Source organism: Aegilops tauschii, chromosome 1 (assembly GCF_002575655.3).
Source record: "Aegilops tauschii subsp. strangulata cultivar AL8/78 chromosome 1, Aet v6.0, whole genome shotgun sequence".
NCBI classification, from domain to species: domain Eukaryota; kingdom Viridiplantae; phylum Streptophyta; class Magnoliopsida; order Poales; family Poaceae; genus Aegilops; species Aegilops tauschii.
The window spans coordinates 377,681,310-377,753,398 of record NC_053035.3 but is presented as its reverse complement, the minus strand read 5'-3'; the positions used below and the strand labels follow the sequence as shown (position 1 = coordinate 377,753,398).

Below are 72,089 nucleotides of genomic sequence, written 5' to 3'. Positions count from 1 at the left end.
GCTCGACCAGTGTCCTTCACGCCACATCATACTCCCTGGAAACTTTAAAGGGTTGCTGCGATACCCCTGACCCAGAATCCCAGAATCCGTACGACAAAGAGCAGTCCAAATTCATCTATCTTCATGCCTAAAATCATCAACCCAGATTAAGTTGCTACTGGAGGTGAACAGGATCGACCACAACAAAGAGGACATTGATGAACAAGCCAAGATTCATCTGGACAAAGTGCATAACCATCTGCACAACTGCCTTGATGGCTTGCCGGTTCATGAGCCCTTCGTGTCAACATCTGAGATGCTGGAGAGCGGGGCAATTATAATGACAGGTGAAAATTCGTCTGAGTGTTCTGTACCGATTGAAAACCAAAATTCTGCTGGAGGATCTGCAGACTACAACTCTCTGACAAGCCCACTGGAAAAACTCTTGGAGGAAACAGCAAAACCTACCGCAACAGAAACATCAGCCTCGCACTCTGTGGTTGACAAACAATTACTGACTGATCCAATCTCAACAGATACACTTGGAGCACCTGTTTATCACATTGGGAAAACGTCACCAACTACTGCACGGTCTAGCGGTTCTGACAGCGCTCACAACAACTCTTCAACCAACACAAAGAGCCTCACTGTATCCCAACCTGCACAAAAATCAAACAATGTCACTGGACAACGTTCTTCTTCGCTGCCGGAAGATAAGGTCCATCTTGTTTCAACTTTGAGTGACGAGAAGAACATTGCTGAAACAGAACGCACAAGAGCTAATTCCTCCCTTGCTCCTACAATAGAAGTCCCCAGTGATTCTGCCAGCGGTTCTAGCTCAGTACTGGACACGGGAAAAGCAATTCCATCCACTAGTGATGCTTCACTAGTTGCTGCTGCATCTGTCGATGCAGAAGACAATAACATTGCAGAAGAACATGAACAATGTACGAAGCAACCACCTATTGATCCCACAGACAGCGTCCCTATTACCACAAGCGCACATCCGCCAGAACCGGAACCACAAATGGCAGCTCAAAAGAGGTCCTTACAGCAGTCAGAAGATCCAAGTAACAAGAGTACATCGCCTCCTATGAAAAGAGTTAGGATACTCGAGCCTACACATAATTCAACAGAAACTGCAAACAACCAGTCTCTACATGCTGACAACCGCAGAGGCCTCCTTGATTGTGGATTCATTGATGATGATCAAATATGGTCTGACCCATCTATCTATGAACAACTTGACAGAGTCATTGAACAAAAAAAGAAACAACCATTTCATAACCAAGTAGCATCACAACAATGCCAACCTGATACTGTCTCACACTTGGCCAAGAATTCAAGCTCGTCGGCTAGATCTTCCCTTTCAAACTATCCAGAGCCACCTATACCACTACAAAAAAAAAGACACATCCGTGACATTTTGGGCCGAACGAAAAAAAATTCTGTCAGACATATGACACTTCTATGACGATAATTGTGACAAAACCCGATATCATCATAGATGTGGTGGGCTCCTACTTCTATGACAAAAATCTTGACAGAAAATGGGCTTTTCGTCCTGGGCGGGCCGGAGACGCAGCTGCATGACATTCTTTGGGCCGTCCATGACGGAAAAAACCGTGGTAGAAGCGAGGGCGAGGAAAATTTCGGGGAGTTCCCGGTTATGGTGGGAGGTCGGGGGCCGAGCGATGCGCGTTTCTCTCGTACACGTACGCGCGTGTGTGCGAGGCGTTGGCTCTAACTGAACCTGAGCGAGGCGTTGGGCTCTAACTGAACCCGAGCGATTGCACTGCAGGCTACGCGTTACTGAACCCGAGCGATCGATCGATGGCTGTTAACTGAACCCGATCGAGCGATTCCTTCGCTACTGCTGCTAACTGAAGCCGATCGATGCTGCCTCTGGGATGAACAATGAGCGTTGCGGGGGGGGTTTGGATGAACAGTGAGCGGTGGCGTTGCCTCTGGATGAACAGGACCCCGTGGTGTGGTGGAGGGCTGGATGAACAGTAGACGGTGGAGGGGTGCCCGTGGAGGGGTGGTTGAACAGGACCCCGTGGTGTGGAGGGCTGGATGAACAGTAGACGGTGGATGGGTGCCCGTGGAGGGGTGGTTGAACAGGACCCCGTGGTGTGGAGGGCTGGATGAACAGTAGACGGTGGAGGGGTGGTTGAACAGTAGCCGGTGGAGTAGCGCGCGGTGGAGGCTGGATGAACAGGAGCCCGTGGAGGCTGGAGGAGGTCGACGGTAGCCCGTGGAGGCTGGAGGAGGTCAACGGTGGAGATGAACAGTATCCCTTGGAGTCCCGTTTTGCGGTACGCCACACCCCTCCCGATGAACAGGACCCCCGTTTCGACCGTAGGAGGTCCGTTTTGTCCGTTTTGCGGTACGCCACACCCCTCCCGATCAACAGGACCCCTGTTTCGACCGTAGGAGGTCCGTTTCCTCCGTTTTGCGGTATGCCACACCCCTCCCGATCAACAGGACCCCCGTTTCGACCGTAGGAGGTCTGTTTCCTCCGTTCTGCGGTACGCTAGGCCTCGTTTCCATCGCCTGTTCCGTCCAAGCCCTCCCGATGAACACGACCACGCATTCCGTTCTGACCCAGCCGGTTGGCTCCCACACGTTCTGTTGCCTCCCGATGAACACGACGCATTCCGTTGCCTCCCGATGAACACGACGCATTCCGTTGCCTCCCCATGAACATGACGCATTCCGTTGCCTCCCCATGAACACGACGCATTCCGTTGCCTCCCCATGAACACGACGACGTTGTTTCTTCGTTCCGACCCTACCATGTACACGAGCCCTGGCCGTACATATGCGCGAGTAGGCATTCGAGACCCCGCCCGTATGTACACATACGTGGCCGTATTTTCTTTCTTGCACCCTGGCCGCTGTACGTACGTGTACATGCTACGTGCGCGCCTCTACTACAACACGTACGCGCCTCTACTAAGACACGTGCGCACCTCTACATCCACCAGTATATATGTACGTACACGTTCACGACCAGAATGACAACGCTACGTACGCTTCGACCAGGTGGGTCCCGACTGTCAGGCACTTCCTTGCGTGCGAAGATGTAGCTGGTGGGTCCCAGCAGTCAGGGGGGCGAATCGTTTTTTTTTTTTGCCTGGACGCACTTCCTTGCGTGCGAAGGTGTAGCTGGTGGGTCCCAGCAGTCAGGGGGGAAACATTTTTTCGCGAAATACGGTGGCCCGTCCGGTGGGTCCCCGCTGTCAGGTGGAGGAATAATTATTTTGCACATAATAAGGAGGCACTTCCTTGCTGCGGCCGTGGACCCAGCTGTCAGCCTCTCCACGTACAGTCCACGTCCGATGGAAGCCGTTCCTTGACCATGTTGACCACGCCGCGCCGAGACTACCAGGGCGGTGGACGACGGCGAGGCCTAGGAAGGGGACGACGCGGAGCCGGGGAAGGCGCGGCAGTGGATACCCACGCGTAGAGGAGTACGAGGGTTCACTGGTTCGCTGCGGTGTGAGGCTGCCATCGCTGCCGAATAACAAGGGGTGTGGGTGAGTAGAGGGATGGCCTGGCCAGTGGTGGGAGTAGTAGGGGGCAGTGAGGCCTCCGCTGCATCGCAGCCGGCCACGGGAGGCAGGAGCACGATACACGACTGGCGCTGGTTTGGCTGGCTGGAGCAAGAAGACCAGAGGTTGAAGAAGCACTACGGCCGTTGGATGGACATCGTACGGTCACTGGAGCTAGAATCGTGCATATTGACTAAGTTGACAAAGCCCGCCGTCCCCATCAACTTAGTAGGCCCACAAGTCAGCCTACCACTATACTGGGTCCCAGCTAACAGGGGGAGTATTCATTTTTTGTGCGTAATAAGGAGGCACTTCCTTGCGTGCGAAGATATAGCTGGTGGGTCCGAGCTGTCAGCGGCGGTAACATTTTTTCGCAAAATACAGAGGCCCTTTCGGTGGGTCCCTGATGTCAGGTGGAGGAATCATTATTTTGCGCGTAATAAGGAGGCATTTCCTTGCGTGCGGCCGTGGACCCAGCTGTCGGCCTCTCCACGTACAGTCCACTTCAGATGCATGTCGGTCGTTGACCACGTTGACCAGGCCGCGCCGAGAGCACCAGGGCGGTGGACGACGGCGAGGCCTAGGAAGGGAACGACACGGAGGCAGGGAAGACTCGGCAGTTGTTTCCCATGCGGAGGGGAGTACGACTGTACAAGGGTTTACTGGTTCGTCTGCCGTCGCTGGAGAATAACAGCAGGTGTGGGTGAGTAGAGGGATGGCTAGGCCAGCGATGGGAGTACGGTGGGGCGGTGAGGCCTGCGCGGCAGCAGAGCCGGCCGCGGGGAGGAGGGAGCAGGCAGTCCCGCTGGCGCTTGTTTGAGCGGCTGGAGCAGGAAGAGCAGAGATTGAAGAAGCACGACGGCCGTTGGATGGCGATCCAACAGTCACTGCTTGTGCGTCAACCTTTTTTTTAGGAAAGCCTCAAATCTGTGGAAAACAGCATACAGCCCATCTGCCATATTTCTAATAATTTACAGCCCATTTGTTAATTATTAAGGTCTTTTTGGAGCCCATATTCTTTTTGTTAGCATTACAGCCCATATTGTGGCCACGGTTAAAAAATTATATGAAATTTTGCATATTTCGGTGCGGTCTGAACTGTTTTTAATCCCGAAATTTCGACTCACATTCAAACTGGTTTTAAAAATAAATGTATATCAATATAAAATCCAACAAATTCTCCACGCATAAAAGTTAATGTAATTTAAAATCCCGAAATGAAAAAAAAGATATTTGAAACTAATTGCCGGTTTGATGTGCTTTAAAATGTACAGCCCATTTCTCATTACTGATGGGCCATTTTCTCGGCCAGCCGAATGAAAGCTCTCCTCGTCTTGAAAGATTTGCAGCCCAACAGGCCTGACAAAGCGACTTACTTGGCAAATCACAAAAAAATTGGCTTGTGGCCGTGGACCCAGCTGTCAGCCTCTCCATGTACAATACTCTTCCGATGGAAGTCGTTCCTTGACCACGTTGACCACGCCGTGTGGAGAGCACCACGGCGGTGGACGATGGCGAGGCCTGGGAAGGGGACGACGCGGAGCCGGGGAAGACGCGGCAGTGGAAGCCCACGCGGAGAGGAGTACGAGGGTTCACTGGTTCGGCTGCGGTGTGAGGCTGCCGTCGCCGCAGGGCCTGGCCAGCGGTGGGAATAGTAGGGGCGGTGAGGCCTCCGCGGCAGCACAGCCGGCCACGGGAGGCAGGCGCATGCGGCACGACCGGCGCTGCTTTGGGCGGCTGGAGCAAGAAGACCAGAGGTTGAAGAAGCACTACGGTCGTTGGATGGACATCGTACGGTCACTAGAGCTAGAATCGTTCATATTGACTAAGTTGACAAAGCCCTCCATCCCCGTCAACTTAGTAGGCCCACAAGTCAGCCTCCCACCATGGTGGGTCCCAGCTAGCAGGGGGGTATTCATTTTTCTGTGCGTAATAAGGAGGCACTTCCAGTGGATCCGAGCTGACAGCGGGGGGAACGTTTTTCGCGAAATACGGTGGTCCGTCCGATGGGTCCCAGCAGTTAGGGGCAAACGTTTTTTCGCGAAATACGATGGCCCATCCGGTGGGTCCCAGCAGTCAGGGGGGAAACGTTTTTTCCGTGAAATACTGGTGGCCCGTCCGGTGGGTCCCTGCTGTCAGGTGGAGGAATAATTATTTTGCGCGTAATAAGGAGGCACTTCCTTGCGCCTGCCATGGACCCAGCTGTCAGCCTCTCCACGTACAGTACTCTTCCGATGAAAGTCGGTCATTGACCACGCCGCGCCGAGAGCACCACGGCCATGGACGACGGCGAGGCCTAGGAAGGGGACGACGCGGAGCCGGGGAAGACGCGGCAGTGGATGCCCACGCGGAGAGGAGTACGAGGGTTCACTGGTTCGACTGCGGTGTGAGGCTGCCATCTCCGCAGAATAACAGGGGGAGTGGGTGAGTGGAGGGATGGCCTGGCCAGCGGTGGGAGTAGTATGGGGACGGTGAGGCCTCCGCGGCAGCACAGCCGGCCATGGGAGGCAGGAGCATGCGGCACGACCGGCGCTGCTTTGGGCGGCTGGGGCAAGAAGACCAGAGGTTGAAGAAGCGCTACGGCCGTTGGATGGACATCGTTGACCATGCCGCGCCGAGAGCACCAGGGCGGTGGACGACGGCGAGGCCTACGAAGGGAACGACACGGAGCCGGGGAAGACACGGCAGTGGCTGCCCACGCGGTGGAGAGTACGAGGGTTGACTGGTTCGGCTGCCGTCGCCGGAAAATAACAGGAGGTGTGGGTGAGTAGAGGGATAGACAGGCCAGGGATGCGAGTATGATGGGGCCGTGAGGCCTGCTCGGCAGCACTGCCGGCCACGGGAGGCGGGAGCAGGCGGTTCCGACGGCGCTGGTTTGGGCGGCTGGGGCAGGAAGATCAGAGACTGAAGAAGCACGATTGTCGTTAGATTGACATCTAACGGTCTGACGCTGGTAGAGTCGATTGTTGACTAAGTTTCTTTTTTGAGAAACCTTGTGTACGCATGCACTTAGTAGGCCCACAAGTCAGCCTCCAAATCTGTGGCAGACAACATAAAGCCCATTTGCTATTTTTTATAATTTGCAACCCATTTGCTAATTCTTAAGTAATTTTTTACAGCCCATTTTCTGCCTAGGACCACGGTCAAAAAGTTCAACCTTATTTTGCATATTTTGGTGGAGTCCGAACTGTTGTAATCCCGAAATGATAAACATTTTTTAAGAACTTATTGATTTGCCAAAAAATCGTTTTGTTTTTGTAAGCAAATAAGACGTGGGACAATTGAGTTGGTTTAAGGGAAAACCAGTGGTAAAAAAATCAGCGCTGGGTGGGAAAAAACAACAAAAATAAGGATGTAAATATGAAAAGGGAATTTTATGTGTTTTCAATATAATGATACGTGTATATGAACTAGTAAAACTATAGGTAGAGATTAGAAAACGGATGTAGGACATGCGTTTCAAGAGGAAAATAGAACTGGGCTATGTGTTTGATTCAGTAAAAAAAACTGCCTGCGGATGTTGTAAGACAAAATATAACTAACACTGGCGGGCCAGAGGCCAGTAGATACCTGCTGGATCTTTGTGCCCCGTTGTCGTCATGGGCTGGGCCTGTTAAAAACAAAACCAACCCTGGGCAGTCTACAGCCCAGTTGAAACTTGCTCGACCTGAAAAAACAATATACGTGCTCAATAAACGAGAGAATTCTGCAAGTACAGACTGATAACTGGGATGCAGCACAGATATTGTTTTTTATCGTGATAATAAGTGCATGCACTTGTTTCGAAAAAATTGGAGAACTGAGAATTCGAACGGCGGGTGCTTATGCTACCCATCAAATAAAAATCAGGTGCCTGAAAATTCGTTTCGAAACAAATGATTCAGCTTTATATCCACGTCGACCCTCGGCATGATGGTTGGAAGCAAATGCAAGTTCATACCAAAAGATCGTTAACAACAATACCAACTTGCGGACACAAGGTAGTACAACTACCAATACCAAACTAACTTATAATCTTTTTACTCCTGGCCCTAGTGTTCGTCTGGTAGAAAATCTTGCAGAGGACCAGCTCCCGCTCCTTCTCTTGCTCCAGGTCCCCGAGGTGGTACTGGTGCATCACCCAGTTGGTCCTCTGTTGGTCGAAGTTCTTGTTGGTGTGCAGCACTAGAACCTTTTTTGCTGCCCGTCTTGCCGGCCGTTGACCATCACCGGCAAGGTATTGCCGGTCTTGTGCCACATCGCGTGCATGCTGCACTCCGACTGTATCTTGCGACGCGTCCACGTGCCCCTTTTGAACGCCCTGGAATTGCGCTGGAAGAAATGCTTCCTTAGGCCACTCAGTGTGATACCTGCAGTATTGTGGAATACAGGTTTTAGTGTACCTAGTTGGCATTTTCATAACATCTTTGGCATGTTGCAGTCACTTGTTTCACTTTTTATTAACTGTCAAATTGTAATTGCTTCACCAGGTCTGCGTCTAAAAAGAAAAATAGAGCTATAAACAAAGGAATATGTTTGTGCAAGTAGACGGCCAATCGGTGTCTTACCTGGAAGTTTCTTAGGTTGGGTGTAGCATATGTCGTGCTCGATGTCGATGGTTGGTATGAACAAATCGATGAGAGACTGAAATCTCGCGCTGTCAGCACTCACTTTGGCCTCAAGGTGCTCGATCAGCTCCTGATCCGTGGGATCGAACTTGACGCCAGCCGGCAGCACCGGCCAATCCTTCTTCGACTTGCATCGGTAATTCCAGTTATATGGTACTCAATGTATGATCAATCGACTATTTTAAGTGAATGATGAATGATTTCGACAGATAAGTGGTACTCCAAATCTGAAGTCCAGAATACCCGAACACGCCGCCGGGATTCTTGTGTCACCTCACGCGCAGCGTGTTGTCACGTCAATTCAATGTGTGGACATGATGAATAATTTGACCGACGTATACTAGTACTGCTACTGTACTACTTACTAGTCGTATTTAGTGTCACAATTTATACATAGGTTTAACTAACAAATACGCACTTGAAGCCTAACTGATATATATATATATATGGCTTCTGCACAGCATCTCCATCATCATTATCAGTACATCCTACGCAGGTGAGTTAGGATGCACTTGATCCCAGGAAGGTATCTATCCTTCAAACCAGAGGAGTGCTTCAAACTAACAACAGTACATAATATCCAACAAAAGAGGGTCGTGCTACAGCAGCCGAATACATGGCTCAGTCTAGATATCAGCACGAATCAAGTTGTGCATATTTGCTGTTGGCATGAACCACATCGTCGCATCTCGGGTTTGCAAAAGCCATCCATCGCATGGAAGCTTGATGCCTTTCACACACTGAAGATTATCTGGCAACAAGCTGTGTCGACGAATCTCTGGATATGGTGATTCATGAAACCCATGGTATGATGTGTAAACACAGCCCCCCTCGCGAATGGAAGTTGCATAGCACAGTAATCATCGCCGGTGATATGATTGATGATTGGTTGGATGATCGGATAATTGAGCCCGAGGAACAAGGAGTGGTTGCCGAGGCTGTAAACCCGCCTCCAGTTGAATACGCCTGGCCCAACGGAGCTGGGATCTTTCTTGAACACGAAGCAGCCATAGCCATCAATGTCACGAACGCCCCACACATTGTACTGCATGTGGTTTGATGTAATGGTTTGGTCAATTTGGTACGTGCGAATGAGCATCAAATGACCGCCGTCAGCTGAACGAGCGATAAACCACCACCCATCGGCTGGTATGATTCCAGGTCCTGGAATCATGAAGGCCAGCGCATTTGCGTCTGCTGCAACAATTCAAATTGGAGACCAAAAGGACAAAAATAAACAATCATGTTTAGAGTATGTGTGGAATTAAGATTATTATAACAGTGACACATATCATAGACAGAGAATTGCAATGCCGTGGTCATAATCATACCCCAAGTTAAAAAAATAAGCCAATGGCTTTCATATTCTAGCAATATGTCATGGTTCAAACATCATGTAACAATGAGAGGAAAACAGCTATGACAGCGCCTACTCATATTCTACCATAGCACTTACTACTACTGTTCTCATATCAACTCTAAGCAATAACATGCGTTGTTATAAAAATCTTGTAAACGAGAGTAACATATAGCAATCATGATGTTATGCTCATAATATGTATTCTAACAATCATTAGATGCCAATTGTTCGCATATCAACTCTAACAATAACATGTGTGGTCATAAAAATCTAGGAAATGAGAGGAACATATAGCAATGATGTGGTTATAGACATGCTATGCATTCTAAATTTGTAACAAATGAACAGGCAATCGTATTCATAAGGTAAAGATGAGATGAGATAGAACAATTACACGACGATAGATTCCACCAGTATAGGCAGCCAATCTGTGCGTCGACCGCGTAAACGATGCCATCGTGCACTATAGCATCAGACAGAAATGTTGCCTCAATAGGATTGATGATGAGACATAACCATGTATGGCGACCGGATTCCAGATAGACTAATCCCATGTTGAACAAGGCAATGAGCTTGTAATCCATGTAGTCTTCTGATGGTGTGGGCACTTCGCAGATTACAACTTTCTGCAAACAGAGGTCGAGCCAAAAGCTTGACGCGTCTCGTGCGTAGTAGGCAGGAGTGTCCGGCGGGCCGCGAGGCTCGATGGTGGCGGTATCCAAAAATGGAAGGGTGATCTCTCACTGGGTGTAGATATCCACGAGACGCCGCGGACTACCGGTGTGGTGGATGAGGACGATCCAGTTGGCCTTCATGCCCGCCCAGTAGTGGCCGCGCATGAAGGACAGGTGGACGGTAGTGGTAGCATGTCGAGGGGAACCACGGCAACCTCCGTAGGATCGTCAAGTCGGTGTCTGGGCCACCTGCGAGGATCGGGCATCAGCAAGCAGGGTGTCTTGAAAAGAGTCGGCCGGTTGCAGACGAGTAGACGGTACAAAGACACCGAGCATGCGGCCAGACGGACGGTGCTGAGTAGGTCCATACGACTACAGATCTGCTCCAAGAGAACATCGGGGAGGGAATTCCAATCGCGGCTCGCGTGTCAGTCGGTTCTGCCATTGGGGTTTTCGGTGCCTGCGAGCCAGCGGGGAAGTGGATTCGGGCGAGCGAGCGAAGAAGCTTCTCCTCGTGTGGCCGAGCAGTGAGCGGGGGGATATGGTACGCGCGAGCTACCAAGGAAGATGGCGCGGGCGGGCGAGCAGTGAGCGGGGGTAAATGGTGTGCGGCCGACGATGGGGAAGAGAGGAGGAAGAAGAAGAGAGGAGGAAGAAGAGTGGAAGACGGGGAAGAAAGTGCATTCAATCTCAATTCTACTAGTACTACTACCAGGATATACCGTCCTTCGGAGTGTAAATAGTTACACCGATGACATGTGGGTCTACCACAACCGGGCCCATATGTCAGTTAATGGAGGACAGAGGTGCGTAGGCGTATTTGCGGAAGCGTGCTCTACTGGCAAACATGATGGCAGTACTGGGTAAGGCTGATTTAGTAACACCAACACGCTGGTTCAGCTTATTAATTACGTGTCCCATCTGCTGCAGCGTGTATTGTCACTTCACTGCGAAGACTAGTTGAATAGTTCTCTCTGACCAAGATGGGGAATAATGGATCGCGAGGACTTCCTTTCTACAGTATCCCTATGCCTCTACGCTCACTTCACTCATTTTGCTCCGTACCTAGTCACTTGTTGAAATCTATAGAAAGACAAATACTCCGTATTTGGGAACAGAGGGAGGCTTTTACTCCCTACTATTTGGGAACAGAGGGAGTATCACCATATGGAGGGAACAAAGGAAGCTTGAAATTTGAACATGTCAATGGGAGGGAGTAAGCCCCATGCATGCATGCATGCATGCAACATGCAACACTCACACATACACATGGACGCACGCAACACTCACGCACCCATGCGGCACACAGCACACGACGCAACACACACGCTCACGCTAAGTGCTCAACCTACTCCCTACGTCCGTGAAAGACTGTACATTTAGAGATTTACACATTGACCAGGGCATAATTAACGCCCAAAAGTAGCAGACTTATGTGTGCATGCGACCATTGAGATAAGAAGATTAAATGAAGGTCGTTGCATGCTGTAATTAAGGATAGACATGTAGCCTATACCTACAGCACAAGTTGGTGCATTAGTTAATCAATATCGATTTAGATTAAAGGCTAAATGCATTGGAAGTGTAGATGTACATCATGTACTACACTTTTGTTTTATAGCCGATGTACACTCTTTGTTGGAAGACCGAGGGAGGACACGTGCATGCACTCACATACACAACCAGGGCGGTTCGCGCGCAAGGGTTGGACTCGTGTCGCGCCTGCATAAAGTTTTGTTTAACTGATTTCTTTGCTCTGCCAACTGACAGGTGGGACCCAGAAACCAGGTGACAATTTAACCAGTCAACAAAGTGCCACGCCGACTATGTGGCCGGTCAGTAGGGTGCAATACGGTGCTCTACGATGAGCTAGTGATCGTATAATCACCGCAAAACTATATGTAGTGACCGTAAAGAGCGTATTATTACATACGTTGACCGCCAGTGTATTTTTCTCGTTTCAAATTAAGCCATATTAATCGGAAAGGACGCAGTATGGACTACTACTACTAGTACTAGTACTGCTTTGATGTGTCCCGTCAACTCCCCGAACGAGGAGAAGCTTGCTTACTACGCCTCTCCCTCGCCCACGCGCGCGGTGGTTCGCAGGACGAGGAGAGGGTTTTGACCACAGCGCCCTCCCCCTCTCCCTCGCCCTCGCCCTCGCCCTCGCGGTGGACGTGCAGCAGTTCAATCGGTGTCAGATTGCCAGAAGCATATTGTACTGTAGTATCATCATTGTTGGACCTTCCGAAGAGGCGAAGAGCCAAGTGCAAGGTTCACACGAGTACGAACTGTTGAACCTCCCGAAGAGGCAAAGAGCCAAGCGCAAGGTTTTATAGGAGCTGTCGTCCTAGTAGGAGTGTACTACAACTATAGCGAACGATGCTACTGTATGATGCCGCCACGTCACGTATATCCAAAGCTGTGCCACCTTTTTTTCTCAAAGAGCGTGTTGGAGCCCGTGCAACAACCACACAAGTTGCATGTACACATAACACATTTACTAGTAATAAATTCTAAAGGACAAATGCCAGTATGCCACACAAGTTCATCTCCAATTCATGTGATAAATTTGTGCACGACTAGTCTACATATATTCACAGCGCTACCGTTCACAATTACCGTACTCCACTTACACGTTATAGATGGGCTACATGTCCTCCTCCAGGTTCCAGTCCCAGGTGTTCTTCATGGATGGCACGATCCATAGCGGTGGGCAACGGGAATCATTGTCGCGGCTTTCTAGTCCGGTTCCACACGATGGAGACTCATCCAAGCTGAAGCAGCATAAATCAGGGATAGCGTGTCCTAGCATGACGTTCATCCGGCGGTGCGCACTGAAGACACAACCATGCTTCATGAACGGCAGGCCTTCCGTGTCGTGCACGGAAGGTGGCATCCGCTTCACAATGGAGTACCTGTCCCCGATGAAAAGCGGATACTCTCCAAGAGTGTTCCTCGGCACCCACGTAGTATCAGGGGGGTCGAACTCGGCGTCGTTCATCTGGTACACGCGGCATCCCAGATCTGGACACATGGTGACGTACATAGTCAAGGTCCATGCATAATAATGTTGTGCTCAAATATGGCGGTCAGTAATACTGTGCAGCAAATAGTACTACTCCGGTATAGAGGAAGTAAAATAACCGGCTTATTATATATAGCCACTCTTGGCTACATGGATGAGATAGTAAGACATGGAAAAACAAAAATGGTGGCAGCTAGTGGGTTCAAGTCTTCAAGGGCCTAGCTAGCTATACGCGTCCTCCAAGGTAAAAAGTACTCCTACTGGTACTACAAAGTATACTACTAGTACAACAATGAAAGAGAAGGCGAGAGGGTTAAAAAATGGAATACCTGGGTAGATGGTGACGGTCCGATCGTGGTAGATTGTGTGACCATGTTGCACATCAGTGGTACCATGGGTAACGACTGCTAAGATAGTTGATCCCAATATGCCAAAGTCAGCTACAAGGTTCCAGGTTAGACCGAATCGCGGATGCAAATGCACATCCAGGATCGGCAATCTTATTTTGATCGGGTGATGACTGGTCCCTGCAAAATAATGGAGTACCGTTAGGGATGCAAATGATGGTTTGTGCATTCCGTTTGTAATCTCCCGTACCGTAGGATGGCAACCAGATGAAACAAGTCCCCTGGCTTGTCACTGCGAAGATGCGGCCTAGATGGCACACGGCGTCTTCGAACGTGTAGGGGTACAAATCTGCCGCTGCCAACATGCGCCAGCCTCTGCCGTTACTGCCTCTTGCATTGATGGCAATCCTTATGTCGAACACCGCGATGAGATAGTAATCGTCGTAGCCGCATCGCTTTGTCGGCGGGTCCGCAATTGCTATCTTCTTCAATCTCATGTAGGCATCATCATACGTATTCAAGCCCAGCCAGTCTGGAAGGCCGATCCCAATGGTGGAGAAGGGGTCTACCGGAACGGCCGCACTGCTGTGGATGTTGTGCAAAATGATGGTGGTATCCGGCCGGAGGTATGCAAGCCAATCTTCGTTGGCACCGACCCAGACCTATATATAAGACGGTGGGCAGCAGAGAAATTATGGGATGGAAATGGAATAACTAAGTACTATCAAACTCCATTACTGACCTGCTCATCGGACAAAATCCGACTACCTCTCAACGTCGGCAACTCTAGCGGAGTCAACGTGCAACCATGGCCAGGGAGCGGTGGACAGTTCGAAGGATTGTCCCATAGAAGAACCTTCTCCTCGAGGACGCATGGAAGACCAACAAGCATGGCCTTTTCCCAAGCCTGTTTAAGCAGCGTCTTGAAAAAGTTGGTGCAGGAAGCACTGAGTCTTGCAGCGGTGAGGACGTCGGAGCGACGTGCGATTTCTCCCAGAGGATCGTCGTCCAAGGTCTCCCAGCCCCGACGAGGAGGAGAACCGCCTGGCAAATCCATGGGTGCAGCGACGAACTGCCTTCTCTTCGAGGGGAGGGGAACTGGCGAGGAGGAGATAAGAGCGTAGTAACCGCAGGGACTCGTCCCTTCCAACTGTAGATCGTTCCTCAGCGAAGGGGTGAGGCTATTATTTACTACTAGTACTAGCATTATGGAACGTTATGGGATTGCATTATACTATAAATAATAGCACTAGTAAGAGATTTCTGGCACTAGGTAGTAGTTTTTGGCGTGGATTAAGAAATTTTGGGTATGTTTTTGCCATTTTTTGTACACGCCAACTAGTGTCAAAAAACGTCTTACATTATGTGACGGAGGAGTACGTACTCGTACTGTAGCAGTACTAGTACTACTTTTCTCAACTAGTAGTGCGATGTACTGTACTTCTAGTCTAGTCTAGTATAGTGCACCAGTTTTGAACTCTTGAATCTCAGGGCCAAGGAGCTACAGTTGGAAGTGGAGGGTACTACTGTTCTCTAGAACCATCGCTGTACTATCAATGCAGGGGAAGTACACCTGCGTAGTGGCCTAGTGGGTACTCTCGGTGCTCTATTCAGCCGCTCCTCTCACGTAGCTGGCCTACTCAGCCGCTCCTCTCACACACACACTAGCAGCCTGTTTATCAGCGACGGTTACTGCGGGGGCAGAACATTTGAGTTATTTGATACAGCGAGACTAGGCTTTTCGCTTCCATTTGTGGAGGTGTAATGGATCTCGTCGAACTTTGTTAGTAGTTCCTTCTTTATGAATGAGATGAAGCAAAGCTTTTGCCTCCGTTTCAAAAAAAACACGTCAAGAGGAATTTCTTTTATAGTAGAGTCGATAATGGAGTGAAGTCCATGCGTGCAACGCCACAAGCTACAGAGTAGTAGTAGAGCACTTTACGTACAGAGCCATATTGCACAGTTCCCAATGCCCCGCCAGGCTTTTCCAGCTCCTCGGGCTTAATTGGGAGGCGCTAGTTTAAATATGCTACTAGCTGGAAGCTGCAAGCGAGGTGCGGCTAGGGCGAGCACGCGAGCCACGGGATGCTGGGAAGGAAAACCCGTTCACGTGGCTAGGCTGTCCAGTGCACCCAGATTGTGGGGCCGCACGTCCGTTTGACTTCAAAACTCAAACTACCCGTGTAAAATATTGGCTCGCAGCGAAGTGTAGTAGTACTATTTTTTTAAAAACGCCGCCGTGCGTTCGGCCGGGATCGAACCCACAAAACGAGGTATACACTCCCGCGACCACTAGTAGTACTCGTTGGAGTACAACGCAACCTAGAATCGCCTTTTGTCGCTAGTAGTACGTACATTGTTCCTTACAAGAAACCCCTAATGGTTAATAGTATAGCCAGCTGCTGGCTATAAGCCAGTGCCATGTCATCTACAGCCCATCTTATAGCCAACATGTACAATAATAGATCAAAAGAGTGTACTACTTTTTTATTATGTGGCCCACTTCTCATTCTCACAAAGTGCCTAGGAGCACATGCTAGAGCTGGCTCTTCACGAAGAGCCCGCTTACCTTCTCTCTCCTCTTCTCTTTCCTCCAACTAAGCAGAAATATACTAGTTTATTTCTTATAGCCCGCTGACTCAGCTCTATTGTACTTGCTCTAATAATGCAAGAAACCACTAAAATGCCAAGAAACTACTACCACTTGCATACGTGGCAGACTTAAGATAAGACTACCTTATCAACCATTGTACATGCTCTTACCAACAAAAATCCTCGAGTGACCTCCTACCTCCGGCCCGTCCAAGTCATCCTCGGCCATGGGACGCAGCTACCGCCGCCAACAGAAGGCGAGGTCAAAACCGCCAGCGGTGCGGAGCCCATGTTGCAGCAGCCCGGATGCCAGCTCCGTCCGGCGCTCGCGACCGCTAGCTAGCCAAGATAGCTCCGTCCAGCTGCTTGTCTGCAAGGTTTGCTAGCTAGATTGGCACGGCAGCGCGGCGGCTTGCTCGCGCGCGCCACGCTAAGGCCAGCCATCTGGCTCGAGCGAAGGCCAGTGCGGCGGCTTGCTCGCTCATGAGTCACGCTCGGGCCAGCCTGCCAACCCGTGCGGAGGCCAGCGCGGCGTCCGGCCCGTCCGGCGGAGCAGCGGCCAACTCGCTCATCACCGGCACCACCGACGAACACGCATCAGTACTGTTTGAAGTAATGTTCAGGAAAAATAATGATTTGAGGGGGAATAACAGGATAGAAGGTCATATGTGGGTCCCTCGTGTCAACGGTCAAACAAAATGTGTTGGTTTAAGCTGCCTCTCAGCACGGACGTGTGGGCCAACCCTATCATAAATGGGTTTAAACAAACCTAATCGGTAGGAGTACTAGGTAGTTTTTGGCGTGAATTAAGAAATTTTGGGTATGTTTTTGCTATTTTTTGTACAATAGATTCTTCCTAGGGCTGGTTGAAAGTGGTAGTTTTTTGTTAAATACTCTACATATTGTAAGTAGGAGTGAAAGTTAAGCTTTGGAAGCCAATAAGCAAGGCTAGTTACATAGTGCATATGTGTACATGATTGAAAGTAAATATCAACCATGAGTGACTAATATCTTGATGGAAAACTCGAAACTATGGAATACTAGGAAAAAATGCATGGTTGGAAATACTAGCACTGTTCATGTCCGTTGCAACGAATCATAATTAGAATAATACTTATTCACAAACTTGGTACAAAACACTCTAATTTTGATATACATATGTCACTAGAGATATATTATGTTTCAATTAGAATATATTCCTTGGGCTGTTTTGGTGAGGTCAGGGAGGGATGTGGTTGTTTTAAGATACTAATTATGGGTTTTTCTACAAATTAGTAGACAAGTGGGATGTTGGTGAGAAAAGGCAACAACTTATCTCACAATCGTTAGATGTAGATCTAATGGTCAAAAACGACGGATGGCAGACACACCAACATCACCAACTTAGTCTTGTGTAGGAGTACTAGCAAGATCCGTGCATTGCACGGAACATCAAGATGCATTTTTTTATAAAACACGTGTTGTGATTGACCCTTGCGGGAGTAATCCCATGTGTAAAAACTAATGATATCTCGAGAAATATGAGATAAGGTGAAGAGGAGTGGGGTGTGGTGTGGTGGTGGTTGGTGGTCGGACTGAGCGGAGGCATGGGGATTGACGACGCCGGCAGCGGCCACCAGGCCAGTTTGTTATAGAGGCTTCCTTTCTTAATTGCTCAACAATGAGGTTTGTTGGAGATAAGGATGAACGAGGGAAGGCCTTGTCTGCAAATGTGGAGAGGGGTGCGGGTATCTTTTAGTTTAATTTCCATCCGTCAGATATAGATCGGACGGTCTATATTGCAAGATGGCACACGTACCATCATCACCAACTCGGTTTTTTATAAGAGAAGAAATATATGTATGGAGATCGATACTTGCTTCCGTAAACTACCATCTACATTCTATTCAACGCCTCGGCATGTGGGGCCTTAGCACAATGACTTCTCGACTGTGTAAAACAAAGATTTTCCCGTCGCCGACAAGGAGGGGGTGACGGCGGCGCGCTTTTTGGCTTGCTCTAGTCCTAGTAGTCATACTAGGTGGTCTAAGCACGTGTAGATTTATTCTTTTTCACGTCTCGTGTTCGCCGTACTGCCACGACTTTTGATGAATAGACGGTAAGTTATTCACGGGGAAACCCTTGTTGAGCGTGTTTGCGAGAGAGAGAGAGAGAGACAGTGTGCATGTGTGATATGTTAGAGACTGAGGCAATGATAACAGATTCTTTGTGTCTATGTGTGTGGTGGATAGAGAGAGACATGTACATGGGGCTTTGTGTTGTGTAACGTGGAGACACATATACATAATTAGAGAGTGAGTGTGTGAGATACACATGCGGACATGAGGAGAGATGAGGATCCAGATAAATGGGTTTTGTGCGTGTCTATGTGTGTTTGTGCACGCGTTTGTGTGTGAGAGGGAGAGAGTGTATGTGGAGTAGAGAGACCACTGATGATGTAAACCTAGTATAAGGGAAGGGGGAATGGTGTGACATGTGTAGTAGCGAGATAGCACGGGTGCGGGCGGGGGGAGCGGACTATTTGGAAGAGACATCGAGTGTGTGTGTGGGAGATGGGTGTGAGAGCGAGAGAAAGAGAGAGCTAGCGACGGAGAGAGAGAGAGATAGGAAGAGAGGGGGCGAGAGGGGTCGTTTGTGTCCATAAATGGCGTATAGATAGGGAGACAATGTTGATGTTGTCCGAAATTGGCCTATGAACGGAGACGCAGGGGAAGCGAGTCATCGTGTGTGTGATAGGGACTTCATGAGAGATCTAGAATAGATGGTGTAGAGAACAATGTGCGAAATCGAGAACGATTATACATTAGGGAGCTATGCAAAGAGTCACGACATATATGTATACAGGGAAGGAGCTGGGGCGGGTCCGCATGTGGGAGAGATAGAAAGAGGAGAGTGGTGCAAAAGGAGACAAAGTGTGCTTGTTTGCAGTGGGGGTGGTGTGTGAGGTGAGTGCGCGAGAACCACATGACTAGGGAGATAGACGTTTGGGGGCGACGTTTTGTGTGTATGGGAAATATACACTCTACATAGTGTGTGTGCTTGGGTAAGAGAGATAGCGGGAGACCTAGAGAGTGAGGGAAGAGATGCGTGCATGCCCGAGAGACAAAGTGATAGAGACCTATGTTGGGGTCCGGACTTTACAAGAGAGAGGGGTGTTAATGTGCTCGTGTGTCGGTGTTTGGGGGAGAGAACAACTTCTCTATGTGTGTGTGTGTGTGTGGTGGTGGTGGGGGGGGTTGACTTCAGATAAAGAGTGAGGTGTCTATATTTGAGGGACTTTAGCGTAATTGAGATATTGTGCACTCATGGTTGATCAATTTGTTTCACAGTTTGTACTATGAGATAACGATACTTTTGAACATGCGTGATATACCTTGATGTACCAGAATTACAAACCTAAGATTGGAATTTTGGAATTCGACTCCATCATTAGCTTTTGTAATTCATTTAAACGGAGGTACATTTTTTAAGCCGGGATTTCATGATTTCAAAATCATATATCAAACCTAGAGATATACACATACGGGCATGTTCAAACTTTATAATCATCCACTTTATTCATACACATACACATTTTTGCTTTTGTCATCATATTTAGGATAAACACATTTGGAATTTCATTTGAATTGGACAGTATGATGGTATTTGCTTGTAGTAGCTCAATGATCCATATTTGAATTGAATGGACAATCTAAGTTTCGAGTTGGAGACATTGATTTTCAAAACTTGCACATTTTTTTAAGTGCAAAACAAACAAATTGTCAGCAATGATATCATAGTCGGCCGTACGAGAGCAGAATACTTATAATTTTAGGCGCCAAAAGCTTTCAAACTTCCCGCTCACATCGAAATATCACGCGCCCGAAAGTTTAGCCCTGCGATATTCCTGTTTTACCCCTGCCACATGAACGGAAAAGGGCTGCTTTGGTAACTCCATTGTTTTCCCCTCTTTGCCCCCAACATTCTTCCCCAGAGCCCCTCCCCTTCCCCTCCCCGACCCCCCAACCACGGCAAGCTGCTGAATCTAGTCCTCCGCCGCAGTGGTGGACCTCACACCCCGCCGGATCTACCTTCCGCACCTTGGAACCCCCAACTGCCAACTCACCACTTCACCGGAGCCGCTTCAGCGACTGGCTTGTCCACCGCTCCAGATCTCCTTGACCGCCATCATGGTCCACCGCACTGGATCTGCTTAACCGGTGCCCTCGTCCACCACAGCGTAGGCCCTTCACTGACTCCCTCGTCCGCCCCTTTGCTGGCCCTTCATACAAGCCCTCGTCTGCCGCAACAGATCCGCCTCACCGAAAGCACTGTACAACGCGCCCGCCGAAGCCTTCGTCCACTGCACCGGACCCACTCCACGGACGCCATATTCAACTCCATCGGCCCTGCTTTACCGACGCCACAGCCTCATCAGGTTATTTCGATTTGTAATCCTTCGGTTTTTCTCTTTATCGTGCAACTGTTCACTTACCACAGATGAGCTTTCTTGTATGTCGACAGGCGCCGCAACCGTAGCACCGGAGCCGCTTCAGCGACGGCGATAGCCGGCCCAAACTCAACCGCAACACGAGCACCATCGACGATCCTTAGCTATCAAGTATGACAACGATACCCATACGCCACCGAGAATCAGGTACTATTATCCAACGGCCGGCGCCTACGTTCACTTTCCTAGCATAAGCACCGCACCTTTGAATTTCTACAGGGCATCATTCAGTTTTTCATGGGACGCGTTATTCTGCTTGCACCTGTAGGGCCATACTTATGGCAGTGAACATGTTACATGTGCTAAATTACATACCAGTGCACATATAGTTAATATGCTTTAGTTTTGTTCTGATGCCACCTGTTGGTTCCATCAGACTGCTTAATGTTCTCTATGCTTAATTACACATCAGCAAACCAGCATGTGGTTCCGCTGCTTTTTGTTTGTTTTACCCTACATTTTCTGATGCTAGCTATTACATCACTGCTCCGAGCCTCTGTTCATTACTTGTTTGTGTGTTCTTGATCTACCCAAGTTGCATGACTAATTTGATGCTTCTATTAATTATGGAGCTGCCAACCCCATCAAGCAAAATATTTGTTCTTTTGGGGCTGGCACCTCGAACAAGCATAAAAATAGAGGGAAGCAGATATATCGTCGTGTATGCACACACCCTTCTTTCATTAGTTTAGATGAACCATTGATGATCAATTCGGACCAATGCATGCGATTAAAATTAATTTTACCTAAATAGATGGTGCAGAATAAACTACAACAACTAGATTTGCAACCACGGGATGTTGACGATATCTTCAAAGAACATTGCAACAACAGCTAGGCTTCACAGCAACATATGGTAAGCCAGTGTGTTTTAGTACATGTGAAATGTAATGCGAGTGGGCTGCTTTCTTGGCTTGTGTCCTCAACGTGTAATCCTACCGAATTACAAATAGTTCAGTTGTCTGCTTTGCTGTATTGCTTGATTCGAATGCTTATTTGTTGTTACGCTATACCTGAGTTGGCCAATATGTCAGCAGTGCCTGTTGTACTATCGTAAAGAAATGCATGCCTATTTCATTTGAGTCCTTAACTTTTCCTCTCAACTTCATCACAAGATTGTCTTCGTAGTTTATATGAGGCCACACTGTTAAGTGCTTTCTCAGATTATTTCAACTCCTTAGATGCCCTGGCAACTTAAATATAGCGGTTGTACACTCCCTTTCAACTAGGGATGTCAACTAGGTCCCGTTTAATCCCGATTAAAGTCCACTAGTGGTATGATAGTTCAAAAGAGTTTTTGTTTTTTGAGGAAAATGAACTAGGGAGGTAGCAAAAACTAACTAGATGGGACTGGCGGATGTCGTTTATTTGCCACTTACATCCCTAGTTTCATCTTACCATTTTAATTTCTTTTCGGCTGATGCTGCTTCGAACCGTTTAAATATAGTTTGCCATGCTCGGCAATAATTCGTCCGTCGTTTACCATGTAAGCTTACTGCCTGGATCATACGATAACTATGTCTTATTGATGTCCAGTAGAAACCTTTCAGGATGCCGTTCACACTAGGACACAATGTACAACCCCAGAATCTATTTGTGGAAGCAGTGTGCCATCCATGTTACCAGATGGTAGCAGTTCAGAGGCAACACCGCCGGAGAGCAGTCTGAGCACAGATATTATAGTGCTTGAGGCTCTACTAGAGGCAGAAAGAGATGGTGTGGCTACCATGAATGAGGTAATCTTTATCTTGAGGCTGGAAATTACGGAATTAGCGGCACACATTATGCAAGCAACCCAAGAATTGGAGGAAGTAAGAATGTTGCATTTGAAGACGGAGGAGGTCCTGCCGTTCTGCTATCTGAAGCCCAAGGTAATCCTGGTTCTTCTTTAGATACCAGTTCAAATTGTCATTAGATTATCGTACTTGCATGTTGTGTCATGTCTCTGAATGGATTATGTTGCAAGACCCCCTATGTTGTCCATGTGTTGTAATGATCCGAATTTTTTAGGCGAGGTAATCCTCAGTACTTGTATGATTGACATAAGGTGAACTGTTTTTCGTGTGAGCATATTGTATTGGATGAAATAACTGTTTGACTCAGAGTGTATCCAACCTACTGAATTCGAAGATCACGGCATTTCTAAATCATAATCATATATAAAGGTGGAATAAATCTTTGTTGTGGTTTTGAAGAAATAAATAACAAAACGTATAATTATCTGTGGATATTCGTAATCGAATACAAATTGGATTTGAATTTAGTTTGCCAGGTCCCAGGGCAAACGTGAATGCTAATTCTCCCAAGTTTTGAACGAAGCGGCTAAACACCCACTATAATTTGTGGGCTGCCCGAAGCAAGTGTTTGCGAGATGGAAATTACTGTCTACCCCTAACACTTGACATCCTTATCGACCGGATTTACACTGCTGTCGATAGGGGTAGACTAGTAACTTCAATCAGACGTGACACGACGGCCTCTAAGCCCATTCAGACATGGTGGGCGCCAAACGTGGGCGGCAAAACACATTTGATTCAAGCTCGTCCGAAAGACATGTGTCTCTTCCTCCAATTCCCCATTCATACATGGTCGGCGGCAAAACAAACTCTCCTCGTCCGAAATCGATGTAGGCTAATATTTTAAATAGGGGCAGATGTGTAACTTCCATCAGACGTGACACAACCGCCCTACCTGTCAGGCCCATTCATACACCGTGGGCGCCAACCGTGGGCGGCAAAACACCCTCTCCTCGCCCGAAATAGTTACCGGCAAATATTTGGGAGATGTGAGATTACCGTCCTATCCCCAACCGACGCGATGTCCAAAATTTTAAACGGGGGATAAGTTCGTAACTTTCCCCCATTTCAGATAAGCGCGTCCCAAAGTATGAGATCCCCCCCTCCATTTCCCCATTCATACACCGTCGGCGGCACGACAACCTCCGCACTGCGGCCAGCCTCCTCCGTCCGCCACCCCATCCTCCACCTTGCAGGAGCCGCTACCCCTACCCCGTCGTCCACTGCAAGAGATGGACGTCTCTCATCCATGGCGCTGGACCAGGATCCTTTCATCGCCTCCTCTCGCTTCATCAGCGCCGTCGTCCACCTTGCCGTTGCCGCTCCTACGACCGCCTCGTCCACGGCAACAGGATATATCCCCCGACCCGGCCATCTGCCGTCTAAAGTCTTCTTCCCCGCCGCCGACAGCCATCGCACCCGCAGCACCCTCAACGTATCAGCATAGGCCTACACGGCGTCGCAAGAGAGGTGGTACTCTTCCATATGTGCTTAAGTTATTGATCTCACCCGGAAAATAGATCGTAATTTGTTTACTGTACTTTTCTTGTCCGTACCAACTCGTAGTGGCTAGTTGAAAGCAAACATTGGTTGCAAAGTAGCTTTGTCCAGTTTGCACCTTCAGATCCGCCATGGCACGGGCACTATACTCGTAAATCTTATGGTTTCCCCCCCTTTATATTCACTACCATCATCGTAGGTGCTTCGTGTCGTGCTAGCACTGCTCCTCAAGACCTCAACCCAAAGCTTACGTGTTGAAATATGAATCTGATATGATGCTCATATAACTAAAACAGAGAACGTTTAATTGGTCACCTAATGTTTCTATATTCGTTTCGAAAAGCATGTGCGCCACCCACTGGTCCAGCTAGTTCCACTTTCCTAATTTTTCTCTTGATGCTTAGGGTTTTCCCCTTTTATCTACTCTACTATGATCTGCGTAGGTGCTTTCTGTCGTACTAGCATTACTCCACCCTTCAAGCTAAACAACACAACACTCAGAATTCGAAAGCTTAGTTGTTCAAATATGATTGTGATATGATACTAATATTAGTTAACCGACACATTTAATTGGTTAGCTAAAGGTCCCACTTGAGTTTCCAAATGCATGTCGCGACATATAGAGAGACAGCATAATTGCATTTCTTTGTCACTTGTTGACCATACTTTCTTGTCCATACCAAATCTTAGTTGTTATTTCAAAGCAAACATCGGTTGCTAACTACCCTTTGCACGGTTTGCAGCTTCAGATTTGCCATCCCACTGCCACGGTCAACACTGTACTCATCATGCTTATGTTTTCCCCATTTTATGATGACCACAATCAGCCTACGTGGTTCGTGTCGTAATAGCACTGCTCCACCCATCGAGCTAAACAAGCTTAGTTGTACAAATTCATATCTGATATTATTGCTGATATTAGTAAAACTGAGAGATGTTTAATTGGTTAGCTAAATGTTCCTACTTTAGTTTCGAAATGCATGTGAGCCACATATGGAGAGACCGGAAAGAATAGTATTTCTCTGTGCGCTCTGGTTCATCATGGGTGGCCAACCGACATTGTATTGAGAGACTTGTAATATCTTCAATCTGCTTGCTCTTCTGCTCTTCTTTAAGATGATACTCTTCTCTTGCGGTCGACAGGTCAGGTCGAGTTGTTCTCCCTTAGTATATTTTGAATCTGTCAGGTCAGGTCGACTTGTTCTTCTTTACTATATGTTGAAGCTATCATCTGCGAAGTGTCATCACTTCTGGAGCTCTCATATTTTGAGTAGTAGGCCACACTATATTAATGCGCACAACAAATTACAGCATGCATGGCATCTTTTAAAAGAATTGCAGAGATAGCACAAAGGGGTTTACAGGGAGGCAGTATTGGATTAGAATCACTTCTGCATTACAAAGAAAATCTCACTTGTTTTTATGTTTTCATGCATGTCAGATATTGAACATTATCAAAATGAATATGAGAATGGTCGCACGAGAGGAATATTGCGGAACGATCCACTGGCTAACAAACTTGGCATGGTGGAGGATGGCCTATCTTATTCACCCATCAAGGTGCTTGCTCTAACTTTGCAAAGTTGTATTGGTCGCACATATTTTGCATCTGACCTCTTGCATTACTTCTACTTTGTTACACCATCTGCTTAGTTTAAGCATCATATATGAGTATATGCCATACCTATCCATTTTCTGTACCTATTCCATGTGTCGTCACACTATGTTTTTCCAGTCAAATGTTGTTCTTTCGTAATAGATGTCCAAAAGGAAGAGGGTGAGTGCAGATCCTCAAGGAGTGCAAACTAGGTATTTGGAAAAGGTAGTGATACATGTTAAATCAGATAGATCAGTAGCCACAGAAAACACAGGCCCAACTGTACCACACTTTACCCCTACTCCAGTGGCCAAACCCCTATTAGAACTGCTAGGAGCCCAGCGTCAGGTACTGTCTATGATATCAATTCAAAATTTGAACTCCTAAATTTCTGCTTGTGCCTTACCTTCTCTCTTGTATGAGAACTAATTTCAGATGAATCTCCTTGCTCAAAGGATCATACGATCTCAAAACAATAATGGGATCTGCATTGCTCTTGTCAGTACCTCTCTCCCTTTTGCCTTGTAACGTTGTACTTAATTAATTGCTATTTGATTATGTATCATCAGTCTGCACCTGAGCTTCATTATCCTCTGTTTCTTCCAATATTATTTGATCTATATTTACTCTTTGCAAAATGTAGAATAATGGCAACGCTTATAAAGAATTTTCTTTGGGGAATTAATTGAATTATCCTTCCATCAACATGGAGAAGGGCTTTGTCCAGCCCGTGTTAACATGTAATGTAAGTTCATCCTTCTCAAGCCTTCAAACTTTGTTCTAGTATAGATTTGGATAGGCATCATTTCCTCCACTGCTGTTTGCTTTGCTGTTTACATATGATTGGATGTTTGCAACAACTACCAGTTTCAAATTGTAGTTGTAAAAACATGTTCCTTATGCAGAACAGATCCATTTATTTGCTTATATAATTGTGAAACCTGTTACGTGTCTCCTTGTTTCTCTTTCAGACTCGTATCTCTTACGCCAGGCAGAACTTTAGGGAAGATAGTGAGCCAAACCATCTTGAGGACAGCGAGATGACCCCAAGGTCCTGTCTTGATGAAGACAGTGAGTTGAAGCTACTCACCAGCAGGTGTGAGACAACCTCTGTGCAGTCGCTGCCTCAATCAGTTCGACTTCTTCAGTCTCAACTTAAAGCGGAAAGGCTTGCTTCAGCTCAGCTCCGACTTGAAGTCAAAGATGCAATGAAGATGTCAGAGGACTGCCGTGCGCACCATCATGCCTTAAATCTAGTGTTGATGCATCTATCGTTGACACAACTGAGGTCTACTCAGCTTCTTCAGCTGTTTGGGGGGCCCGACATGGCCAGGCCTAGTGCCTTCTGAAGTGCTCTCAGTTTTGTATATTCTTTTGTCGGCGCGTTTATTTGCACTGGTGGTGAACTTTGATGCCCAGTGGATGTAATATGTGTGATAGCCGTGATAGCCTAGCGTAAGTTGCTTGCTTATTTATTTCCTTGTTGTCTTGTTTATTTGTTTGCTTGTAGTCATTGCAGTTATTTTTCCGCGGTTTGCCAGTGGCTGCAATAACCTATTTATTAAAACTAGGCCACAATAACCATGGGCTAATATTTACTGTAGTGACACTGGGCCTCCTACGGGCCGTAGAAACAGTGGGCCTTCTACGGGCCGTAGAAACAATGGGCCTTCTACGGGCCATAGAAAAAATGGGCCTTCTATGGGCCGTATCATCAATGGGCCTTATACGGGCAGTATGATCGATTGGCCAAACATGGGCCAATAACGGGCCGCATTATGGTCGTAAACGGGCTAGAGTTGGAATCATCCGTTCATGGGCCGACCATAACGGGCCATCGTTAATAGGACGTATTTGATGACGCTATGAAAATGGCCCAACGTATTAACGGACCACAAACGGGCCGACTGTAACCACGGGCTGAATTTGGCCCACAAGCAGAAAATGACAGTAACGGGCCGTAAGTAAACGAATGCTGGAAATGAGCCCAAGAATAAATGGGCTCTGAGAAGGCCGAAAGATAACATGGGCTGGAAACGGCCCAACGGAATAACAGGCCGTTAATGGGTATAAAGTGATACACTGTTCATTACGGGCCAGTTTCACCACGGGCCGTTAATGGGTGTAAAGTGATACACTGTTCATTATAGGCCAGTTTCACCACGGGTCGTTAATAGGCCAAGAGTTACATAGGGCCTCATATGGGCCGAAAGACGTCATGGGCCATACATGGGCCAGAAGTCAAAACGGGCTGGAATCATATTGGGTGGCCCAGATGACGCTACTGGGCCTAATTTGGATAGGGCGTAACGGGCCTTGGGTTAGTGGGCTGTAAATGGGCTATGTGCGAACAGGCCGTTAACAGGCTTTACATGGGCCGGCCCGCCACCTTTTGACCAAGTCAAACGGGCCAGCCTTTTCACAGGAATGGGCCTCTGTTGGGTTGTGCCACGTGTCGACGTATCATAGGCGCCTTCTGTCCAATGAGTGGATGACATCTGTCCCAACGATGAGCCGACACGTGTTTCCTCCAGCCAATGATGATTTTACATGTGGAAAATCCCCATTGGTCGGGGCTGTTAACGGGTTATCGGATCCAAAACCCGACCCGATAGCTTAACGGCGTTCCGTTACGGTGGATGCCACGTGTCGGTCACCCTTGACGAAAGCACTTCTGTGACGCGGGATTTATCGTCATGGAAGTGGACACTTCCATGATGATAATTTTGGTAATGTCATGGAACACTTCTACGACAGCACAGGTATGACTATCTTGATTCTGTCATAAAATCGTCATGGATGTACATGCATGACAGAAAATGCGACCTACTGTGACAAACACGTATCATCACGGAAGTGTATTTTTTTGTAGTGTACCCAGCATATCAGGATCAATGTCAGGCGGTAGCCACCTCACACAGGCCTTTGATACGTCATACTCTACAGGTCTAACTCAAACTGTCTTGTCCCAAAGTTTACCAGCAGCTCCCTTGTCCCAACACTACAACCAACCAGCTCCTAGTATCAAAAACCACTTCTACCGACAACCTGGTCCTCAGAATAACGGCGGTTCAAACAACAGCCAGCGCTCACCATATGCGATGAACAACCAAAGTCACAAGCAGTACCAGCAACAAACCACTGTCCGTGATGCCCACTACCTCCAACACAATATTGCTCAGAATAACAGCACTACACGGTGCCAACAACACCAACCTCAAGAGCAGAACAATCAACAACCACATAGAGGCGAGTCTAATGGGCAAAGTTACGGTGCCTTGCAACAACAGTTCAACAGCATGCAATATTCCGGCCATCATCTCCAGCATTTTCCAACAGATATTCCATCAAGCTCAACCGGTGATCCAACTGTCAGAACATTAGAACTGCGCATGCAGCACCAACCACAACGCCTATTGTTCCAAAGAAACAACAATTATAATGAGGGTTGTCTGCAACTTAGTAATGGTCAATTTAACTCCGGTGGTCATGTCTTCCAACCTCATCAACATCATTCTGAGCTAGAACAGACTCGATTCACTGATCAAGGGAATGACCATCAAGATCACTGCCAACTTTTGGAAATAAGGGACTCCACAAACGAGGAGAAAGAAGTGTATAAAACAATCGTCGACAATACACCAGGTGTCAAGCAAGATGATAGGTAATGAATTCGTTGTTCCTGTTACAGTAAAGTTTTGGTCCATTCGTTTACTAATGCAATTTATTCTGCCTGAAGCTATCATATCCAAGTGTTTCGGCTCGATTCTTCTACTATTGTAATTGAATACTAATAATTTTATCTTATGTTGAAAAGAAAATCTTACGATTTAAAATTCATTTGTTTTTTTTACAGCAAGAGGATATTCTTCGTCGATCGATGTTGGGCCGATCATCGAACTTTAGGTTTGTCAATGAAGGTATACGGATATATCAACTCATTCGTGGTCGACGCTTACTCAACGTTGCTGATGAAAGAACAATTCTACGGACAGCCAACACTTGTGCACAAGCATATAATGTACATGGACGCTTCTGTAAGTTCTTGCATCTCATAAATAATAATAACAAACCACATTTACTACTACTACCATGCTGAGTGACACATCTTCAATTTTCTGCAGGATAAATTGCAAGTTCTAGGAGCAAGCATCGAACTACTCAAGGAAGACATTGTGGAAAAAACTATTGGGTACAGACTGCCCAACAAATGTAACATCGTGAGTTCACCCTACTCACTCTATCTGCCCAGTGTTCGTCTTCGATTCTACCAGTTTTTCTTGTTACAATGGTATTATTCCCTGTTAATTATTTTAGGTCTTAATACCTGTGAGAAAAGAACCACATTTTATCTACCTCATCATCGTGAATCTTCAAATGCGTCGCTTCGAAATTCTTTGTCCTTATATCAATTGTGACGGTATAAAGGAGCACTCGAACATTGTCATCGAAAAATTCAAGAGAGCTTACCATTCTGCTTACAACAACCATCCTCACACCATGGCCTCCTTTCATGTCAAACCTATGCAGAGTGTATGTAACTCAGACAGAGAGTGAGTTTCTTTTATCTGTAACTCTACCTCAATTAAACCATGCATTTTTTTGTTACACTACACATCCCATATCTACTGTTCACCTTCTAATCACTAACATTAATGATCTCAATTTTCAGGGATGACAGTGCTATTTACACCATGCATTTGATGCCACTCATTAATTTGAATAATAATTCATTTTTTATCAACAAAGTAAGTTCAGTCTCATTGACAACAAATCAACATACGTTCGTCCAAGCCAGCTGAACATTATATTTTACAATAAATTTTATCAGTTTGCACGGTTATGTGTTTGCAGATCCATGTGAAACCGATGAGGGAACAACTAACTTACAAAATGATAACATCCAACTACAACACAAGCCATGTATTTGAGGCACTGAGCATCGTCCTCGACAAGCACAATATCCGGCGCGAAAGAAGAAGAGTTGGAAAAAGATGACTACTCCTTAAATGTGCCTTAATTTAGCTGCAGCCATGTGAACATTATTTCAGCCATATCGACTCCTGTAATCACAACAATGTTTCAGCTATTTTTGCGTCGGTCCAAGATATCTCCTATGGATCCCATTAAACACAGCTGTAGTTTTTCCAAAATTTATAAACATGATATTCAAGACATCACTTCCTTGCACTAGAACACCACTCACTTCAAGTAGACATGATAAAAGAAACAATAAAAGAAACAACTGCAACACATAGGAAAAACACTATCGATACATAAGCATCTGACGAAGGAGCTAAATGACTCACCTCCACTAATGTTTCTAAATGACTCACCTCCAGTAATGCGGGTCATAGAGGCACTGTCGTGCCTCTTGTCCACGTAGAACGTGCATCTCTTACCACAGACAACTAAGCTGACACACACAAGTGCGCCACCAGTTAACACAGGACTGTCCCATCTCGATAGCTTAACACCGGTCCCTCTCCAAGCCAATGAGTCATGGAAACACGACCGTGGCTCAAGTTAACGAAAGAAGAACCATCCTCTGTCATATACAACTAAACTGAAAAAATACCAAAAGAGAAGAACGACCGTGACTTCAACTGTAAAAGGTCCGTGACCTCACAAGTTTCAACTTCGAGTCTCTCTCAGCAAATAAGTGAAAGCAAATGTTTCGAAAGAAAGGCACGACCGTGCCTTTGAGTAACATCGTAGACGTGGCTCTCCGAGCGAACGTGTAAGAGAAAGCATTTGCGAACAACAGAAGAACTCTGACTCAACATAACATAGCACATGCCTCCACTAACTAGACAGACGTGACTTCACTAGCAGACTAACTAGAAATATTACAGAACATACAACCATGACAGTGACTCATACTAACATAATGCAGTGCCTCTCCGAATTTAATACCTAAAGGAAGGATAACGCCTCTACCAAACATACGACAATGCATCCAATGCCTTCACGGCCATGCCTTTCAAAATCAAAGTACCACCACAATAATTGAAACACAGAAACGCAACCGTCGATAACACAATACTCCCACAGCAAGTATCACACTGGATTACCGTCCCTAAAACAGACAACATATATTGAAACAGACAGCAAAGTGAGAAAATCTGAAGAATCTTAAACACACTCAAGCTGTGCATAAAAACATTTCAAACACACAACCACAACCGTATATTCAATATAAAAACAACCGTGCCAAACACAGTGCAAACACAAAGCAAAAGTAAAGCCCCTACCTGTCAGTGTAACAATATTGAGGGAAGAATTGAAGCAGCTATCAAACTAATAAGACCAGAGCGTGCCTTGCCTAAAACAAAAACAATGCCTCCCTGAACAGATGACTGTGCGCTGCCTAGAATCACGAAAGTGCACATCTGAGTGCTCCCCTTAATACATCTCATCTTATACCAACTCGTAGCAAAAAATCATAGAGGAAAATATTCTTGAAGGCACCCAATCAAGAAAAACATAATGGAATGAAATAAACTTAAATTTCCAAACTAGTCAACTCCATCCGGTTCAAAATAAAACAACCACAATTACAAATTCATCAGTCTATGTAATATTACCCCATACAATAACTATGAAATAACCAATTCATCACACAATCCATCTTGCCAGCACTTCCACCTGGACTACTCCTCAGAAACGTCCTCGCCATCTGAGATCAGGAAGACAGCGACGATGCAGGATGTCCCTCATCGACAGAAACCGGCGGTATAGCTCATAGCTCACATACCCTTCCTAAAGGAAAAGCAAATGAAAACATGAATATACAAAAAAACAAGTATTGTTCTAGCAACAAAGGCAGAAACTAACGAAAATGAAATCTTCACTTACAGTAGCTCCATATTTCAGGTGATCAAAAGTAAGTGGCTTCCAATCCCAGTAGTGACGAAGAAGTTCTGGAAAAGATGACTCCAGCTTCGAATAAGATTCGTCAATGATGGCTCCTGCTAAGTCCTCCATGGAGTCCCTTTCTTCGCCGCCTTTGATCATAAACTTCTCTTGGATGTCGATGTGGTACCCTTCTAGAATTCTGATGAGATCTTGAAAAAGAGCATCTCTAATATTCCTGACGCCCACACTAGAGAAAGTTAAACCTCTATTCTCAAGGAAATCCTTCAGGGCAGGGCACTCCGTCCTGGCCCTGCAGAAGTGATAGAGCAAAACATGATTCCGCATAGCCAGTTGCATGACGGCGACTTTTCTACGCCCGTAACAATCCTTTCGCGTGAACTCCATACTGAGACCAACAAACTTGTGCTTCTCCTCGCGCAACCAGTCCTCGTACAAGCCAATGATCTCCTCCACCTTGCCAGGCTCGTTGGTGTACCACACGTCGAGCTTCGTGTTACCATCGGCAACTATAGGATGGTACTCGGTGGTGTTCAAAAAGTCGTCCATGGCAGCGAGCAGCAAGGTGCCAATGGAGATTCCCGAGACCCTGCGACAAGGTTGGGGAGTGGCGAGGAGGGTGGGAACTGACTGATGTTCTGTGGCTACAATACGACGTGAAGACCTCACAAACACGGCCAGTATTTAACCTTGGCGAGGGACGTTTGAGTTACAATGCGCATTAACGTGTGAACTAGGAACAGCGAATAGACGTATGTGCTTCCAAAGCTCATAAAACCATGCACTTCGTAAAGTCACGGCTGTGCACAAATATTTGAAGCCGTGGAGAAATCGAGGAGCCTCTAACTTTATTTTACGGTAACTGACACACGGAATAGTCACATCGAACAGCCGGCACATCGGTCATCAATTCCTCCTTTGAACAAAGACCACCGACGGAAGAATCCAATGAAGCAAACAAACAAATAGCCGTACACCTTAGATCCGAAGGCCAAAACTCATCTATGCCTCATCTAGCTAGATTCACAACATCTGTCCCTCGATAGTCAAGGCTGGTTTCACGTGAGGCCCGGGTATGCAGGCACAAGACGCACATACGTGTCTATCAGGCACGGGTATGCAGGCACACGACGCACATACGTGTCTATTCCACAGGCACGGGTATCACCACAGGCACGTAGAGATACAGGCAGCAACTCGCCGGAAACACGTGAATGCAGGCAACGAAGGCACGGAAACGTAGCCTCTACAGGCACGTGCGTCGGCTTGGCAAGGCACGAATACGGCCTTGCAATTGACGTTCTCGAGCCACGGCTACACACCCTCTGCGTACAGACATGGAATTGCAGCTTCTCCGACGCACAAGCACGGTTTTCGAATTGGCATTCTCGAGGCACAGATACAAATCCTCTGGATACAAATCCTCTGGATGCAAAAAAGAGAGGTGGCAGAGGCATCGGTAAGAACACTCTGTTCAAGAGGCACGGTTGCAAACTCTCAAGAGGGACAGCCATGTGACACTACAGACACATAGACTCATGACGTGTATCACGTGAGGATACATCAAATACAAGCAGCGAATCAACGGGAGAAGTGAAAGAGCCACAGTTTTAAAGTGTCCAGAGGGACGGGCGTGTAGAAGCACAGGCATGACGAGTCACAGCCACCGCATCCCCTCACGGACGGGCGTCTGGCACCACAGGCACGTAGAGTCACAGCCAGCGTGTCTCCTGAGACAAGCGAATGCAGGTACATGACGCACGGAACTGAAGTGTATACATGCACGGAATTGCGGCTTTTGGCGCACAGGTACGGCTTTGGAATTAGCGTTCTCGGGGCACGGGTACAAACCACCTAGACGCACAAAAGAGTGGTGGCAGAGGCACGGTTGTGTAGTCTGAAGAGAAACTACCGTGTGACACCACCACATAGAGACATCGCGTGTGTCACGTGAGGTACATGAATAGCGGAAAAGAAGCCACGGAAGTGAAGCCTCCACAGACACGGATGCCGGGCTTCTAGAGGCACGGTCCCGAAGAAAACACAAACAAACGGTGGTGAATATAAGCCAAACAAAAAACACGCTTCTCCCAAACAATACATACGCGTCCCCTCACGGACGGGCGTCTGTCACCAGAGGCACGTAGAGTCACAGCCAGCATGACGCCTGAGACACGCAAATGCACGTACAGGAGACACGGAATTACAACGTATACAGGCACGGAATTGCAGCTTCTCATAGTTGTCGAGGCACGGGTACAAACCACCTGGATGCACAAAAGAGTGGTGGCAAAGGCACGGTTGTGTAGTGTCAAGAGGAACTGTCGTGTGAAACCAGCACATTACAGACATGGCGTGTGTCACGGATGTACATACATAGATGGAAAGAAGCCACGGAAGTGAAGCCTGAACAGACACGGATGTCCGGATTCTTGAGGCACGGTCCTAAAGCACACAAAGACACGAAACTAAAATGTTGCCTCGTATGTTAGCAGACGTGCCTCTCTTGTGTGAACGTGTAAAAGACAACAATACAAACACAAACAAACGGCACTGAATATAAGCCAAACACAAAGCGCGCTTCTCCCAAACAATACATATGCGCCACTTCAACAGGTTTTCTAAATATACATGAACTCGCGCAAACGTCAACAATGAACTTGTAACATGAAAAAACATAAGAAATTATATTCACATAACATGAGATGGTACTCCATAGGTTTGAACTAAAAGTACTCATTAATTATACAAAAAAAGAAATGAAAGTCTTCCAGGAGTCCACTCTGCTCAGACCACCAGGACCATTCTACTCAGTTGGAGTTCTCCTCAAAAGCATCAACGGCGTCCGGGGTCGGGAAGACAACGAGGATGCATCATGTCCTTCATAGACAGAACTCAGCGGTAGAGCTCGTAGCTGACATACCCATCCTAAAATAAAAAGCGGATGAGAATGAAGATATACGTAAAGTGGAAAAAGTACTATTGTTGCAATAAAACAAAAATATAAAGACAGAAAATCATAAAAAATGAAATTTTCACTTATGATTGCCGCATATTTCAGGTGTTCAAGGGAAAGCGGCTTCCATTCCCAATAGTCATGCAGACCTTGTGGAAAAGACGACTTCATACTCAAGTAAGATTTGTTTATGACGGCTCCTGCCAAATCTGCCATGGAATCCCTTAGATTGCCTCCTTTGATCATGAGCTCCTCTTGAATGTCGATGTGGCACTCTCTTGGGATTTTGAGGTAACTGTTTGCGAGAACATCCCTATCGTTCCTGACGTCGACACTAGCGAAAATTATACCTTTGTTCCAAAGGAAATCCTTCAGAGCAGCGCACTCCGTCCTGGCCTTGCACAAGTGATAGACAAGAACATGCTTGCGCATCGCCAGTTGCATAACAGCGACTTTTCTACTACGATCAAAATAATCCTCTCGTGTGTACTCCAGATCAAGACCAACAAACTTGTACCTGTCCTCACGCAGCCATTCCTAATAGAGAGTAAGAATCTCCTCCACCTTGTAGGGCTCGTTGGTGTACAACACCTCGAGCTTGGTATTACCATCAGCATCTATAAAGAGACGCTCAATAGTGTTCCTGAAGTCGTCCATGGAACCGAGGCAGAGACGACAATGGAGTTTGACTGTGCTTCTCGTATGAGGCGAGGATGACGGGAACTACCTGCACTTCTCTGGAGGGAATAAGACGCGATAACCTCCAGGAATAGACCACTACTTAACCTTGCGGAGAGACGACTCAGTTACCATGCGCCCATTTAATTGCACCGAAAACGGTGAATGGACGATTGTGCTTCTGCAGCTCGTGAAACCATGCACTTCAAAAGTCACGACTGCCACGCTGTAATCGAGGAGCCTCTAGGTTAACTCTAGCACGGTATCTGGCATAATAAATACTAACAATTAATAGCCATCCCATCGGTCACCAGCACATCTTTTGACCGAGAGAACAATGCGAAGAGGCAAACGAGATGACCCTGTCGTACAAATACTACTACCTCCATTTTGGTAAATACATATTTTTTGTCACATATGTATTATATGTGACAAAAAATATGTATTTAGAAACTACATCATTGTAGAAATCTGGTGATATACTTTTCATGACATATAACATAAATTTAATTCCTCAAATCGATGACCTAGAACCACGCGAATGACTTATTCACCTAGACGGAGGTAGTACACTGGGAGTGAACAAAAATAGAAGCGCGGTTCGCCAGAACAAAGGCCACACGCGTGCCTCCACTTTGGTTAAAGACAAACCTCAGTAACATCAACGCACCATGTCTGCATACCACCAGAAACATTGACAAAACAAAAGCACGTCCATGCTTCTGACATACATATAACCGTGGGCTATCATACATATTCCCGCCTGAAGCCAGCGTACATAAAAACAGTGACTCCCCTGGGTCAACGACTGCCTGAAAAAAAATTGCAATACCAAAGTCACGAACCGTGACGCGATTTCAGATGCAAACGTGCCTCTCATTAGGAACCATCATGCCTCCCGTCAATTTGCATCCCCCGACATATCGACCATGCCTCTCCTGTTACAACGACCGTGCATCTAATCACATCATCACCGATCATCTCCTAAAGAAACACCCAACCATGTCTGATTAAACATGTGATTAAAAAAACACAGAACCACGAGCATGCTTTTCAGCATGTATAACCGTGCCTCACAAAAAGTATGTGAGGCAGGATAGGCACGTAGAAGACTCCGCTGGGAAGCAGCACAGCTGTACAACTACAGTGAGAGGCAGCTGGACGAGGGTCTCAATCTCGAAATACAAACATATCGGGATGACAAAAGGCTGCTTCCATTACCCACCGTTGGTAGGTATTTAATATTACAAACTTATCTTCTTTCGCTATATTTTTATATTACAAACTTATCTTCTTTCGTTGTAATTTTATATGCATGAATCGAACTGAATAATATTAACACCGTGTTGGATATAACTTTATCTAACTTTAAAATCTTTTTCTTTTTCTAGCTCTCGACGATCTTTCTTCTGACGATTTCGACCATGTTCACTATTGTGTCTACTCTAAGGATATTGAGCTTACCTACGACCAGACACGATTCTTTCTGCAATGCCTTTTCGGAGATACTTTCATCCGTTGCTGTCCATTTGTCCATGTCTTGACTCCCACTAACACCAAAGACTACGTCATGGCTGGTTGCAACTGTCCTTGTTAAAATACCAAACGTATTTTGTTCATATGTAATATAAACAATACTGACGCAATATTGCTTATATGTAAAATTATAAAGAACCTATTTATTCAAACCTAAAACAACAAAACTTCCATTGTTCTCTTAATATGTTGTTTTATCTGTTTACACACAAACCTGAACATGCCAGGAATTATATTACTTCCAATATGGAATTTCTTAATGTTTGTGCACTCACCATATTCAGACATTATTTTATTTATTGTCCAAGTGACAAATCAACGGTTTTAATTTCTATTTAATTTCGATTTTCTTCTAGAAAATTCCGAGGAGCGTTGTCTCAACACTGAAGAGATGGGTGGACATGCCAACCAATGGCAGGGTAACCCTTGAAGCTCCTGATGAACCTACACATGTCCTCACTCCTTCATCGTACTACATCTCCAAAAACGACGGCAGGATGGTAATAGAAAAGTCTTCTTTCAGAGACTTCATATCAGCTGCATCCTTCGTTGAAAATAACGTTGTTCTAATCACTTTCAAAGAGCGCCATGACCGTTCTGTGTCCATCATCATTCAGCGCATTATGTAGATTCCGTCGGAACCAGCACCTAAAATGGAAGTAAACAGTGTATCTCCTAGAATGTTCAACGCTCGTTTCATGATGATGCCTCCAGAAGCAAAACACTGATTACTATAAGTTTGCTAGTTAGGATGGTAGAGTAATGTAATTATTATGGACCATGTGGTTGCTTGAACTATCGGAATGATCTTTTGCAACTTATGTAGCTCTTACGGACACTCAACTTGCTGTTTCAACCATCGGAATGATCCTTTGAAACAAATGTTGTTTGAACTATCGAAATGATTCATTCGAAAAAATGTAGTTCTTATCCTTTGAAAAGTTCACAATTCAAAAAACCAAAAAACAAAAAGATTCATTTTGTGATTCAAAACCTCTAGCAATGCCATGTTATCAAACTTTTCAAACCATCTAGTGAAACATATCTCAATTAAAAACCAAACAGGACTCCGTTTTCAAGTCCAAACTAAATTTACTTCAACTTTTCCTAAACACACACTTGTGCACCGAATAACATAAAAACCGTGCCTCCCTAACCAAGGAAGATTATTAATTGAAAAAACGTTTTCACAACAAAGGCACGACCATGCATCTGCTGAGTGTTCTACCGTTTACACAACTACTTTCACAGCCAAAGATGGATCACGCAGGCAGCACGCAATGAATAAAAAATTCAATGAACAAGAGAAGTGAAAATCTAAAAAAAACAGATAAAACAAACCCCTGTTTCCGAAATTCTACGCCTGGAACCGCCACGTGACTAGCAACTGCTCTTTGGCGGTTTCCTTTTTTGCACGACAAAAGAACCCTTTCACTTTTCCGACTCCATTTCATCCTCTTCCTCGAAAGTTTCTTGCTGGCCGCAGTTCACCACCGCACACCTCCAGCCATGGACGACGGGAAACTAACAACACTCACCGAACACATCAGTACCCACGGTACAACCGTGCTCGAGGTGGTGTACACCAACGACCCAAGGACCGTGGAGCGGATCATCAAAAAGTACGAAGAATGGCTAAAGGAGGAGAAGAACAAGTTCGTCGGCCTCGACCTCGAGTACACACGTAAGAGCAGTTACATACGACAAGGGATCGCCGTCGTCCAACTTGCCATGCGCGAGCATGTCCTTGTATACCACTACAGCAGATCCGGGCGCTCCTAGGCGTTAGTTGACTTCCTGCAACGGAAAGCGGTAACTTTCACTAGCGTCGACACCAGGAACGACAAGACCATGCTTGCCCGTGCATGGATCAAAATTCCAGACGAGCACCACGTCGACATCCAGAGGCTATTCTGCATCAAGGGTGGTGGAGAAAGGGACTCCATGGGTGACCTTGCATCGGCCATCATCGACCCCTCATATAAGAACATGAAGAAATCATTCCCAAAGGAGAAGCACCAGTTCTGGGAGTGGAAGCCACTTTCCCCGATACACCTTGAGTACGCGGCAAAGGACGGGTATGTTAGCTACGAGTTGTACCGTAGAATCCTAATCATCAAGAACGGGCTACGTCACCTCCGCCAACAACCAATGAAAGAAAGACTCCGCCCATGTAAGAGCAATGACGAGGGATCTTCCAGCGGCTGGAAGCGCCGGAAGGGAAACAGTGGTTGGTAAATTGCGAGAAAATGGATGTCTACATTAAACTAGTAGGAACTACTATTATCATAATTTAGATTGTATGAACCTATGTTGTAAATATATTTGTTGTTGCTCAAAGATGTTGTGTGTATTGTATTACTATTTTACGTTTGAACTTTGAACACAGTGGTGTGCTCATGTACAAATGCATACTACGTTTTGCATGTCTAAATGCAATTAGTAAGTTATGTCCCAGTACTGAGCAAGCATATATTGTATCCATGATTATAGAACGAGAGATATCTCGCACGATATTGTATTATAATTTTCATACTCAACCTTTACAAGATGCATCGTGCATTTACAAGAATATGTGATGATATCGTTGTAAACTTTCAGTACAATGCTTATTAAACATTGGCGTGAACAATTCATAAATATTGCAGAAGATCATTTGGTACACAGTCACAAGCGACGAGAACTTTGTTACTTTAACCACATTGAAAAAAATCCTTGCCTCCATTTCACATCAAACACCGCTCCGTCCATTCAGAACATCCTTGCTATTGCACACAGGTTCCTCTCCGTACACCAGTTCTGCACGATGCCACAAAACTACACTATTGTGTGCAACTGACCTATGTACAAGTGTGGCTCACTAAGTGTCTACTCAATCCATGCCTGTGGTGCCACGCACCTGTGACCCTAGAGACTTCACACCTGTGCATCCACAACCGAGCCCCTCTAACCAGATATTTGGACCGATGCCTCTACTGTCGTACATCCGTGCCTCTAGAATCTTGACAGCAGCAAGAGGGTTCAAAACTGTGCCTCCACACACCCGTGCTTGTACTGACTTCACTTCCGTGCCTCTGTTTGCTTGATCAACGTGCCTCACATGAAACCCACAGTAACTCTACGTGCTCCGCACGCGTGATCGCCAATGCAACTTTGGTGCCGCACAGACGCGTCTTCAGTATACCCGTACCTCCACAACTGTGCTTGTACTGACTATAATTCCATGCCTCCGTTTTGCTCAATCCACGTGCCTCACATAAAACCAACAGTAACTCTACGTGCTACACACACGTGCCTCTCGCATGAAACCCATAGTATCTCGCCCATACAACTTTGGCGCTGCACACACGTACCTCTCAGTATACCCATGCCTCCTCACGACCGTGCCTGCACTGACTTCAATTCCGTGCCTTCATTTGCTTAATCCACATGCCTCACATAAAAGAGATGCACAGCCGTGCTTCAGAGTAAACAACACACGTGCCTCTACTGTATTGATAACTATGACCCCAATTAAATAACATTGGTCCGAAAAAACATCTTTAAAAGAGATGCACAGCCATACCTCTTCTACAAACATACAACAGCAATGAACACTTAGGTTCATATCGTTTCATATATCTAGGTAACATTAAACTGTAGCATAGATTTTTAAACAAAATCCATTTATGTTCAAAGGCTATAACTAACATCACTGCGGCAGAAGATTGAAGATAACAACAAGCCTCCCATCACGCTCTTTGAAAGTTATCAGCACCAAGCTGTTTACTTCAATAGACGATGCCTGGAGAAAATCACTGAAACCTTCCTATTTAAACACCATTCTACTACCCAAGCCAATGAAGTAGGAGCAAGGAGTGCTCACATATATATCATCATCACCAGATTCCAAAGTAACTTCAAGGGTTAAAACGCCAGTCCTAGGAAAAGTCACAAACTTCTTCAAACTCCTCACAACAATACCAGGAATAACCTGACAAAAAACATCAAGCTATCAGAAATAGAACAAAAATTCAAAACTATAAATAGAAGAGATAATAAAAATAAATAAATAAACAGAAACAAAGAAAAAACAGTGGAAAAAAATCTGACCGTATGATGACCATTAACATTCATGGAATCAATCTTGTGAACAAAAGGACAACAGGGTATGTAGACATCATCAAAGAGTTGACACCTCATGAAATACATCTGCTAATAATTAAGAAAAACACCATGGGTGTAATAACAACTCCCAACAAGTTCCATCTCGGAGTCGCTCAAACCATCAAGAGCTACAAAATATAATTACACAGGCTCAAGGGAACAGAAAAATCATCATGTGCAATAAAACAAGCTAAAAACTTCCTTAAAAATAAACCTTACCAACAGACGGTAAAGGAGACAACGCATCTCCACGACCAACACGGTAAAAATCAATACCAATCCACGTTCCATAATGTTCAAGCCTAATGGTCATTATATCACGAGGACGAACACCATAATCACTGACCAATCGTTCCCAGGATGGACCATGGAATTTGCTCCTCAACCGTCCATGACTAAACAGAACACCATACAAATAACCCTCATTGCACTGAAGAGCAATATCAGTATCTTCGTCACCCCTCCTTATGGCTAAAGCTCTACACTCCTCGATGTAACGAGCAAGATGAGCTCTAACACTGCACGGAACATATTGCACAACAAATCAAAGCAAGGATCATAATCAAAACCTAAACAGCATGAGCAGCACCAAAAGAAATAAGCGTGTGTGCCAAAAATTGAACAATTATAAAATGATATTCTTACAACACGCCTCCAACAACGCCAATCCAGGACCACACTGAACCCATCTACAGAAGAACACGGGCCACCAGGCATACGGCAAAAAGGACAAGCCATAACTGCAAGGAACACAATGATTATCAAGAACTAATCCCACAAAACCCAGTTGAAACTTGACATCTGATAGTGTTGGTAGTCCCCACCCGTAACTACCCCATAAATCTCCATATCCCGGAAATATAATGGGAACAAAAAGAGAAACGAGAAAGGGAAACAGGGAGCCCATGAAGGCAACCGGTAGGGAACGGCGATATCGCGAACGGGGAAGCGCGGTCAACGCTAAAGAAGGACCGCCGTAAGAGCAGGCAACAAGCGCGGCGGCCGGGACAAGGGCCGCCGTAACCACGCGACAAGAGCGGCGGCCGCGACGGGCGGAGACGACGGCAAAGAAAGAACAGTGCTCCACGACGGTTCGCCCACACCAGAGAGAAACAGATCTCAAAACAGATCAACAGGTTTTACAAAACATTAAAAGTATAAGGAGTAAAGTGAAAAAAGGAAAAACCAGAAAGGGAAACCGGAAAACACGGGAGACGCCGTGCGCGCGACAAGTGTCGCGCGCGGAGCACCTCGGAAAAGTCTCACGACCGCTCCGCGCGTGACACTTGGAGCGCGGGGAGCGCTCCCCGACTAATCGTTGCGAGGAGCGCTCCTCAATTAGTGATTTCGAACAACTATAACCGGCGCCTGCAGCGCCAAATAGGAAATGCCCAGAAAGTAGGCAGTGGGCACTGCATTTTATTTAGAACTGGCAGTCAGCACTGCTATATTGCTCCTATAGCGAGCATTACGATCCCACCGCTACAGCAGATACTAATGGGCTGGTTTGGTACGACCCATGAATTGATTTTTTTTCTATGTTCAAATGAATATATTATTTATTTATTTACATGATGGAGGAACTTATACTCGACCGTGCGCTGGTAAGTGCACAATGGCTAGCTCGGTTCCCATCAGCCAGCCTCAAGCATTTAACGGCGGCGACGTCAGACCACAGTCCGCTGCTTCTTGACCTTGGGCACGGGCAAGAGCCTCCCCATGGATGCACTTTCCGGTATGAAGCAATGTGGGAGAAGCATGAGTCGTTAAAAGGAACAATTCAGTCAGAATGGGAAGCTGCGGGTACATGCAATAATGATCAAGATCTTCACAACAAGCTAATGCATGTTTCCGCAGGGTTATCAAAGTGGAGCAAAGAGACTTTTGGGAGTGTAAGAAAGGAGATAAAGGAGCTGAAGAGGAGATTGGAAGAACTCAGGGCTGATCCACACCGGGTTGCACCAACACATATCGAGATGAAAACCAATGAGAGGCTCGTAGAGCTTTATCACCGCGAAGAAATTATGTGGAGACAGCGGGCAAGGATTGATTGGTTGTCCTCGGGGGACAAAAATACGAAAAAATTTCACCTACGTGCCAGCCTAAGGAGGAAGAAGAATATGATCCGGGCCCTAGAAAATTCTCTGGGCATATTGGTGCAAGATCCGATTGAGTTGAGGTCCATAGCTAATGATTTTTACCAAAATCTATACACTATAGAAGGAGTGCAGGGCATCCAGGATGTCATAGACCATGTACCCCGCAAGGTCACTGAGGCCATGAATGCAGCCTTGTGCGCGCCATATACAAGTTCTAAAGTCAAAAATGCACTTTTCCAGATGTTTCCTACTAAAGCTCCGGGACCCGATGGCTTTCCCGCTTTGTTCTATCAGAAGCATTGGGACGTTTGTGGAGAGGATGTGACGAAAATTGTACTAAGAATAGTCAAAGGGGAGGAGAGCCCAGAGTGCATTAATGAGACAGTATTAGTACTGATTCCGAAGGTATCTAATCCCAACCTCCTCTCTCAATTCAGACCGGTCAGTTTGTGCAATGTGCTTTATAAGATTGCATCGAAGGTTGTTGCAAATAGACTTAAGCTCGTTCTACCAGAGATCATTTCAGAAGAGCAATCAGCTTTTGTGCCGGGTAGACTGATAACGGATAACATCATTTGTGCTTACGAATGTTTACATTTTATGAAGAGAAACAGGTCAAAAATAACAGCTTTTGTGCCCTGAAACTCGATATGATGAAAGCCTATGATAGGTTGGAATGGCCCTACCTCAAGGCTATAATGGAGAAATTGGGGTTTGCAGCAAGTTGGATTGATACAGTTATGGCAATGGTTTCTTCAGTATCCTTTTCGGTGATGTTCAATGGAGAAAGACTTGAACGTTTCTATCCATCCAGAGAGATTCGGCAGGGAGATCCTATCTCACCTTACCTATTTTTTATTGCAGCAGAGGGCCTTTCGTGCCTCCTGAAATCCAGTTCTCGGTCATCTTTGCTGACAGGTATTAAAGTGGCGCCGGTGGCCCCGGCCGTGAACCACCTTCTATTTGCAGATGACAGCCTGTTGCTTTTCAAAGCTAGTGTGGAGGGTGCAGAAAGTGTTTCAAACCTACTGAATATATATTGCAATGCATCTGGGCAGAAAGTTAACACTGGAAAATCATCAATTTTCTTTAGTAAAGGGTGCCCGCAAGGATTAAGAGAAGGAGTGAAGAACCAACTCAATGTTCATAATGAATCACTTAATGAACGTTATCTGGGAATGCCGACAGATGTGGGTCAGTCAAAGAATGGCACGTTCAAATATTTACGGGATAGAGTGTGGGAGAAAGTGAAGGGATGGATGCAGAAGCTCCTGTCAGCGGCAGGAAAGGAGATCCTCATTAAATTAGTGGCGCAAGCGATCCCAGTTTACTCTATGTCTTGCTTCAGACTGCCGAGAGGGCTTTGCGATAATGTCACATCTATCATCCGTCAGTTTTGGTGGGGAAGCAAACGGGGGAAGTGAAAACCAGCATGGGTGGCCTGGCATGTTATGACCAGACCGAAGCATATGGGAGGTATGGGTTTTCGAGATCTTGAGCTTTTCAATCTAGCCTCGTTGGCAAGACAAGCGTGGAAGCTACTGAATGATACAGAATGCTTGAGTGCTAGGCTGCTCAAGGCAATATACTATCCGGTGGCCTTGCTCCTCCTAGCTGAACTGGGTCCTCATCCGTCTCAGATTTGGAGAGCCATTATAGACGGTAGAGATGTGTTGGCGCAAGGAATAATAAGAAGAATTGGGGATGGAGCTACGACCAGAGTATGGGATCACAATTGGATACCACGAGCAAGTTTTAAACAGCCGATTACTTCACTGCTTCAACCACCTCCACATATGGTGTCAGACTTGATTGAAACGGCCACGGCTTCCTAGAGGGAGGAGCTCATTCGATCTGCATTCGCAGCTTTTGATGCGGAAGCCATTCTTCAAATACCTCTTTGCACTAGAAGGGTTGATGATTATTGGGCGTGGAGTGAAGAACCTCGAGGGAATTTCTCTGTTGGCTCGGCATACCGCATGTTGGTGCGTACCAAATATGACAGAGAAGGATGGCTTGAGGGTAGGGAGACACCATCAAGTAGTGAGGGAAACAAGGAGGAGTGGAAGGCAATTTGGAGAACATGTGTTCCATCAAAAATCAGGGTTTTCTTATGGCGTTTGGCTAGACAATTGATACCCTCCGGGGAGGTTCTGCACCGACGGAATATGGCTACAACCAGGGCTTGTAATCTGTGCGGAGTGAATGACTCTTGGCGGCATGCTTTGTTGAACTGCCCAATGTCTCGCAGTATGTGGGCGCTTTCCTCTGAGGCGATTTTGGATCAACTGAGTATTCACCAACATGAGTGCCCAAGCAGTGGCTTTTTGCAATGCAGAGCACATTATCGGTGGATGATTTATTCACGTTTGCGGTGTCACTTTGCGCCATTTGGGGGGCGAGAAGAAAGGCGATCTATGAAGGCATTTTCAAGACCCCCCACACAACGCATGGTTTCATCAATTCTTACCCGTCTGAAGTTCAAATCTTAATGCCATCAAGGGAAGGTATGGGAGGGGGTGAACGTCGTCACGCTGGATGGATCGCCCCTCCAGACGGCTTCACTAAACTTAACGTTGATGCTGCAGTAGGCCGAGGAGGGAGATATGGAGCCGTTGCGGCAATCTGCAGAGAGCAAGATGGAAGGTTTCTAGCGGCGTCAACACTTATCTTCAAGCATATATCTGATCCAACCACACTTGAAGCTTTGGCGGTCAGAGAGGGCCTTGATCTTGCTACTAATCTGAATGTTGCAAGGGTTTATGCTGCTACAGACTGCAAAGGAGTGGTACAGGAAGTAGAAGGAGGAAGTGCTGCGGTTTATGGCTCAATAATCAGAGAGATCAAGATACAAATGTCTTCGTTTAATTCTTGTAATTTAGTTTATCAGTTTAGAAGCTCAAACTTTGATGCTCACAACTTAGCAAAGCATGCGTTGAGTTTGGGAGCTGGCCGCCATGTTTGGTTAGGCCAGCCAGATGGAATTGCATTCGTCCCTGTAAACATTGTGACGATATAATAAAGCTTTGCGAGATTGCCTCAATTTTATTTATTTATTTACATAATCATTTAATTATAAGAAAAAAAATCAAGTTTTCTTTAAAAGTGTCCACGAATTTTTGACAAAGTTCACGTGGATACCTTTTAAAACAAATGTTCACGTGACTAAAAGTATGTTCGTGTAATTTTAGATATTTTTTATATAAAAAATTCATGTATTTTTATTTTTTTAATTAAGCAAAACATCATGAAATTTTACAAAAAGGTTTCGCACATTTTATGAAAAATATTTGTATAAGTTTTTAAAAGTGTTAACAAATTTTAAATATTTTTTAATTTTAAAAAGTGTTCATGAGTTAAAAAATGTGTGTCTTTGTCAAACATATTTATATAAGTAGGGAAAATAAGAGAAAGAAAAATGAAGGTGGAAAAGAGAAAAGCAAAACAAAAATAGAAATCTAGAAATAAATACAAATTAAAAGAAGAAAAGACATTGAAAGATGGGCCTCGAGCATGTAAAGCACCCATGGACAATCAACGTGTTATTGCCAAAAAATCCATTGTATGGCAGTCAGGGCAGACGCCGTGCTATGAAGCCCATGAAATGCTTTTAGTAGTTGTATCACGTCTCAACCCATCAAAACCTTAAGTGTATCTAGCATCAAGCTTGCATCATCGAGATATCGATCCAATCCTAGTACTAGCAATGGGTAAATGGGTTGCCTAGTTTAGCAATCTAAATGTTAACACCTGCTAATTTCTCTGTAGGGAGGGTGGAGGGGGTAGGAGATTTGGTCTTTGTAGGGGAGCGTGCTATGCAACAAAAAAGACTATTCACTCACGTCAATCTCAGGAATACTATGGAGGCATAAGTGATGATCATCTCACCAGTAATCCACCCAACTAAAGGTGAGGAAGAAGAGTTGATGAAGCTCGCTGATTCTTGCAGCTAGGTTATGCCTCCCGGTTACGAGAATTTTCTCCAGGATGATCAACCGATCTAGTGTAGAAGTAGACGACACCTCCAAGGCATCCACGTGTACTGATCTAGAGGCACTTCGTGGATTAAGACAAAGAGGTACTGCGGAAACTAGAGGGAGAGATAGCCTAGCGACGTAACAATCCATAGTCAGTCTAGATCAAAGAAAGAGAGAGGGCAGAGGGCAAGGGTAGTCGCCCTCCAAGGCCTTTTTGTCTGTTCATGGTGCGCTCCCACCTCTCATGTGTAGGTGGATGGGAAATAGGGATGGCCTACTTGGGAGGGGATCCTTCCTTGGTTCGGCCGACCTAGAAGAGGAGTCCTCCTAGGATCCACCCCTCGGGTGGCTTGCCCCACAAGTCATGTGGCAGGCGACCAACTTGGGTCCATGTGGCACCTTGCCCCTCAAGGCATAGGGGGCGGCTCACTAGTCACTAGGGACCCTTCATAATATTCTTGAAGGTTTGAGAACATTTCGGGGTCTTTCAGAAGCTTTAGCACCTTCCAGGGCATTCCAGGTAAATCCGGGACGCTCCCAAACCTCCTAGAACACTTCTGAGGTCATTCGAAATATTTCCGGAGCCCGTTTTCTCATTCTCTATGACCTTCTAGTCCTCCTGCATAACGCTAGTTAGTGAACGTGAGACTTTAATAATATGCGGATATGTTCGGAACACCTTTCGATCGATAATTATAAGCAAGATCTGGGCACCCATAGTAATAACCGCATACCAACGGAGATTTTTTTATCAAGCCATCATCTTTTTATTTATTGCTTATACAATCGCATACAATTCCCTTTACTACGGCATACATTACAAAACCGGAGGCCCAATTATTATTATTATTATTTTAGGTGTAACCGGAGGCCCAAATGGACTCATGACCACGGCGGCCCAAACGCAAACAGGAGGACACGGCCCGTCGACTCAGAAGCATCGAACAAACAGTGGGCCCACGGATAAAACCAGGACACCGAGTCAGTCACCGACGACCGACCGCGCGCGCGACGGATTTGACCATGACCCTCGCCGCCGCGCTGCATCTGCAACCCGTAGCGTCCGCCGTCCGCTACGCCTCCTCCTCCTCCTCCCACAGCTGGGCCCACGCTATCTCCGGGACCCACGTTCAGTGACAGGTAGACCGTAGACCCCACGTCACATCCAACCGCACGGGCCCACGAGTACAACACACGGTAGCGTGGGGCAGTTCGGTCACTCCACGACGCGTCCCTCCCTCCCTCCCACCGCGGACTCCGCCACCAACCGCCTCCTCCTCTTTCCGCTGCAGCTGCTGCCGTCACACTAGCTACCGAAACCGTCGCCGTCGCCGTCCTCCTCCTCCGCTCCGCCGCCCGCCTCGACTCCGCCGCCGCAATGCCGGAGGAGAAGGAGTACGTCGCCGTGCCCATGGGCCAGGCGCCGGAGCCCGCGGACCCCGAGGACCCCGTCAAGTCGCCGCCGCGCCCCACCTCGCCGGCCACCTCCACCCGCCAGGTGCGATACGGATCGATCTGCCTTGCCACTCCCTGTAGCCCCCCACGACGTGGCGGGGCTTAGAGTTACCGAAACCCCTCTAGTTGCTTGCTCGGATCTGGGCGTGCCTCGGCGCTGCCGCCGTTTGATCGAATCCAAGGCTTCTGCCTGCCTTCCGGGGTTGTCACCGAGGTTGACTTTAAGGGTTTCCTTGGTTGCATTGGAGGTCCGCTTACTTGTCATGCGTATCGTGTGCTGTTGGTCAGATGTCTATGCCGTAAACAGTCCGAGAAATTGACTGCATCAGTGTCAGTGCGAGTCCTATTGGAGGTAGAGATACCTGTGTTGCTGCGGAGCTCCAGCCAGATGCCTGTGTTCGACAAAACTACTATTCAGATGCACGCCGCAGGTTTTAGAGCAACTCCAACGGACCGACCCAAACGGACGACGCTTTTGTCCGTTTGGGTTGGCCCGGCGGACACTAACGTCCGGCGCTGTGTTTGGATCGGCGCGAGAGCCCAACGCTGGCCCGACCCATTTCGTCGGCGCGCCAAAAAAAAGTCTTGCAAGCATTTTAAAAATAAATACATGCATTTAATTAAACATAAAAGCCGGCCACGAAGGCCGGCGAAAGTCCACATTACATTAATTAAACACTAAAAACTAGACGACGCGCTTCCCTAGGCGTCCTCGTCGGCGGCGGCGTCTGCGTCGGGGCCGGTGAGGTCGATCAGCGTCGGCGCAGGGCCGGCCCAGGGGAACGTCGCCCTCCCGGCGCTCCTCGGCCAGCCGAACGCGGCGCCAGTGGTCGAGGTAGGCCGCCTCCTGCTTCTTCGTCGCCCCGAGCCAGATCGGTGGAGCACTGACCCACTCGCGCACTACTCCGGTCCAGGAGTAGCGCTCGAGGTAGGCCGGCTCCTCCGGCTCGGCTTTGGGCGGGGACGGCGGGGTCACCGGCGGCACGACGCAGTCGCCCGCCACGGAGAGGGCCATGGCCTCCGCCATGGCAGCCTCGAAAGCCGCCTCATCCGCCTCCCTCCACCGCTCCTCCTCCTCGCTCTCCTTAATGGCCGCCTGGTAGGCGGCCTCGGCCTCCTGGTCCTCGTCGCGGACGACGAGTGCGGGCGGCGGCAGGCTGTGGTCGACGCCGCGGACGCCGCGTTGCCTCGCCTCCCCGTGCTCGAAGGCGAACCATCGAGCCCAGTTGGGCGAGTCGACGGCGTAGTGCGGTTCGGCGCGCTGCTCCGGCGTCAGCAACGCCCGCCGGCGCAGCACCTCCTCCACATGGGCCCTCACCGTCCGCGGCGCCGCCGGCGCTGGGATCCTCTCCGGATCCAAATGCCAGTCATGCGGCAGCGTCACGTCGGGATACGGCAGAGGCACGCGGTGGCGCCAGTGCCACTCGGCCTGGTGCAACGGCACATTGATGCGCTGCCTCTGCCGGGGAGCGCGCGGCGGCGCGGGGAGGGCGGGGAGGGAGGGGGAATGGCGGGCGGGGGCCTTGCCCTTGCGGCTGCTGCCGATGCCGGAGAAGAAGCCCATGCTGGCGGTGGCTAGGGTTGTCGCCGGCGTGGGGGCAGGGGTGGCCAGATGGGGACGGGGGGCGAGTGGCAGTGGATGAGGACGGCCCCGCCGCACGCCCGGCTTAAAAAAGGATGACCGCCGTCGCTGACGCATGGGCCCAAGGTGGGCGGTCGTCATAAATTATGTTGACCGTCGTAGTTGGATGGCCGACAGGTGGGGACGCGGCAGACGGCGAGGAGACGCGCGGCGCGTCCGCTTCGCGTCCGTGCCGGCGCATTCCAGGCGCAATTTTGGGCCGGAAATGGGTCGGCGCGGACACCGGGCGGACACGATTTGAGTTTGGGTCGGCGTGTTGGGCCGCCACTTTTGTCCGCGCCGACCCAAACGGACGCGGGCGGACGAAATGGGTCGCCCCATTGGAGTTGCTTTTATAACCTGGTAAAAGTGAATTTAATGAAGTTTAGATGTGGTCATCTTGCGTGTGTCTGAATGACCTCCTACAACAGTGTGCTTGGTTTGGTCATGATATTGAACATGCTGTATGCGCATTTGCTTTATTCTCATAAATAGCAAATGCATATGAGCACTGGCTCTGCAGGTTATAGTTCTGTTGGAGAATATGCAAATGCAACTAACAATAGGAATTTGACAACTGCAATTAGTTAACTGCCCCGTAGTATTAGGTTTTTGGAACCCGGAACTCCAAACCCATGAACTGACACTAAAACTTGACAGCATCCTTCTGGGCGATCATACTGCTTAAATATTTTGGTTATCCGTACATATTTTCCATCTTGAAGTGTCGTTTAATTAACCATCGGTTCTTAGCCACTAGAGCGTAAAGATTTTTCGATCAAAGTAGACAACACTTGGACCCAGTATTATTACTTTACGTTCTTGTTCTGTTCTCTCATTTTACCTGAATGAGCTGTACTTTCTCTGCATGCTATGCTATATCTTTTCAAACTAGTTATTTCATACCTAACCTACTCATTCAATAGGCATGCTTTGCGGTCCTTCAAAGCTGGGTGTCAAGAAAATTTATGACTGGATGGTATGCTTTGCAAGAACTGATTCATAGAAGTTGCAATACCTGTAAATTATCCATGCCTAATATTCTCTTTTTTGTTTGCAGTGTAGTTATTTTCCCAATGGCTGTGACATTCTTCATCACTTGGTGGTTTATTCGATTTTTCGATGGATTTTTCAGTCCACTCTATGCAAAGCTTGGAGTTGATGTATTTGGTAATTGTTCCACAAATACTTATGTCTAGCCACTTGCTGGTCATGGTAAAATTGTAGTATCAGACAAACAGTAATACTCTCTCCGTAAAGAAATATAAGAGCGTTTATAGATCACTAAAGTGATCTAAACGCTCTTATATTTCTTTACAGAGGGAGCACATATTTACTCTATTTGTATGCCATATAGTGGTGCAGACTTAGTTAGCCTACTTTTTTTTTTCTCTATTGGCTCTTTGCTTGTGTTTGATCTAGATTTAATCTCCAAAAGGATTAACACATGCAGATTTGAGTTCAGAGAGATGTGTTTCTTTCTGTGGGACTGCTAAGGCTATTTAGTTTATATATACTGCTCTCGTTAGTTGTACGATAGAAAAAATGGTACCGAGCTCCTTATGGTGCCAGTTACTGAGATCCTTTGAAATCATTGAGTACATGAGGAAGAAGCAGCCTCAGTCTATTAAAAACAAACTGTCATCTTAGTTCTACTGACAAATATTCATGATTTGCTCTATACTGAGTACTACAGTTTTTCTTGATTCCAGGCCTTGGGTTTGTGACATCTCTGGTATTCATATTTATTGTTGGAATATTTGTGTCATCATGGGTGGGCTCAACTGTCTTCTGGGTTGGAGAATGGTTTATAAAGAAAATGCCATTTGTAAGGCACATATATTCTGCATCAAAGCAAGTTAGTACTGCTGTTTCACCAGGTAATTTATGATCATCTGGAGTGCTCCAGAATATCTGACAACTGTGTTCGTTCTTTCTTAAATTTCCGTCATGTATGATTTTCATGTTAGTGCATAACTGTTTCTTGAAGAAAAGTGTCAGTGGACGGCGTATAAATATACAAACCCATAACTTCTTAGTCTGGTAAAACATTATATAAGTACCAGTACTTCACAAAGAAACACATTTATAGGCCACTAGTTTTTTTTTAAGTTACATCAGCTTATGAAGTTGATAGGATAATCCACATGAAGACCATATGAATGTTGCGACAACAGCATGTTTGCTATTTCTATGCACCACATCATTGACAAACTGGTTTGATTGAAATCTTTATGTTCCAACTTGTAGTTCCTTCTGCCCAACCAGAAAATTCGTATAATACATTTTATTCATTTGACAGATCAAAATACAGCAGCATTTAAAGAAGTGGCAATAATTAGCCATCCCCGTGCTGGTGAATACGCATTTGGATTCATAACATCGAGCATGATTCTTCAGGTACTTGTTTATGCAAATCGCTTTCTGCAGATGGATTGACGGCGTCAACTGAATTTGAATGCTTCATTCAAGATAATTTACTCATTTATATGCTTTCAAGAGTATTGATTTTTCATAAGCTACACAAAGATTCACACTATACTTGTGTGTGCTCTTTTTTTGTGTTGCCTCATGCATGAAATAGTTCACTTTCAGGAAAGTGTCACCCATTAGTTGTGATTTGTGACATATAAACCCTTTTAAATCTCAAGAGTGTAAAGATTCACCGAAAATAATTAAAGACTAAGCCTAATGTAGCCTGGCTGGCTTATCTTAGTAGTCAGCTTATCGGGATTAACCTATAATCTCTATATTAGGTGGTTTAAATCAGTCACTCCTCTCTCGTACATAAATTTGTTGTGTAAACCCTAAAAAGTCCAGCTAAAGCTGCTTCAAGTTTATGGGGGGCCTTTATACATTAGAGTCACAAGGCCAAATAATAGACTCACTTGGCTCTGTCTCAAAGATTATTTTCTGGTAAGTTTGCATAAGGCCAAATAAGAACAAAACTAAGCATGTCCAATCAATCATAGGACGCGTCAAAACCTACGGTACTTCAGGTCTTGAGCTCTAGAAAATGGTGTAAAGAATTATTTATCAAGTTACATTAAGGACAACTGCTACAGAGAGTCAAGGGACCTTGGTCCTTTCTTGTTTTCTGTTGTTTTGTCCAGGATCAACACTGACAGAAGCGATGAACTTATGTGATACCTAATTGTCTATGTTCACATGGTTAGCATATTAATGTTGAGCCAATATGCTTTGTTTTTGTTGGATTCTGATGTAATCATCTATCATTGCATTGCAGACTGACAAAGGTGATGAAGAACTGTGTAGTGTCTATGTGCCAACCAATCATCTATATATTGGTGATATCTTTTTGGTGAACTCTGCGGAAATTATAAGGCCCAATCTGTCCATTCGAGAAGGGATAGGTTAGTTTTATTTTGACGATCCCCTTTTAAGCTCCTTATCATTTCCACTGTTCTGTTCAAAAGAGAATAATTCAATGCCTTCTATAGCAGCTCCTTTAAATGCTAAATCCTATCAGCACTTGTGAATACTATATGCTGTTCCTTGTTATTTTCTTGCTGGCAGTTTATTTGTAACAGCTCAATCCAGCATTAGCTTATTTTGAGGGCATATCTCTTGTTGTGGTCGTTAAGTTTGATATGATAACCTTTTTAATACTCCCACCGTTCAAAAATATAAGATGTTTTGGATTTTTCAATATGGACTACATACGAACTGAAATCAGTGAACAAACACATTAAAACGTGTCTATATACATCCGATTCAGAAAAAAAGTTATAACATCTTGTATTTGTGAACGGAGGGAGTAGCATTCTTGCTATATCACCTGAATTTCTAATCTTATGTTTCTGCTATTATGCTCTCTACAGAAATAATTGTTTCTGGAGGAATGACCATGCCGCAGGTGATTACAGCGCTAGGACCTGCCCCTGATAAGAACGAGGGCACCCGTTTAAGCAGAATGATGACTGTCTGAAGCTTCAGATATCGCCAGCATATCTCAGGTATAGTCGAAGAACTTCCCAGTACTCCAGGCCATGTGGGCTGCGACTGAACCTAGATTTCTGATCACTGGCCTAAGTTCCTGTAGGTATTGACATTTAACCTTTGTAGATGTTTACAGCTACTAAAGGAATGCCAAAGTCATGGTTGATGCTACATCTGATGTACAATTTGTAGATTAGAAGCTGGAACACAAGGACTGTGCGATAGAGTAAACACCGGTTGTATATTAGGCGGGTTAGAAATTAAAGTGGGGTGCTGATGATAGTCGCGCAGCACACCGCACTTAGGTGGCTTACTGAGATTACTGATAATGGTTTGTGGTTCTTATGTGCTCACAGAATGAGTGCTTAGTTACTCATGTTAGGTCATTACAATGTAACTTCAACTGAGACAGGTTAATTTTTTTTAACTTTTGATTGATGCTATCGCATTGTTTTGTCAGAAGGATAAACAACGTGTTACCCCCAACGTGCGGTCTGGGATGAGGGACAAATCCACCAGGGATGGCTGCCTGTTGTTTGTCGTAGTCTTATCTGTGCGCTTTGCTCTACCGAACATGGGCGACAATTGGCTTGGAAAACTTTTGCCCAGTGAATTATGTACCCTCACTTGACAAATTATTTGGTACTACAAACTTTGAGAGAGCACGGTTCTATTACGAGGCGTTATCGACATCTACAATACTGAGTAAATTAAATATAATTTCATATTGTTTTGTTCTCAGTAAACTTGACTAAAGATAGACAGCGGATTATCGTGCATCGGGAGCTGTGATGATCGATGACTGCCGGGAGATGATGAGTTCTTTCGGCAGGGCAATATAGTGCATTGTGCAATGCCGCTGTGCGTGCGATCGAGCAAGTTACAGAAGGAAGTATTCTGATGCGTGCCGTGATAAAACTCCTAATTTCCTTATTCCTCCTCCTGTAACAGATATGATCGTTGTTTAATAAAGGTTGCCAAAGTTTTAAAAAAAAATACTATACTTGATTAAAGATGGAGAACCTTGAAATCAAAAGAAGTTACTAATACATTTGAAGTAGTTTTCGGCCGCTGGTGGAATCCGCCTTCCTGTTGGTTGGGCGAAAATATTAGCAGCTGGGAATCAGAATCTACTTGAACGCGTATCGCCCCTGATGACCGCCCCAGGTCAGCGATAGCTTCCGCCGCCGCCGAGATGGCCCCGGGGCAACTACTCCTTAGCGTATAAGCTCCATCGACGTTCAACTAATCAGCTGGTGCAAATTTCACCTAAACTTTCATTCACTTGCATACGTTGAAGTTATTCATTGCGTATCACCATTCACCGAAGGAGTCTTTTATTCTAGAGCAAAGGAACCGATCTAGAATAGGATAACAGAAAGGATCAAAGCTAAGAATTAGGTATCCTATTTCCAGTCAGCCCCAACTACTCATTGGCTCCGGGTGATCCTAAGCAACTACCCTCTTCGATGATCCAAGAGTCTTAAGCACCGGAGAAGAAGAGCATCCTGGGCCTCGGAACAGAGGATTTTCCATTGTCTGGTCAGTGCCCCCAGCAGATCCAAAACACAGCGTATACTTCGCCATCTTCGCCCCTAGAAAACAAAATCATTGCGCAAACGCCATAAGCTCCATAAGGCAGCAGAAGTAGTGGTATTAAGGGCTTCACAATGTTTTCTCCTCTTCCAAAAGAAAGAAAGTGATGTAAAAGAAACAGGTACATAAATGTTTAGCTACAATACAATCAAAGAAAAGATGTTGTATTGTCTCCAATTCATTACAGAAGACACAAGTCTTATCTTCCACATGCTTGCGTTTGGTTAGATGATCTATGGTAAGGCTTTTGTTATTGTATATCAGCCACAGAAAAACATGAATGTTAGGGGGAACTTTAATTTTCCAAATATCATCTATTCATCTTTAACATCAGAAGAAAACCCTCCAAAGTTGATCATTTTGTAAAATGATTTGACTGAGTACTGGCTAGATGATTCCAGCATCCAAACAGGGCGGTCTGGGTTGTCAGAGAGGGTGACTTGCTTAACTACATCGATGAGACATAGTGCTCTCATCCACACATCTCCTAAAGGTAAGGTGGAGATCCCCCCCCCCCCCCCCCCCCCATCCCACACCTGGGCAAGAGTAGCATCTTGCTGTTGACGGATGTCAAACAGATCCCAAAATGCAGTTTTTAGAGAACAATCCCCAATCCAAATGCCATGCCAGAAGCAATGTTTTCTTCATTTCCAGGGATCCATTTATAAAATGTTTTAGCCGCAGCAAGAGCCCAAGAAAGACTTTTCCAAAATGGAGAACCCATAACAGGTTTAGCATAAAAGATGTTAGGTTTGTTGGTAGTATATTTAAAAACAACAATCTCATCATAGAACCTTCTCCCCCATGATGCTAACAAGGCCATATTAAAGTCCCTGTGGCTGGGTACCCCCAAACCACCAAATTCCTTTCTCCTAGAAACCAGTCTCCAGTTGGTTAGATGATATTTATGGACCTCCCCCACATTGCCCCAGAAGAAATGCGACATCTGGGAGGAGATCATATCAATGGCCCATTTAGAAAATTTCACAATTGACATTAAATAGGCAGGGATACTGGCAATACAAGTAGTGAGTAAGATCAATTTGCCTCTATATGAAAGATGTTTCCCCAACCAACCAGCAATATTCTTGATAATCCTGTCAATTATTGGTTGGATATCCTCCCTTCTAAGTTTTTTAAAGTGCAGAGGCACTCCAAGATATTTAAAAGGGAAGTCACCAAATTGGCAACAAAATACCTGAGCAAATTCTTTAGACATGGCTTCAGAAACATTCATGGTATGCAAGTCACTTTTATGGAAGTTAATTTTTAAATCAGAAAGTTTTTCAAAGCAAGTTAAGATCCACTTTAATTTCTTGGCACAATCAAGAGAGTCTCTAATAAAAAGTATGGTATCATCTGCATATTGTAGACTCACCACTCCACCAGGAATGGCATGTGGGAGAAGCCCACAGATTAATCCTCCCGAATGGTCCTGACGTGGAACGACGAGCGACGGCAGGCTTCAACGGCGGCGTGCCTAGCAGACGCGGGCGGTGCAGCCCGGCAGCCGTGCGCGGCCGACACGCAGCACCCGAGTGGCCGGCTTCCAGCATCAACAAAATCAGCCGCTAGTGCATACTCGCAGGCCGCTGTACTGGCCACCGGCCATGGGGTGCTACTCGTCATGGACAAGGTCAACGCTTGGATTGAGATATGCATCTGAGCATGCAGCTAGATGTAGACGAATGAAGATAAGAAGGGGATGAGCGGTGATGGCTTCACCTCACACAGGACGCGTGGCGCGTGTCTAAGGCGGCGGACGTTGCGATTGTAATCGGCCGGTTGATGGGAATCTTTTCCCTAAGAAATCCCAGCTAACAACTCTTGTCATATGTTTTCTCATAATCAAGCTTAAGAATCAACCCACTAGCCCAGATTTGTGTAATTCATGAATAACCTCATAGGCCATGACCACACTTTTCAGGATAAATCTTCCTTTATTGAAGGCAGTCTGATTAGAAGAATTTTTTTTTTGAGTTAAAACAAGACTTTATTCATTTGAAATAATCAGTACATCGTTTGTGAGGATCATTACAATTTCATTGATAGGCTCTTCAAACCAATCCAAAGTCACAGAAAATCTAGCTAATCTAGCAAGTTCATGAGCTACTTTGTTTGCCTTTCTATTACAATGTTCGAATCTAGTCACGGCAAAATCACATGCATAGTGAAAACAGTCATCAAATATGGCCGCCGCCGCACCCGCTGATTGTCCTCCATCCTGCATGGTCTCAATCACCTCCATATTGTCTGAGTTGATGATTAGACGGTTACACCCCGCCCTTTGTGCCAAAGTTAAGCCAAATTTCAGGGCTAACGCTTCTGCCATCAGAACATCCGTACAATATTCGATCTTTCCATTTCCTCCCGCAATAAATCTATCTTTGTCGTCTCTCAAGACTGCACCCATCATCCCCGTTAGTATGTCATGATCAAAAGACGCGTCAACATTTAGTTTCACGAAGCCCATAGGAGGGCAGCCCCAACCCCCCTTTCTTATGGACGCTCTTGTCTGATTAGAAGAAATTAATTTGCCACGGAGAGGGGAAACCCTAGTTGTCATAGCTTTAGAAAAAAAAATCACAGCGCAGTTACTCAAGCATCTTTTAACATCAACGTGCCCTTCAATCCCAGTTGCTACACAGCAATGAGCAAGGATCAACCAGAAACACAAACACAACAATCGCATGATCTGCACTCTTTTCTTTTCCTGTAGATTTCTTTCATTCATAATTCATACGAGCACAGCACGCAGTACAATCCTCTGGTCACCTTTAAACCAACAAGGGAGAACTCGGGACGTGGCTCAGGGAGAGAATAGCAAAGACAAAGCAGCGGTCGGGAAGAGAATTCACATCTGAAGGACCATTCAAAGCTTCCTAAAAAGAAAAGAGAGAGGACGCAAAAGCATTGGACCGAGTGGCAGCCAAGCAAAGCTATATCCCTGGGAGAGCGTATCTACAGACTCTGCATCTGGGAAAACGAGATCCGGATGGTGCCCCCCTCCAGCGGGGTGGCGTGCTTCGACACGAGGGCCTCGGTCGCCTCCTCTTCACTCTCAAACAGGACGAGGGCCTGCCTCTTGCCGTTCACCTCGAACAGCTTCGTGCCGACGACAGAGCCGTGCTCAGACAGATGGGCGAGGAGCGCTTCCTCGGAGACGTCTTGTGCGAGGGCGGAGACGTGGATCATCTTGGTTGGAGCGCAGCAGTGCCGGTAGTTCTTCACCACGTTGCTGTTGAAGCGGTTAAGGCCCGAGTTGATGTAGTCGTGCGCGTCAGGGGCAGGGGTTATGGTGGGGTACTTCGAGTAGTTGACTTCCAACTTGTTGCCAAATAGCGTGGCCCCCTGCAGCCGAAAAATGGGAAGGTGGCGTCGGAATGTCAAGGTAACAATCATTCCAAATGGAACAGATAAACCTGATAGGTTGATATACTAGAGAAAATGCACGCACCTTTAGATAGTTCACAGCTAGCTCGGCCTGTAACCCATCAGCCATTTCTACAAGGGCAAGATCTGGTTTGTTGTGCAGCACCTTGATTCGAACTATGTTTCCATATAAAGAGAAGAGATTGAAAAGCTTATCCTCGTTGGTTTTCTGCACAGAGAAAAGTTAACAATGAAAGACGATCGTCCAAGGTATATAACCTCTACATGGAATCTCAAGAGAAGCTTGAACAGCCTATATAGGTTGGCGTCCACCACCATTAAAATACTTAAGATTAATGGCCACATTTGTCGTAAGACTTCCCTTAATGGTCAGTTCGGTCCTTACAACAATAAGAAAGACAAGTCCTGCTCAACAACCACATTTTCCATGCATACTCGGACATTTGAAAAGGTAGTCAAAATATCAAGATTGTGAAAGGAGCCTTCGAAGATTCAAATCTTACATCAGTGTTCAAATTACTGACTATCAGTGTGCACCGTTCATTGGTACCGGTCACTCCAGGCGGTAAAGTTCCACCAAATGCAGCTGCAACCGTTGCAGCTCTTCCCATCTGTTGCACAAATTCAAATACTTTTGTATGAGAACTCACAGGGATATTTGAACAAGATGGAACAAAAACACAACACTGGAGTAACACCATTCAAAGGCAGTCAGACACCAACCTGTGTATACGGACCTGTACAAGAAAGGAAACTAAATAAGATATTTTTCATTATCAAAAAGATTATTTATTGAAAATCCAATGTAGTAAGCTACCTCCAGGTTGTTGGAAAGGATGGAGACCCCCAGGATCTGGAAAACCTTGCTGCTCCAACCAATTAAAACATACAGTGGTTATAGCTTCAGAGCATAAATGATGAATGTAACAAGTGAGATATATAGCAAAATACAGAGAACCACTCAACCTGGGAGGGCCTTGGACGTTGTTCTGTAGGCAATGATGGATTCGTGAAATCCCTGGACAAGAAAAGAGATTCACCACGGGTGACTTTCATGTTAACTGATGCTACAGAGTAACTGGGATGCCCATGACTGCATTAACTATGTTGCTTGTAGATATGAGAACTGACAAATTGACCTTACCTAGTTCTTTCATTGTTGAAATGGACTTGCAGTTCGCAGAGACTGGATATCCACATAAATAAAGAAAAACAATCAGATATAACAACTGAGAAAAAAATAAATTTCAACTAGGATTAGTCAAAGCTCATACTTGGAATATTGGATGTCTAGCTGGCAGCAACCATCATATATGTTCCTTCCCTGGAAAAGTTTGGTTTGTAAGATTAAGATGTATGAGAATCATACGTAGAATCCAGGACACAAATGGAGCCATGAAGTAATTACATGCAAAGCAGCAAGTGCTTCCACAGCCTCATGACGTGATTGATACTGGATGAGGGCCTGAAAGCCTGCACCAATCAAACAAAATGTATTGAATCATCTATTTCAGATAGTAATAGATAACCAACTGTTTATTCCAGTTGAAGGACAGACAAAAGCACTAGTCTATAGTAACATATGCCACTATAATTCTTTTTTTGTTGGTGCTATACTGCTACAATTATTAGTACACATGTTTTCAAACCGTGCTTAACCCGTTGCTACAGAATGTTACACCCAATGTTATCAATTGATATGTACTACACACATTGTTCATACAGTTTGACAATACACCTGCTGTTTTCTGCAGAAGTTATAGCCTGTTACGCATATTACAGATACTTGTTAATACATCAACATTATCATTCACGCGCAAACTGGGGAGTGAATCAGAGCATTCATATGAAGTTTACATATGGGTGTGTGAGAGAGAAAGAGATGTGGAGTCTGACCAGCTGACTTCTGAAATTTGACAATCTTCTCCACATATCCATATGCTTTGAAAACTTGATGCAGAATCTCCACCGATATAGGATAGAGCACGTGGTGGACGGTAACTAGAAGGATTCGGTTGGGTTCTGATTCCTGAGGGCCAGCAGACGACCACCAAGACAGAAGAGTGGGAGAAAGAAAAGAATAAATAGAGAGGAAAAGATAGGTATATCTAGTTGGAAAAATAAGAGGCAGTAGATATAACATGCGATTTAACTCAGCTAACTAAAAGAAATGATGAGAAGATACTAAACATAGCTAACCGTCCTTCAAATTTTGATGTATGAAGTATTTCCACAATTTATGGTGTCACTGTCACAGTAATTCAAATTTCTATTTTTACATAATCACACTATATTTCCTAGTTGTAGGTTCCATCTTAGCATGATACCACAATCATATCCTAATCTTGTAGCCTTGTAGACACCTTTACACAAATATAGTCCCACGGCAAAACCATTTCATGCAACTTTGTAACTGACGGAACTAGATAGCGCATCAATGTGTAATCGAGGCAAGCATTATGCACACTTCACATCCACAAACAAGTCAAAGTAGGGTTTAATAACTTAAGAACACATGTCATTATTTTGAAAATCATCCACAACCTGGACTTACAGAATCTAAAAACCCTTTATAAGTCAATGTTGTACCACCGAGGTATTGCCACAGCTAAATATTAGTTAAGAGTATCATGCAGCTGATTGCTCAACACGAAGCTCTAAAAACACTAAGGATAGAGATTTCATAGTTCACTAATGATACTAAGTTACTAACAACTCCGGATAACTCTGAGAAACTTATAAAACAAATCTTACAAGTCAAGGGTAGACAAGTATATACCTGATCAGAATTCCGGCTATGAGAGCTCTGGTCAGTGGTAAGTTCTTGATGGGATGAAAATTGCATGTAAACATGCCTTCCCCTAAATTGACATAAAAGGGTGCACACGAATGAGAAAAGGAATGAGAACATACCAAACAAAAATATGAGGAAACACGGTTGTCTTTTAGGTAAAAATAAGGTAACAAACCAGCACGATACTACATTTATATTTGTTGACATAAAGAAAGCAGGTCACGAGGCGCAAACCGTATCATTAAGCATGCATTATCCAGAACGAGCCATAACTAGGTACTAGTAGAATCTAAACATTGCAAAAACTAAGTGCAACTGCGTAGCAGCAAGCATGAGTAAATGCTGGGCTCTTGGCATCGAAAGACCAACACAATCAAGAACCGCATCACCTTACGCTAGGTTGGACACCACTGTAGTACTGCAGCGCGCTCACGGAAGAATGAATGTCTTGCATCTGGAGAAGGGCCTACACCGCAACACAACAATTTTCAACACCAGGACTGCTTGATTGCTTAACGAAAAAAAAAACAGCACCGGACAACAGCGAAGAAAAGAACCCACCTGATTCTTGCCACGCAGCATGACGAGCTTGGATACCGAGCCGAACGGCTGCAGCAGCTGGAGCAGATCGGCCTGCGGCGAAGAACGGTAAGGAGAGGCACACGCCGGGTGCAAAAGGCAGTAAAAGCGAAATCTTTATTCAGGGAAGCCGCTCCCCCGATTATTATTATTTATTCAGAAACGAAAAGCGGATTGCCCCGGACGGAACGCAGAATCGACGAGGCGAAAGTGCAGGATTTCCGCCTCTTCTCACCTCGGTGATCTCGTGGCCGACGTTCCGGATGTGGATCACCTTGGACGGCTCCGCCATCCTGCCGCCGCGCTGAAACAGGGGAAGCGGCCACTAATAAGTCACCAGGGAATTCCTTACGCCACGCAAGGGCAAACGGGGAGGAGAGGTCGACGGGAGGAGATCCAGGGCCGACGCTCCGGCATAGGGGCGAGAGGCATTACCTTGTTGGAGGGTTTAAGCGGGAGGAGGATCTAGGGTTTTGCCCCGCGGAGGGCGAGAGGGAGGGGAGAAGAAGGTGGAGGGAGGGGAGAAGAGCCGCTGGAGCGTTCTGTTTTGGATTCGGCAGGAAAGAAAGAGATCGAAACGGCTCCGTAATCGGCGTCTCCTGAGGCGAGCGGACTCGTGTATTGAGTGACGGTGGTCGTGGGCGGCACGTTATAGAGGCCATTACTCCTGGGTCTCAAAATAAGTGATTTTTTTTTTGCGGTGACAAAATAAGTGTCTTGACACGTAAGTATAACTTTATACTAATATTCCCTTAAAAAAGTTTATACTAGTATTAATATAAATTTTAAAGTTGAGATAAAATAATTGTCTTGACACATTAAACAGATTTTAAATTGAGACACTTTTTTTGAGACGGAGGGAGTATTACACAAGTTGTCAATTTTCGACCAACATGATCAAACCAGCCCATATAGAGTTTAAGTTCTAAAGTTGCCACTATGCTCGCATTTTCCCTACCGTCGACTACAAATGCCCGGACGCTGCTTCGGTGTCTTAAGGCACCTGCCTTTGGGCGTATGACAGGTGGAATGCCCATATGGCTTTTCGGCAATGTTCGTCCAATGGGGAGACATTATTGTCGTCGACTACGAATGCGTTTATGGATATCTGTGTTTGTAGTGTGTTAAAAAAATTGTCGAGACAACACTATTTTTTTAGATGACACAACACTAGTTAGAGAGTATGGCAACTCTAGATCTCAAGGTGGTGACGGCCTTTCTAAGGCTAGTGGCCGTATTGGACATTCACTCCATCAATAGACCGTGTTTGATGCGGCTCAGCAAGTGACACATGTGTCTCTTTTGGAGTCGTTGGGCAGTGCCTGTCGTCGGGCAGGTGAAGCCTCCGACGAATGCGTCGCAGGCGGATGCTACGCATGACGTCTCATGCGGGGCATCAAGTCATGCCTGCTATTGGCACATGTTGCACGGTGGCTCTGGCAGAGGTCTCATGTCTAGCCCGTTGCTGCTGGATCGAAGGTGGTGCGATAGTGGCAGGAGACACGCGGTATGGGACGTCTGTCTTCTAGTGTCTTCCCTAGAGGTAGCCGGCTATCGAGGCATCGATAACCGGATAAAGGATGATGGTACATACGGCTTCAACGACAACCTTATGCACTCCGATGAAAATACAAGATGTCTGATTAGGCTATGTCGAGACGCGCCTGCGTAGTGTCCTTGTTTAAGATGGTGGGTTGAAGCTTGGATTCGGGGACGAGAATCCAGAGTTTAATCTTGTGTTGGACTTGTCATCATTGGGCACGTGCGGCGATTCCTTCTTGCAAGCGTGGCCTATGAGTTGTGTATTTTTTGTTTTGATTTTGTCTTTTATCATAGAGTTAGTGGCTATCTGGTGTGGAGTTATTGTTGCTGCTGGATCGAAGGTGGTGCGATAGTGGCAGGAGACACGCGGTATGGGTCGTCTGTCTTCTAGTGTCTTCTCTAGAGGTAGCCGGCTATCGAGGCATCGATAACCGGATAAAGGATGATGGTACATACGGCTTCAACGACGACCTTATGCACTCCGATGAAAATACAAGATGTCTGATTAGGCTATGTCGAGACGCGCCTGCGTAGTGTCCTTGTTTAAGATGGTGGGTTGAAGCTTGGATTCGGGGACGAGAATCCAGAGTTTAATCTTGTGTTGGACTTGTCATCATTGGGCACGTGCGGCGATTCCTTCTTGCAAGTGTGGCCTATGAGTTGTGTATTTTTTGTTTTGATTTTGTCTTTTATCATAGAGTTAGTGGCTATCTGGTGTGGAGTTATTGTTGCTGCTGGATCGAAGGTGGTGCGATACTGGCAGGAGACACGCGGTATGGGTCGTCTGTCTTCTAGTGTCTTCTCTAGAGGTAGCCGGCTATCGAGGCATCGATAACCGGATAAAGGATGATGGTACATACGGCTTCAACGACGACCTTATGCACTCCGATGAAAATACAAGATGTCTGATTAGGCTATGTCGAGACGCGCCTGCGTAGTGTCCTTGTTTAAGATGGTGGGTTGAAGCTTGGATTCGGGGATGAGAATCCAGAGTTTAATCTTGTGTTGGACTTGTCATCATTGGGCACGTGCGGCGATTCCTTCTTGCAAGCGTGGCCTATGAGTTGTGTATTTTTTGTTTTGATTTTGTCTTTTATCATAGAGTTAGTGGCTATCTGGTGTGGAGTTATTGTTGCTGCTGGATCGAAGGTGGTGCGATACTGGCAGGAGACACGCGGTATGGGTCGTCTGTCTTCTAGTGTCTTCTCTAGAGGTAGCCGGCTATCGAGGCATCGATAACCGGATAAAGGATGATGGTACATACGGCTTCAACGACGACCTTATGCACTCCGATGAAAACACAAGATGTCTGATTAGGCTATGTCGAGACGCGCCTGCGTTGTGTCCTTGTTTAAGATGGTGGGTTGAAGCTTGGATTCGGGGACGAGAATCCAGAGTTTAATCTTGTGTTGGACTTGTCATCATTGGGCACGTGCGGCGATTCCTTCTTGCAAGCGTGGCCTATGAGTTGTGTATTTTTTGTTTTGATTTTGTCTTTTATCATAGAGTTAGTGGCTATCTGGTGTGGAGTTATTGTTGCTGCTGGATCGAAGGTGGTGCGATACTGGCAGGAGACACGCGGTATGGGTCGTCTGTCTTCTAGTGTCTTCTCTAGAGGTAGCCGGCTATCGAGGCATCGATAACCGGATAAAGGATGATGGTACATACGGCTTCAACGACGACCTTATGCACTCCGATGAAAACACAAGATGTCTGATTAGGCTATGTCGAGACGCGCCTGCGTAGTGTCCTTGTTTAAGATGGTGGGTTGAAGCTTGGATTCGGGGATGAGAATCCAGAGTTTAATCTTGTGTTGGACTTGTCATCATTGGGCATGTGCGGCGATTCCTTCTTGCAAGCGTGGCCTATGAGTTGTATATTTTTTGTTTTGATTTTGTCTTTTATCATAGAGTTAGTGGCTATCTGGTGTGGAGTTATTGTTGCTGCTGGATCGAAGGTGGTGCGATACTGGCAGGAGACACGCGGTATGGGTCGTCTGTCTTCTAGTGTCTTCTCTAGAGGTAGCCGACTATCGAGGCATCGATAACCGGATAAAGGATGATGGTACATACGGCTTCAACGACGACCTTATGCACTCCGATGAAAACACAAGATGTCTGATTAGGCTATGTCGAGACGCGCCTGCGTTGTGTCCTTATTTAAGATGGTGGGTTGAAGCTTGGATTCGGGGACGAGAATCCAGAGTTTAATCTTGTGTTGGACTTGTCATCATTGGGCACGTGCGGCGATTCCTTCTTGCAAGCGTGGCCTATGAGTTGTGTATTTTTTGTTTTGATTTTGTCTTTTATCATAGAGTTAGTGGCTATCTGGTGTGGAGTTATTGTTGCTGCTGGATCGAAGGTGGTGCGATAGTGGCAGGAGACACGCGGTATGGGTCGTCTGTCTTCTAGTGTCTTCTCTAGAGGTAGCCGGCTATCGAGGCATCGATAACCGGATAAAGGATGATGGTACATACGGCTTCAACGACGACCTTATGCACTCCGATGAAAATACAAGATGTCTGATTAGGCTATGTCGAGACGCGCCTGCGTAGTGTCCTTGTTTAAGATGGTGGGTTGAAGCTTGGATTCGGGGACGAGAATCCAGAGTTTAATCTTGTGTTGGACTTGTCATCATTGGGCACGTGCGGCGATTCCTTCTTGCAAGCGTGGCCTATGAGTTGTGTATTTTTTGTTTTGATTTTGTCTTTTATCATAGAGTTAGTGGCTATCTGGTGTGGAGTTATTGTTGCTGCTGGATCGAAGGTGGTGCGATACTGGCAGGAGACACGCGGTATGGGTCGTCTGTCTTCTAGTGTCTTCTCTAGAGGTAGCCGGCTATCGAGGCATCGATAACCGGATAAAGGATGATGGTACATACGGCTTCAACGACGACCTTATGCACTCCGATGAAAATACAAGATGTCTGATTAGGCTATGTCGAGACGCGCCTGCGTAGTGTCCTTGTTTAAGATGGTGGGTTGAAGCTTGGATTCGGGGACGAGAATCCAGAGTTTAATCTTGTGTTGGACTTGTCATCATTGGGCACGTGCGGCGCTTCCTTCTTGCAAGCGTGGCCTATGAGTTGTGTATTTTTTGTTTTGATTTTGTCTTTTATCATAGAGTTAGTGGCTATCTGGTGTGGAGTTATTGTTGCTGCTGGATCGAAGGTGGTGCGATACTGGCAGGAGACACGCGGTATGGGTCGTCTGTCTTCTAGTGTCTTCTCTAGAGGTAGCCGGCTATCGAGGCATCGATAACCGGATAAAGGATGATGGTACATACGGCTTCAACGACGACCTTATGCACTCCGATGAAAATACAAGATGTCTGATTAGGCTATGTCGAGACGCGCCTGCGTAGTGTCCTTGTTTAAGATGGTGGGTTGAAGCTTGGATTCGGGGATGAGAATCCAGAGTTTAATCTTGTGTTGGACTTGTCATCATTGGGCACGTGCGGCGATTCCTTCTTGCAAGCGTGGCCTATGAGTTGTGTATTTTTTGTTTTGATTTTGTCTTTTATCATAGAGTTAGTGGCTATCTGGTGTGGAGTTATTGTTGTTGCTGGATCGAAGGTGGTGCGATACTGGCAGGAGACACGCGGTATGGGTCGTCTGTCTTCTAGTGTCTTCTCTAGAGGTAGCCGGCTATCGAGGCATCGATAACCGGATAAAGGATGATGGTACATACGGCTTCAACGACGACCTTATGCACTCCGATGAAAACACAAGATGTCTGATTAGGCTATGTCGAGACGCGCCTGCGTTGTGTCCTTATTTAAGATGGTGGGTTGAAGCTTGGATTCGGGGACGAGAATCCAGAGTTTAATCTTGTGTTGGACTTGTCATCATTGGGCACGTGCGGCGATTCCTTCTTGCAAGCGTGGCCTATGAGTTGTGTATTTTTTGTTTTGATTTTGTCTTTTATCATAGAGTTAGTGGCTATCTGGTGTGGAGTTATTGTTGCTGCTGGATCGAAGGTGGTGCGATACTGGCAGGAGACACGCGGTATGGGTCGTCTGTCTTCTAGTGTCTTCTCTAGAGGTAGCCGGCTATCGAGGCATCGATAACCGGATAAAGGATGATGGTACATACGGCTTCAACGACGACCTTATGCACTCCGATGAAAATACAAGATGTCTGATTAGGCTATGTCGAGACGCGCCTGCGTAGTGTCCTTGTTTAAGATGGTGGGTTGAAGCTTGGATTCGGGGACGAGAATCCAGAGTTTAATCTTGTGTTGGACTTGTCATCATTGGGCACGTGCGGCGATTCCTTCTTGCAAGCGTGGCCTATGAGTTGTGTATTTTTTGTTTTGATTTTGTCTTTTATCATAGAGTTAGTGGCTATCTGGTGTGGAGTTATTGTTGCTGCTGGATCGAAGGTGGTGCGATACTGGCAGGAGACACGCGGTATGGGTCGTCTGTCTTCTAGTGTCTTCTCTAGAGGTAGCCGGCTATCGAGGCATCGATAACCGGATAAAGGATGATGGTACATACGGCTTCAACGACGACCTTATGCACTCCGATGAAAACACAAGATGTCTGATTAGGCTATGTCGAGACGCGCCTGCGTTGTGTCCTTGTTTAAGATGGTGGGTTGAAGCTTGGATTCGGGGACGAGAATCCAGAGTTTAATCTTGTGTTGGACTTGTCATCATTGGGCACGTGCGGCGATTCCTTCTTGCAAGCGTGGCCTATGAGTTGTGTATTTTTTGTTTTGATTTTGTCTTTTATCATAGAGTTAGTGGCTATCTGGTGTGGAGTTATTGTTGCTGCTGGATCGAAGGTGGTGCGATAGTGGCAGGAGACACGCGGTATGGGTCGTCTGTCTTCTAGTGTCTTCTCTAGAGGTAGCCGGCTATCGAGGCATCGATAACCGGATAAAGGATGATGGTACATACGGCTTCAACGACGACCTTATGCACTCCGATGAAAATACAAGATGTCTGATTAGGCTATGTCGAGACGCGCCTGCGTAGTGTCCTTGTTTAAGATGGTGGGTTGAAGCTTGGATTCGGGGACGAGAATCCAGAGTTTAATCTTGTGTTGGACTTGTCATCATTGGGCACGTGCGGCGATTCCTTCTTGCAAGCGTGGCCTATGAGTTGTGTATTTTTTGTTTTGATTTTGTCTTTTATCATAGAGTTAGTGGCTATCTGGTGTGGAGTTATTGTTGCTGCTGGATCGAAGGTGGTGCGATACTGGCAGGAGACACGCGGTATGGGTCGTCTGTCTTCTAGTGTCTTCTCTAGAGGTAGCCGGCTATCGAGGCATCGATAACCGGATAAAGGATGATGGTACATACGGCTTCAACGACGACCTTATGCACTCCGATGAAAATACAAGATGTCTGATTAGGCTATGTCGAGACGCGCCTGCGTAGTGTCCTTGTTTAAGATGGTGGGTTGAAGCTTGGATTCGGGGATGAGAATCCAGAGTTTAATCTTGTGTTGGACTTGTCATCATTGGGCACGTGCGGCGATTCCTTCTTGCAAGCGTGGCCTATGAGTTGTGTATTTTTTGTTTTGATTTTGTCTTTTATCATAGAGTTAGTGGCTATCTGGTGTGGAGTTATTGTTGCTGCTGGATCGAAGGTGGTGCGATACTGGCAGGAGACACGCGGTATGGGTCGTCTGTCTTCTAGTGTCTTCTCTAGAGGTAGCCGGCTATCGAGGCATCGATAACCGGATAAAGGATGATGGTACATACGGCTTCAACGACGACCTTATGCACTCCGATGAAAACACAAGATGTCTGATTAGGCTATGTCGAGACGCGCCTGCGTTGTGTCCTTATTTAAGATGGTGGGTTGAAGCTTGGATTCGGGGACGAGAATCCAGAGTTTAATCTTGTGTTGGACTTGTCATCATTGGGCACGTGCGGCGATTCCTTCTTGCAAGCGTGGCCTATGAGTTGTGTATTTTTTGTTTTGATTTTGTCTTTTATCATAGAGTTAGTGGCTATCTGGTGTGGAGTTATTGTTGCTGCTGGATCGAAGGTGGTGCGATACTGGCAGGAGACACGCGGTATGGGTCGTCTGTCTTCTAGTGTCTTCTCTAGAGGTAGCCGGCTATCGAGGCATCGATAACCGGATAAAGGATGATGGTACATACGGCTTCAACGACGACCTTATGCACTCCGATGAAAACACAAGATGTCTGATTATGCTATGTCGAGACGCGCCTGCGTTGTGTCCTTATTTAAGATGGTGGGTTGAAGCTTGGATTTGGGGACGAGAATCCAGAGTTTAATCTTGTGTTGGACTTGTCATCATTGGGCACGTGCGGCGATTCCTTCTTGCAAGCGTGGCCTATGAGTTGTGTATTTTTTGTTTTGATTTTGTCTTTTATCATAGAGTTAGTGGCTATCTGGTGTGGAGTTATTGTTGCTGCTGGATCGAAGGTGGTGCGATACTGGCAGGAGACACGCGGTATGGGTCGTCTGTCTTCTAGTGTCTTCTCTAGAGGTAGCCGGCTATCGAGGCATCGATAACCGGATAAAGGATGATGGTACATACGGCTTCAACGACGACCTTATGCACTCCGATGAAAATACAAGATGTCTGATTAGGCTATGTCGAGACGCGCCTGCGTAGTGTCCTTGTTTAAGATGGTGGGTTGAAGCTTGGATTCGGGGACGAGAATCCAGAGTTTAATCTTGTGTTGGACTTGTCATCATTGGGCACGTGCGGCGCTTCCTTCTTGCAAGCGTGGCCTATGAGTTGTGTATTTTTTGTTTTGATTTTGTCTTTTATCATAGAGTTAGTGGCTATCTGGTGTGGAGTTATTGTTGCTGCTGGATCGAAGGTGGTGCGATACTGGCAGGAGACACGCGGTATGGGTCGTCTGTCTTCTAGTGTCTTCTCTAGAGGTAGCCGGCTATCGAGGCATCGATAACCGGATAAAGGATGATGGTACATACGGCTTCAACGACGACCTTATGCACTCCGATGAAAATACAAGATGTCTGATTAGGCTATGTCGAGACGCGCCTGCGTAGTGTCCTTGTTTAAGATGGTGGGTTGAAGCTTGGATTCGGGGATGAGAATCCAGAGTTTAATCTTGTGTTGGACTTGTCATCATTGGGCACGTGCGGCGATTCCTTCTTGCAAGCGTGGCCTATGAGTTGTGTATTTTTTGTTTTGATTTTGTCTTTTATCATAGAGTTAGTGGCTATCTGGTGTGGAGTTATTGTTGTTGCTGGATCGAAGGTGGTGCGATACTGGCAGGAGACACGCGGTATGGGTCGTCTGTCTTCTAGTGTCTTCTCTAGAGGTAGCCGGCTATCGAGGCATCGATAACCGGATAAAGGATGATGGTACATACGGCTTCAACGACGACCTTATGCACTCCG

At 46.1% G+C, this 72,089-nt stretch overlaps 2 protein-coding genes and 1 long non-coding RNA gene across 6 annotated transcripts; 1 reads left to right on the top strand and 2 right to left on the bottom strand.

Moving 5' to 3' along the window:
• Positions 1-49,017: 49,017 nt before the first annotated feature.
• On the top strand, positions 49,018-55,558 carry LOC109747204 (protein LIKE COV 2). 4 transcript variants are annotated; one of them, XM_020306299.3, is made up of 8 exons: positions 49,018-49,295; positions 51,800-51,852; positions 51,934-52,043; positions 52,586-52,753; positions 53,176-53,273; positions 54,121-54,247; positions 54,716-54,850; positions 54,960-55,276. In XM_020306299.3, the coding sequence occupies exons 1-7, from the start codon at positions 49,176-49,178 to the stop codon at positions 54,820-54,822; spliced, it is 783 nt and encodes a 260-aa protein (XP_020161888.1). In that variant the 5' UTR covers positions 49,018-49,175; the 3' UTR covers positions 54,823-54,850; positions 54,960-55,276. The 4 variants fall into 4 exon arrangements, with proteins under 4 accessions (XP_020161888.1, XP_073354679.1, XP_073354683.1 ...); XM_073498578.1 differs by lacking the exon at positions 54,960-55,276 and adding an exon at positions 55,294-55,558 and having other exon boundaries at positions 49,031-49,295; XM_073498582.1 differs by having other exon boundaries at positions 49,031-49,295; positions 54,970-55,276.
• A 538-nt stretch (positions 55,559-56,096) lies between these two features.
• LOC141022287 (uncharacterized) lies at positions 56,097-58,097 on the bottom strand. Its single transcript, XR_012183569.1, has 2 exons — positions 57,808-58,097; positions 56,097-56,428 (listed from the first exon to the last, which is right to left on the bottom strand). It is a non-coding gene; the product is annotated as an uncharacterized lncRNA (long non-coding RNA).
• Positions 58,098-59,132: 1,035 nt separating this feature from the next.
• Positions 59,133-63,818, bottom strand: LOC109747209 (polypyrimidine tract-binding protein homolog 3). Its single transcript, XM_020306304.4, has 15 exons — positions 63,631-63,818; positions 63,431-63,499; positions 63,178-63,249; positions 63,006-63,082; positions 62,602-62,683; positions 61,719-61,851; positions 61,231-61,295; positions 61,097-61,146; positions 60,967-61,008; positions 60,789-60,840; positions 60,640-60,688; positions 60,546-60,559; positions 60,326-60,433; positions 59,887-60,030; positions 59,133-59,780 (listed from the first exon to the last, which is right to left on the bottom strand). The coding sequence occupies exons 2-15, from the start codon at positions 63,485-63,487 to the stop codon at positions 59,391-59,393; spliced, it is 1,335 nt and encodes a 444-aa protein (XP_020161893.1). The 5' UTR covers positions 63,488-63,499; positions 63,631-63,818; the 3' UTR covers positions 59,133-59,390.
• Between the last annotated feature and the right edge of the window lie 8,271 nt (positions 63,819-72,089).

Coding starts and splice junctions, on each gene's coding strand:
- LOC109747204 (XM_073498578.1), top strand. CDS start 49,176: ATGCCGGAGGAGAAGGAGTACGTCGCCGTGCCCATGGGCCAGGCGCCG. Junction 51,853..51,933: donor AGAAAATTTATGACTGGATG/GTATGCTTTGCA, acceptor TTTTGTTTGCAG/TGTAGTTATTTTCCCAATGG. Junction 54,248..54,715: donor GTCCATTCGAGAAGGGATAG/GTTAGTTTTATT, acceptor TGCTCTCTACAG/AAATAATTGTTTCTGGAGGA.
- LOC109747209 (XM_020306304.4), bottom strand. CDS start 63,487: ATGGCGGAGCCGTCCAAGGTGATCCACATCCGGAACGTCGGCCACGAG. Junction 60,841..60,966: donor TTCAACAATGAAAGAACTAG/GTAAGGTCAATT, acceptor TTTCTTGTCCAG/GGATTTCACGAATCCATCAT. Junction 60,031..60,325: donor TCAGTAATTTGAACACTGAT/GTAAGATTTGAA, acceptor TTCTCTGTGCAG/AAAACCAACGAGGATAAGCT.